Genomic DNA, 72,089 nt, shown 5'->3' on the forward strand with positions numbered 1-72,089 from the left:
TAGTACACTGAATGTGAAGAAAAAGTTAAGAAATATTTTAACAAGCATGAATTCACGATAAGTAATAGAAACATTAACAGAATATGTTTGACAATTTTGTGAGAAATTCATCTTAAGTCGCTTTTATATCATTCGTATTATTTGAAAACCTAGAACAAGACTGATATGGTACACAAAAAAACCATAGATTTAGATAGCATATAAATTATTATTATTATTTAAACACATAAATATTGGTACAAAAGGGCACCAGATACATATACGCCACACAAAATAATGAAAGTAGGAAGAGAAGGGATGAAAAGATAAGGCGGACTGAAATGTACAACCAGAAGACTCTTTCAGTTAAGAAAGTTAGAACCACTCATTATGTAGAAAGTAAAAGAAGGTTGCAGCAGGATCGCCACTGGCTTCTATTCTGAGCCATATCTGATAACGTCTCTAGCCACTGTGTTGCACCATCTCTCGGACCCCAGCCAGGGAGTCGTGAAGGATCAACAGAAGCCAGTCCTGCAAAACTTTCTTTCATACCACGACACCATGTCATACACTGACCTCCTCTCCGCTTTTTCCAACCAGTCCCAGAGTCGGCAAATGATGCACGACGTGGAAGTCTCTGGGACGACATTCGTAAAACATGTCCAAGCCACCGAAGTCGGTGTTTCAAGATGGTGACACCAATTGAATTATCGTCTCTGCGCCCGAACACACGATGCCGAACCTCTGCATTACTAACATGGTGTTGCCACTGGATGTCAGCAATCCTTCGGAGGCAACGATGATCGAACACAGAGAGACGTCTAACATCCTCAACTCGGAGAGGCCAGGTTTCACAAGCATAGAGCAAAACTGCTCTCACCGACGCGTTGTAGATCCGACCTTTTACAGCCAGACTAACATCACGAAGGCGCCAAAGATGGCCCAGATTGGCATAAGCCGCTCTGGCTTTCATTATACGTGCATCAATCTCATCACTCACGCCACCACCAGCACTTATGTAGCTACCTAGATACACGAACTTCTCAACTACTTCAATCTGCTCACCATCTAGGGTGAGTGCAGGATGAGAATCCTGCCAGTCTTGTAGGAGTACTTTGCACTTGGAGGGTGCAAAGCACATGCCGTACCTGCGGACACTGATTGCCAACTGATTAAGTGCGGATTGCATGCCTTGGGCATTATCGCACAGTAAGACAATATCATCCGCATACTCGAGGTCGAGAAGTCGTTCTCCAGGCAACGTATCCACACCGCCATTACTTACATCCATCAGAGCTGTTTCCAGAATGTCATCAATGACAAAGTTGAAGAGGAATGGTGAGATCGGGTAACCCTGCCTAACCCCGCTGCTTGAATGGAACAAGGGAGAAAGGTGGTTGTATGCCCTCACTCTGCCTTAGGTGTTCGTGTACAGGGCCTTTAAGATGTTAATAAACTTCTCAGGCACACCCTTCTTCAATAGACAATCCCAGAGAACACTCCTGTCCAACGAATCGAAGGCAGCCCTGATATCAAGAAACACTACGATTGTTGGCCTGCGATAAGTATGACGGTGTTAATGGGGATCCAATCGATTAGTGTTGCCTCAGCCTTAGCGCTTAGTGCAACACCAACGCCTGCAAGACCAGACGAAGATGCCACAGAGTCCCCGGATAAGCGCACGTGAAACAAGCTTTTCGAAGCGACAGATGGAGAACGAATTTGTAGTACTTCACTAGAGTCTTGAATACGGGTCTCGGATAGACAGCAAACATCAACATTAAGACTTTCTAAAGACATAGCCAGCCCCATCTGTTGTCCGATCTGCATTAGTGTGCGAACGTTGAAGGAAGCCAGCTTGAACGGCGTACGTGGTTTCAGAAAGACTGCTTCAGTATTCGTAATCGGTGGAAGCATTCACTTTCAACCAGACAGTGACTGGAGATCGTTTAGATAGGACAGAGTTTCCACCATGGGCGAGCTACTGCATAAGTTGGAAAGGAAGGATACACAATTTGGGAATAAAGGGAGTGAAAAAGCGACGTAGTAAATATTAGTAATAATAATAATAATAATAATGGTAATAATCTTAATAATAGTGTAAATTGTCTTGTCTTGCTTCTGGTATGAGCGAGGATAGTATCGTCAGTAGAATTCATCATTTCATTTATTTGTGTGTGGGCTGTGATACTGCCCGGGTGCCCAAACCGAAGCAGTGGGGAGGTTTCACGAAAACTGTTAATTAGTGTACAGTTAGTATTCATCTTTGTATAAATGTAGAGGTTTTACGTATAACATGCAGATTGGCTACCACCCAACAAAACATGAGGCTCTGATGCTAGAAAGCGTGTGATCGAATGAGACGTAATGCTGCTGAATGATAATCAGTCACAACGTAAAACTTCGTACGTACGTACATCAGTTCGAGTTGCCATACCACATTAGCACAGAGATCCAGTTGTCGATTCAAATCCCATAGTGGTAGAAGTAGTAAGAGTATAAGCATTGATGTGAAAGATTAGGGTTTGAAGATGTTATTTAAGGAGTATAATCCATTGAAATAAATCTGGAAAGAGAAAAAAGATCGGGACATGCAGAATTCAGATTAGAATTTGAGAGAACACAAAGAGTGGATGCACCTTCACCATTGCAAACGATTTTGAGCCATGTCATTCAAGGTCTCTAACCATCGGTTGCTACCATCTCGCGAATCCCAACCAGGTAGTCTACACCTATCAACATGGCTCAGTCCAATTGTCAGTGACTTTATGGATCCGCATCTATCGCCTAATCACGTTGATGTAGCTTATTTTGATAGTAATATTTTTCAGTTAGTGTAACTAACATCAAAAGCAGTTCTGCATAAACAATACCAAGTGAAAAATTCTCAGTAAACACATCTTTGTGACCTAAAAATTGATTTAGTAATCCATTTTACGTACCAATCAAATATTTTTGGTATTCCTTACATCTAATTTACAAGAAATAATTGTAGTAATTACTCACGGTAAATTTCATCCAAAATACCGCTATCGGAAGAAACTGGAAGACAAAGTAGACCCTGGTCATCTTGGTAATCTGGACGTAAAGTAAATGAAACACAAGATTTTTCGGAACCAGAAACAGTTTCTAATTCTAAATCAACAGACTTTATGGTAATTTATTGGGATTTAGGATGTTACCAATATAGAATTCATTGACGAATTACGGTTTGAAACAAGAAAACCACTGGCTGCATGTGGAGTTACAGGAATCCATCTTTCCGTATAAAAAGAACCTTCAACAGACCATGATAAAGATGGATCTACACTACAAGACTAAAATTAAAATACATAATGTAAATAATATGAAAAAAGTATGTAAGATACCAGTATAGTCTTCATTCGGTTACCAAATATTATTAATTTAATTAAGTAGGAATTCTGACAGCCAATTTTCCTCTTGTTTCACATCAGAATGAATCATAATAGCAGTAATCATAAAAGAAATACAACACCTTACGTAACTAAGTTATTTGGAAGTTAATCATTAACATTGGACACTTAAGATATCCCGGTTTATTGTCGGTCCCGAACCCAGAGAGAGCAGGGTTAAGTATGGGGTCAGAAACTCCATCATTTAGAAAACAACCTTGCTGAATAATAAACGTTTGCCAGAAAGTCATATAAAGCATTTAAACTCTGCCCTGGAACATGAAGGATATCTATGTATAGCTGTAAGGGAAAGAAATATCAAGAAACTATACGATATAACGAAGAATCTAACAGGGAAATATTTTAAACCAGAAAGACCAGTAAAGGAAAAAGAAGGCAAGCCAATCATTGAGGTTTAAGAACAGAGAAACAGATAGGTAAAACACTTTGAAGAACTCTTGAATAGACAAACCCCACTGAACCCACCGAACCAGCACACAGACCCTCCTATAGCTGTCACAACCAACAATCGAGGAAATCAGCATGGTCGGCCAGCAGACAAATCAAGAGTGGGGAAGCAGAGGGACCTAACAATATACCAGCTGATGCATTGAAGTCAGATATAGAGGTAACTACAAACATGGTCCACACTCTAGTCAGGAGGATTTGGGAGGAGGAAAAATTGCCGATTGACTGGGAAGAAGGATATCTCATCAAGACACCAAAGAAGGGAGACCTGAGCAAATGTGAGAACTACAGAGGCATCATACTACTGTCAATACCAAGAAAAGTTCTCAACAGTGTTGCTGAACAACCAATCGAATGGAACTCATCACTATATATTAACCTGCTTGACTATGAGAAAGCTTTTGGCAGTGTGGATAGGAAGGCTTTATAGAAACTTCTTCGACACTATTATGTCCTTGAGAAGATCGTCAACATCATCCGGAATTCATACGACGGACTACATTGTAAAGTCGTGCATGGAGTACAGCTGACAGATGCATTCCAAGTGAGGACCGGAATCAGACAAGGCTGCTTGCTCTCCCCTTTCCTCTTTCTGTGGAAATCAGTAGCACATACTAGAATTTGAAAGCGATGACTGGCAAAGCAATGGCCGGATTCCTAGAGTTTAAGAACATATGGAGCTCAAGAGAACTGTCAATCAACATCAAAGTGAGAACCTTGAATACGAACGTCAAGACAGTTCTACTGTAGGGAGGTGAAACTTCAAGAACTACCACAACCATCATCAAAAGATGCAAGTACTTGTAAACAATGGTTTACGCAATATACTGAGTGTCCGTTGGTTGGATGCCATCAGCAACAATCTACTGTGGCAGAGACTAAACAATCTTCCAACTGAAGAGGGGAGTAGGAAAAGAAACTGAAAGTGGATAGGATATACACTGAGGAAATCATAGAACTGGATTACGACAGAGCGCTAACTTTGAATCCTGAAGGTAAACGGAAGAGAGTAAGATCAAGGAACACAGTATGTTGGGAATAGGAGGCAGACATCAAAAATAAATAGCAGCTAAAAAGGATCGCCAAGAACAGTTTGATTGAGAATGCTAGTTGACGGCCAATTTTCACACGAGAATTAACAGGTGTAAGACCTGTATACATAACAAAAGCTTAAGAAAACCAGAATAATACCTTTTTGTTACTTCCTTTGTTGAGTAAACTATGGAATTATATTTTTTTGAGCATAAGTAGTGTTTTACTTCGTCCAGTAATTTTGAGATCTATGTTTGAGTGACCGGTACATCTTTTTTTTTACAGAATTTATGCTTAGAAAGAGTTTCAAAACTAGGACTTAGAGCATGATTTCTGAGCTATACTATCTACGAACATGCGTCTTGTTGTATATTGCGTCGAAACAGTAAAGCAGAGTTATTTTTGTGACTAAACTGACAAACTGAATAGGGTTAATGAACACAACATTGTCGTGAGAATTCAATGTGCACAACGACGAGGTAATCAGTTAAATATCCAATAAACCTAAGTATTTATCTTTGTACATTATCTAGAGCACATGACTAGTAACGTGTTACTACGTGTTCGAACAGGTTCGGAGGGAATCACTTAAGTTTCGAAAAGTTGACGAACAACACAGACTTACAAATAACATTATTTTATTGAAAGCATCAACTTTCTCAGTATCTATTTTCAAAGATCTAACCCGCATTTTCTGGAACACAGAATTTTTTGAATTGACCGAGTAAATGACCACGGCTACATAGGATTTCATAGTTGTCATATAGCAGTAGGAGTGAACAAAGTAATCAGGATGTTTCGTTTCTAGTAAGGAAGTCTTTTGTGTCCATTACACCTTTTCTAAAAAGAATTTAAAACACAAAACGGGGATAAACTCGCAAGGTCCACCAATAATTCATTTTATATATTTCGCATTGAATGGTGGGAATGCAATGTCGCATTACTTCCCTCCAATGAATCTGGCCTTCAGCCCACCTAGTTTAATTAAAATCACTTGTGCACCAGGGTGAATTTTGAATTTAGTGTACCCAGAGTTAGTAGGCAGCAAGTTCTAAATATCGCACCATTAATCAAAACCTATACATCAATATGATACACTAGACATTACCATAAGTTCATGTTATTTGTTTAGAAGAAACCTAGTATACAGGCACTAACACATGTACTATTAGAAATAATTCTTATGAAGTTAAAGAGGAGCTAATGCAGTCAATAAAAACCTAGAAATTGGTAGTAATGTTCTTACGTCTAAGTTTCTACGCCACACATCAGCTCAGTGAGACGCAAGTTATTTGAGGAATAAATTTCTGTGTACTTAGCTTTTAGTCACATAACATTTAAACCGATGCCAAAATTAAAGTAGATGGAGTAGACTTCAGGTCTGTGGTTTGTTGGTTGAAAGATATATGTTTTAACCACTATGCGACAGCTCAAAGAGGAAATTAAAAACATGGAGATCGGAACCGTCGAAGTAATGGTAGTGATAAGCAATTTGGTGAGACTATAATTTATGGACGACCTTTGAGCGATCCTAAAGTGACCTTCACAATGTCCACCTAATAACTAAGACCAAATGAAGTTTAGATACCTAAATAAGGGATTAAGATTATGATTTACAGTTAGAACTAGGAACAAGATTTAGGGTTTTCATCACGATATAATGCCAAAACGGTATTTCGCCAAATGGATGAATGAATTTCGCGCCAAAATACAGGACCTGTTATCTTTTTCCTGACTGATTCGTCCATAAATTATAGCCTCGTCAAGCAATTTACTACGTTTGAAGAGATCACGAGACCAACTGAAAATCAGTGAACAGAAAGGAGGACCAGTGACACAATGACAATACAGCTAAACTATTCCAATGAGTTTAAGCCCCACTCACTAGAGGGAGTGAAACTGGCTCATGCAAGATGATGCGTGTTCCACAGGCAGGCAGTAGCACGGAAGAGCGCACAATTCAAGGTTATATATAAAGCATAAGTGTCCTTGAGGGACGTCACAAAATGGCATATTAAAAGGGAGAATGAACCAATTTCAATCTCTAACTATCGAGATAAATCACTTTCACTGGTGATCTACTTTTTCTTAAATGTCTTACAAACAACAGAGTTGATTTACACGATTGGTAGAGTATGTATAGATGATGGAGCGTAACCGACGAAAGTCCATATAAATTATGCAATCACATTACAATATGTCTACATTTTGTTTCCGATTTGAGCAACCCGGGTAGTATCACAACTCATATACAAATCAAGTAACTTATGTGGTGCATATGTGTTCGGTGCCCTTCTGTACCAATATTTATGTGTTCAGATAAATAAAATAAACGACCCTATAATACGTCTTGTTTTAGTAATGAATATAAACATACTAATACCAATCTTAGATTTAAATCCTATAGACCACAATGGTTGTTAACTAGTTGAGAATCTAGTACGCCACGGAGATTCCATTTGTTCTTGTTTTTTTGAACTCACTTTTCACGTCGTCTCAGTTATTATAACCTAATTAGTAGAAGGATATTTCGGGTCCAGAATAATTTTATAAGGTCACTTCAGTCACCTCTTAGTTCACGGTAGGATAGTTGAAAAAAAGGCTTTAATTTCCAAACCTTACAATTATTAAAGAGCTATGTAACCCTAGTTATTCCTAAATTAAGGGTTTTCAAAGTCTTTTCGACATTTAGGAGTTGCATTTGAAACAGCGGCTTCTGGCCTGTATAAAACTCTTCAATTTTAACTTTGCTATAGCAGAGTGAACTATGGTGGAATTTTGTAACAACTGTGAAACTTCTTTGAACTCTTTGGCCCCAACCGAAAGGCAGTAGGTCGTCGTCTTAAATCCATGAAATACTTCGATCACTGGATCATTGTGAGTTAGGCTAAAGGCAAAGATGTGTTCCGACAGTTGTATTTATTATCATCTATAACATTTATAAGCAGTGGAGATGGCTTAGAACAGTTTTCCAGGACTCCCAACTTGGAATAGTGCATACACATAACATTTCCCTTGACGACCAGCCAGAAAGTCCTTAACTTAGAAAAAAAGCATCTGGATATTCCTCACTAGGCGTCATTTCAGAGTAACATTATTGGCAGCTTTGTTAAAATCAATATAATTTGAATATTCTTAGCCACTGTTATGTAGCAAAGCCCCCGAATGCCCTGGTACGGCGGAGTGTGAGGAGGGCCCGTCCACCCTCAAAATGCTCTCACACGGTCACGCGTACACATCTTCTGCCAGGGAAGTCCTACTCATTGCCTTCTCGTGGCGGGGGCGTTGTTTATGAAATTGAGAGGACGGAAAGTGAGATACTGGCGCTTCAACCGAGTTGGTGGAAAGAAAAAGTCCATCTAGGTGCGTTGGTAAACCCTGATTCTAAACCAATGGTGCTCACGGGTTCCAGTATCCCAAGGGAACAATTGGCGTATGAACCAATTGTTGGTCACCACCTAACGTGAGACCGCATCTCCTCACGATGCTCCACTGTCGTGTGGATCATCCAGACAGTCACAGCGAAGAACTTCGTACGTACGTACATCAGTTCGAGTTGCCATACCACATTAGCACAGAGATCCAGTTGTCGATTCAAATCCCATAGTGGTAGAAGTAGTAAGAGTATAAGCATTGATGTGAAAGATTAGGGTTTGAAGATGTTATTTAAGGAGTATAATCCATTGAAATAAATCTGGAAAGAGAAAAAAGATCGGGACATGCAGAATTCAGATTAGAATTTGAGAGAACACAAAGAGTGGATGCACCTTCACCATTGCAAACGATTTTGAGCCATGTCATTCAAGGTCTCTAACCATCGGTTGCTACCATCTCGCAAATCCCAACCAGGTAGTCTACACCTATCAACATGACTCAGTCCAATTGTCAGTGACTTCATGGATTTGTGCTATGTTTTGGTCTGGCCGCAACTAGCTTTCTTCCAACCTACTCCTACACCATAAAACATCGCACGTCGTGGCAGTCGGTGGTTGGGCATACGTAACACGTGTCCCACCCATCTCAACTGATGAAGTTTCACTACTTCAATCGATTTGCCATACTTACCTAGTACCCGTTTCCTAACACGACTTCATCACTTACTCGGTGGTCCCAGGATATACGAGCAATGCTTCGAAGATACCTATGATCGAATACTAGTAACCTACGAATATCCTCTACTCTTACCGGCCATGTTTCACTGCCATAAAGTAGGACGGAACGAACTGTTGTGCAGTAAACCCGTCCTTTGGTTGGTAGACGGATATCTCGCCTACTCCATAAATTACGCAATTTGGCAAAAGCTAGATTCGTCTTCTGTATCCGTGCTGAGATTTCGTCACACACCAGACCATAAGGGCTGATAAGACTCCCAAGATAAGTGAAGCGGTCAACACGCCCAACTACTTCACTCCCTATCATTAGTTCAGGTTTCGATGCAACCTAATTCTGAAGTAACATCTGGCATTTCGAGGGGGAGAATCGCATTCCGAACACGCCTGAGTAGTTGTCCATATTGGTCAGAAGACTCTAGATTTTGTCAGCGTCTTCACCAAATATAACTTCGTCATCGGCGTATTCTAAGTCAACAAGTGAGGCTCCCGGTAAAAGTTCAAATCCTGTAGATTGAGATGACGAAAGTGTTATTTCTAATAGCATGTCAACGACAAAGTCAAAGGCTCGGGGTCTGGCCTCTTAAAAATCATCTACTTCAGTCTGAGCACCCGGGCAGTATCATAGCCCTCACACATTTATAATGAAATGACAATTTTTTGTGTGACGCATACATATCTAGTGCCTTCTTTTACCAATGTTTATGTGTTTAAATAAACAAGTAAAATAAAGCGAAGCTTACCAGCTCGTAGTCAGTCTGGAGGTAAGTGGGAGGTATGTGGATTGAAGGTTATGGATCTCAACTAAATTATATTGCATCCTCTGGGTATGAAGTTGTGTGAATACAGCGTGTCGTACAGGCATACCATTTTTCAGCTTATAATAGAAACACGGACAAGAATTGTCTTCAATGAAGTTTCGATTTCATATTCCCAAGTTCCGCCTACTTACGTTTATCGTTCCACACTCGTTACTGCGCTACTCTGAACAGTTCCCGGAGTATCATGTGTTACGCTAGTTTAGTAGAAAATTATACCTTTTACTTACAGCTCTTTTCAGATAAGTTCTGAGTACCGTTAGGACATTTTAACAAGTTTTGCAGCTACACTTTGTCCCATCAAATCCGACGTAATATTTATCCTACCCAAATGTTTCAGTTATGACGTTGTTCAAAATCTCTTAACCCAATTATGATTGATGTGGCCGTGGCTTGGATTACTGGTCAAATTAGATGAGTCGGACAAGTCCAGAATATTATAATCGAAATTGAATATGTGCTGATTCATCTGTTTAGTAAGTTCAACCCCTGCACTTCATGTAAGGAGTCTAAACTACCTAAGGAGATGAAAACTCAGCAAGTTGTATGATTATTATCAGACGGTTATTGCTAAACATTATTCATCTTTCGGATTAGTCAACCTTTCATATACAAAGAGTAAAAGTCGAGTTATTGGAGTGCGCTGGAACGTAACTATGTCAAGTGAGTTATGCATTTGATGTAGGGATTACGGGATATAGGAGTGACATTTTAATCATTTATTAAAATCAACTACAACAATTATAATACAAATAACAATAGACAAGGAAAATAATGAAACAATGGCCCTGATACTAATGATTAACCCCTATATGTCGAATTATTCCTGATAACAAAGGTAAATAGTTAGGCTTGCACATTAGGAGTCAAGCTAGTGTTGTCTAAAACCCACAGAATTCGAGTTGTGATCCCATAGGCTTTTCATCACCAACTGAAATTATTCATAAACCAAAATATGAGGGAGTCAGGTATTAGGAATGAAGCTAAGATTGAGTTCGATTAGCAAATTAGGATAAGGATATTTTTAATACGAAGTGAAACCACTTATAATCCAATTCTTCTCCCTCTTCTGTTAACGAACTTAAGAAAAATATTGTTGAACTTTACCGCTTCACTAAACGCTTTACAATTCGTTGAATTACTGAAAACAACACATGACAGAAATATCTGTCTCAGGAGTAATTAAGTTTTGTGATTTTTCTAAAGCCTCACCAAAATTCACTTAATGATTTCATAACATTTTAACTGATTCCAAGGATTTTAGGATTCAAACACTGAGAATTCTCACCTGTATTGTGATACAACTGCACCTCAAATTTCAAGCAAAACACACGAGACATTAGCCTAATCCTGATTGCTAACTCAGCGCCATAGTGACTCGATAATTCATGCAGACCTTTCGGTGACCCAAGAGTGACCTTGAGGGTGCCTACAGTCACACAACAGGGATCGACAACGTTTATGGAGGCCAAACCCGACTCACAAGTCCTCGTCGTGCCCCCTGGATCATGGGACTGTTTCCATGAACTAACGTGAGCAGTAGACCGAATGGTATAGATCGGCCTAATCACTCTCTCTACCTATACCCACAACTGATTGCGAAAGCCACAAAAAATCATTTCAAAATTATAATCAGTTCAAAAAAGACAAAAACGCCCAAAACTGGAATTTCGTTTATGGAATGTACGGGGTCGTTCAAAAAAGTGCAAACTCCAATAGATGGTAGAGCACATCGTCGAAAACAAGTACCGCAAACCCGAACGGAGGTAACGTAAGGCGATATACGCCTTAACTACAGACTACCAAAATATTCCAAATAGCTTGCTTCAAAATGAATATACTCTAAATCAGGTGGAAAGAGGAATCATACAAGCTGCTAACAAAGCTGAAATCCCATATAAATCGGCCACTAAGAGATGGCAACACAACATAAGTAATCTCCCAAACGAAGAGATTAAACATAAAAAACAATTAAGACTAACCTGGCTAAATAATCCTACAACTACTAATAAATCTTCATATGCAAGCTAGCAAAATAGTGAACCATAAGATTAAGTTAGCTCAAGACCAATATATCAAAGATGGAATTAATGAGATGAACTCATACTTTAGGGAACATGACTTACATTTACCATATAAAATGCCAGATGATATATTGGCTACTATACGAAATTAATCATATAGGGCTAAAAGAACAAATAAAGTTGAAAACAGCGATCTTCAATATCACTATCAAAACCTAGTTAATGCTAAATCAAACCAAAATAATATTCAACCGCCTATAAGGTCTACACAGGACCCTGAACTTACTCTAGAGGAACTACAGCTAGATTTGAAAATTAAAAACTCAAACTAATCCTAGTAATAACATTATCACTACCGAAATGATGAAGCATGAGGGAAATAAACTAACTAATACACTACTAAAAATAATGAACCATATGTAGAGAAACCCACTCACTAAGCCAGACCACTGGCTAGATTCAGATGTGATAAACGAAGGATTCAGATCAGGCACTAATAACTATAGAAGCATCTTCCTACTAGACACAATAGGAAAGCTATTCACAGGCACAGTCTGCAATAGACTTGCACAACTAACTGATAGCTATCTACCTATAACTTTATCCGGCTTTAGGAAAGACCTATCCACAACCCATGCAATGACAACATTAAGACACATAATTCAAATCTCTCTAGATACAGAACGTATTATAGTCCTAACTTTCGTAGACTTAACTAAAGCTTTTGACACTATACGTAAACAATTAATCTTAGACACATTAGCTAAAATATGTCCATCAAATAATATAAACTCCTGCATAGGTAAACTACTAGATAACCCTAAGGGTCATCTAAAGAGCACACAACTAAATTTCACAATATATAGGGGAGTTAGGCAGGGGAGTATAAGAGGTCCGGTTATCTTCAGCCTAGTCTTCCAAAATATATTAAAACACACAATAAATAAAAAACTTAAAAAGGCTTACCCTGAATGATCAGCACAATAAGACTTAGACAATTAAGCACTTAGAATATGCTGATGACTTCTGTCTCATCACTAGTATAACGGAAGAGGCTACTATAGCCTTGAACAACCTACAACAATACTTAACCAGCATTGGTATGGAGGTATCAATCTCCAAAACCAAGGTTATGATAATAAATAAGAAAAGTGAATTATCAGCTTTCAAGATAGACAACAAAGAGATGGAAAAAGTAAAAACCTTCCACTATCTTGTCTCTATTATAAATAACACAGGAAACCCTGACAGTACTATGGCCATAAAATAGGAAACGCTAAAGCTGCAATAATTGAGATCAAACCAATACTAAAATCTAAAGAAATCAGCCTCAGTACTAAAATAAAACTGGTGGATTCTCCAATAATCCCCATACTTACATACGTTATAGAATCCATAGTACTAAGAAAACAGGACTGGTTTAGATTAGAAACGGTTCTAAATACAATAAGACGAGTAATTTTACGTATAAACGATTGAAAATAGCTTACCGTTGAACACTTCAAACTCAAAATAAACTGACCAAACATAGCTAATAAAATCATGCAAAACAGACTTAACTTATAGTACATTGCATATGAAAGACCAAATAGCCTCATGGTGGGGTCTTTAAAACCCGAGTAACAAGTGGAAAGCCCATAGCAAGAACTGATTAAGACAACTACTCCAAGATATTAAGGAAATGGGCAAACGACTACCTAGTAACTGGATAAACCAACCCAATAAGGCTAAGATAAACGCATATCAAGAGCACTTCCCAAAAATAATAGGAAAACGTCAGTTTAAGCATGTGTGCCAAAATATAAACTGCAAAAGAATATTTGCCACCATGAAAGAGATAAACGGACACTAAAGAAATGATCGCCAAAATAAAACTACTAATGAAGCCCTATATAACTGTCCCCTAACTGTCTGTAATAAGACGTATAAGACTTTGGGTTGGCTAAATAAACATATTTGATCTTGTCATCCACAATATAATCTAACTAAAACTGAAGCCATAACCAAAATAAAAAATAACTCCCAAAATAACCAAAATTAATGTTCGTACCCTGGCTGTAATAAGACACTACCAACTAAAAAAGGTACAATTAATCACTACTACTTAGTACATATGCGGTCAGTAATCACCGGACAGGAAGTAAAACCAAAGACAAAAAATAATGCAGAAACAACTATTGAGCCCCGCTAGTCGTGCCGTGATTCGATGTAGCCTCATCTCCTTAAGGACCTACTAGGCTTCACCAACTTGTTTGGCTGGAAGGGGCACAACAGGGATCGTCAACGTTTGTGGATAATGAAATAAGTGCCCCTAGGATGGTAGGTTCTTCGTATTGGCATTTTCGCCAATGTGTATGATTTCTAACAGCTTTTAGTTATTCAGAACTACTCCATAAGTTCATAAACAAATAAACATTATACGGAGTGGTGTTGTCAAGACTGGAGCCGCCTATTTCAGCGTGTCAGAGTTAACCGTTCCAGGGTCAGGAAGTGTATCATTATTTAACAGCTGCAGTCTCTGGTTCACTAGAGCTCTTATCTAGATTCACATCGACTGATCCATTTCTCCATGTGAAGTTTTCCACAGCAGCTTTATGTTAATAATGTCATTGTTGGTCAGGCATTAGGACATAACAACCGGCTGGTTTATACTGATGAGGAAAGTAAACAGCTCGATTTTGGCCCATTTAGTGCAAACTGGTCATAGTGCCAGTATAAACCAATCTTTTTCAATTATTTATAGGGTCAGTAAATTGTTGCCTAAGCTTGTCAGGCTTAAAGTCCTTCAAACGGCGGAGGCAGTAGCCATCAGAATGAAGAAACCAGAGCTATGTGTACAGAAGAAATATCTCCAACCCCTACTTCTCCCTTGGCCAACCACAAGGCCAATTAATGAACAATCATCTTAGCTATTGTATGACCTAATTTGACTATGTACTTACGGCCTTTCGTAGTCAAATGTAATTGTCTCTCTTATCTTTATTCACAAATCTTTGTATTATTATTATTATTATTGGTTAGATATCATTATTAATCCCCCATAAACATGACTCATTCACATCGCATTGATCCCTCTTTATTACGTCTCACTAATTTTTCACACAATTTAGTCTTCCACTAGATCGAATTGTAATTGCACTATCATATATCTCTCTCACCCTATCTGACCCATATTTATATTCTGATCACAGATCTTAAATTTTCACTTTACATATATACAGATTCAAGTTAACATTCTATATGAGTCATATCAATATTAACAATTATATTCTATTTGATTTGACATTCCTAAATTTACATGCATTAAACGATGTACTTTGCCTTTAACCTGGCCAATTTTTCGGATTAATAATTTGGATATATTATTGTAGAACCTGAAGAGAATTTATCGAAAAGAATATTCTTCGTTCAAATATTAGTCTTTTAATTGTTACTACGTCATACTAAAATGTATTGACTCTAAAAACCCCCTCACAGAAGTCATTGTAGTCCTCTATCTGTGATAGTTTATCTACAAACACATTTCCTTACATCGGTACGTGACCAATCGTACAGTCATACTCCTGTAGATGCGACGTCCATCGTGATGAGTTACCTTGAGGGTCTTTCACTGTTTCTATCCATTGTTGTGTTTTGTGATTAGTCTCACAAATGGTCTCCATTCGCCTAACACCAATTATTGTACTTATTACGGAAACGTGGTGTAATTCATCTATATCCGATCACTCCCTGCATATAGATAACTATGTTTTCTTTAGAACCAATAGATGTAATGGATTAGGAGGCGGTCAGTGTCTATGTCCGTTCGGATATTCAGGCCTGCAAATTTGATGATAAATCCCTTGATGCTATAGACGACTCCACCTGGGTTACTGTAAACTGTGGATCTCGGAATTATCTACTGGTGGGATGTATATACAGACCACCACATGCAGACTCTAGGTTTGACAGATTACTAACAAATATCTTTTCCATTGCTTCACACCAACCGCATACTTTTAAAATCATCGGAGGTGATTTTAATCTGCCAAACATCACATGGGATTCGACTCCGGTTTCAGGTCGACATGACAAGTTAGTTGAAACACTAGAACTTTATGAATGGGTCCAACAGGTCCGACAACCGACTAGAAGGAATAATATACTTGATTTACTATTTACAATCAACATAGATTCTATCTCAGTGCATATTGGTCAGGAGTTTTTTAAGAGTGATCACAGAGTAATATTGTGTATCATTCATTCTTTCGACGCCATGCAATTGAATTCTAAAGCTGGAATGATGTACAAGAGTAGATATTTTGATCAACAAACCTGGAAACGGACTGAAAGTCTTATCTGTTGTTTACCATGGGAAACTTATTTTACCACAAATAATATTGACATTGCGATCTCTGATCTATACCACAACCTGATACACTGTCTCGACTGCACTGCGTCAATTATTAGCCATGTGGCTTATAACGCCAATAGGGGCCAGAATAATTTTAAAACTTTTAAAAGAAAGCTGAGGAAATTAAAACACCGTTACCACAAGCATAATGACTTGTATACACTACAGAGTATACTTAAGTTAATTGACAAGAGTGCTTCATCTAAACGCAAGTATTTTATAAATATAGAAAATAAAGCCCTAGGTAATAAGAACCCAGAATTATCAATACTTCGGCTTTTTAAATCGCGTGTGAAGTCAAATTCTCTTGGCGTGACCAAATTCTTCATAGTTAACGGAAGAATTATTGATGACCCCGATATTATTTGCGAACAATTCAGTCAGCATTTCTCGCAGTGCTATAACACTAGAACTGAAAGCTGTATCAATACATTTCCAATGCTGACGTGCAGACACCTGTCGAAAATTGATTTCGTACCCTCCAACATCAAGCAGGCCATAACTGCCTAGAAAAAGTCCTATGACGGTGGACCTGACGGGATTCCCTCATCATTTGTGAAATATGGTAGTAGAGAATTCCCATTATTTTGTTTAAAACTTTTCAACCTATCTATGGAATATGGGGCCTGTCCATCTGCATGGAAAACATCTCTTATCACCCCCAGATTCAAAACCGGATCACGCAGTGATATTGCTAACTACAGACCAATTAATTTGACATCCGTGCTGTCAAGAACTATGGAAAAAATAGTCCACAAACAGCTATTATCATTTTTGCTTTCGGCTAATCTGATCAGCCCATCCCAACACGGGTTTATGACCAAACGCTCCTGCTTCACATCGCATCTGGAATTTTTTGATCAAATTACCCAGAGAAGAGATTTTGGTCAATCAGTGATAATTCCGTACTTCGACTTTAGTAAGGCCTTTGACAACGTCTCACACAAACTTCTTCTTTTAAAACTCTCTTCATATGGAATACAGAATCCCCTTTTATCTTGGCTCAAGTCATTTTTAGAAGAACGTAGCCAAATTTTCCGCTTTGGATCTTGCTACTCCAAACCTATGAATGTAACCAGTGGGGTTATACAAGGAAGTGTAATTGATCCATTACTATTTCTCCTTTTTATCAATGACGTTTGCTCCCTCTTTCAATATGGTAAACCCTTTCTTTTTGCCGATGATCTAAAAGTGGTTTATTCATTCTCATCTCCCACAAAAGAAAGCTATATTTCAACGGTAATCCAAGAAGAAATAAACAAGTTGTACGAATGGACTATTTCGTGGAATTTGCCACTTAATGTTAACAAAAGTGGATTTATTAACATTGGCCGTTGCCTTAACTTAAATCTGGCTATACACAAACATACACTGAAACCTCTCAACACTGTTCGTGACTTGGGTTTAAGATATAGCGACAGTTTGAACTTTTCTGAACACATTGCATCTCAGGTATCCAAAGCTAGAAAGCTCATCGGATTCATAATGATTAATTTCAATAATACCAAATCGAGATTATTATTATACAGAAAATGTATCTTACCAACTCTTGAATATGGTATTTTAGTTTACAGTAACTGCAGGCATAATGACCTGATTAAAATTGAAGGTGTTCAAAGAAGGTTCACCAAAGCTGTTTTGGGGTATTCTGACAACAAAGACTATCACCAAAGATGTCAACAACTCAAACTAGAAGCTCTCTGGATCAGACGTATCAAATTAAACCTTATCTTTCTCTACCGGCTTCTTAACGGTATTTCTTACTCTTCGCTATCTACCCCTTCATACTCTATGATACCGTCCCACAATCTACGCAGTAAGGAAAATATTCTAGCGATTCCAAAAACCCACACAAATTTACGTCAGAATTTTTTCGTTATTCGCTACTCAACCATGTGGAATAGACTGCCAATGAACCTCCGATGCAGTGAAACTATAATCCGGTTCCGAAGTCTTCTTGATGATTTTCTTTCCGAAAGTGGATTGTGTCACCTATTGAATATCAACGTGCTTAACAATGATTTATACAAAAAAGGTCCGTCATCTATCTAACTGACTGAAAAGCAAAGTGACACCTTTGAAACTTTTCATGCCTATTTTATTTCACTTTTATTCATCTTAATATATGAAGTCTGCTTATGTTCGTATTTATAATCATTACTGTTATTAATATCATTATTGGTACCTCGATACAGTAGATATTCTCTTCATCTCTTCTTGTCCTTCTAAACATATTTTATTCCTAAACATCCAAAGTCTACATATAAAAACAAATAACCCTACGCTACACTTAAACAAATAAATTCTCAGATTTTTTTTATAATCTCCACAACATATACGTAACATATAGAAATTTATATTTCATTATCCTTTGCAATTAATTATGACTATCATAGAATCATTCTAAATTATTATTGCACTAATGTTTATACTAATACCCGGTTTCACTTTGTATACCGTTACATAAATCTACACGTATTTATCCGAGTGCAGTAAAGGTTTATTATTATTATGATTATTATTTTTTAAATTATTCGTTTATCTCAAAAGTCTATATCCACTACACTATTATTATCATGGTTGGACCCTTTCACTATGTGTCCATTTCTTTTTTCTCTCATTTTTTTCACTCTAAATAAATATTATTCTTAAGATTACGAAATTTTGGATTAAGACAATAACTTGTGTTACGCTGAATTCAACTTATCAGACTCGTCTTATCTTCACTGTGCATATACACCTCATACAAAAAAGGAGAGTTCAAACAGCTTCTAATATAAAGAGAGACAGTCATTTGTATCGGAATACTGTTTTCAGCACTTTATTTTATAATCACACAATTCCATACTTCCTTCTGAACTACCTTCATTTATACAGGTCCTTATTCACTCATACCTAGCCCACACTTATTTTTCTTTAACACATTAGTATGTTCTTACCTAATAAATACTTCAGTAACAGACAAATAGACTAAATGGTTATACCTTAACTATTCCCCCATGAATACTGTGTGCTCTGCTTTTCGTCCTTCCTTTTTCTTACACCTTTTTCAGCCTCCTGCAGATACTCCACCGTAACAGATATGTCACGGGTGACTTCGTCCTACACCGTTATTAAAGCTTCTGATATTCTGGAGGGATATAAGTTCGAAACTTCTAAAAGCCCCCAACTTCGCATGTATGTATTCTCGGCCATCAGTTGTATGTTGCAACGCTACCTCCATAAAGTGCGCCAAGTGTGATATTGACATGTTTCTTACGAAATCCATTTACATTCATATCTTATGAAATATCAACCCAGCTGAGTAATTTTCAACAGTGAAAATTGTAACTTCTTTAACAATTTGATCTTGCCTGTAAACCGGCATGCCTCATGTAACAATCTGTAATTTGAGAATAAATTATTATTATTATTATATTGATTATCTTTTGCACTTAATTGAGACTTTCATAGCATCACCCAAAACTATGACTGTGCACGCACAAACACTTATTCTAATGCCATATCTTACCGCAATAATAAGTTATTTACTTGTTAATTTATTCTGATTTATTTTATTGTTATTACTCGTTTTTCTATACATACATAGTTGTTTGTTCTTGTTCTGCGTTAAGATATTTACATATTCCGCGTCTCCTTTATTTCTGTTTCCTTAGTTTCTTCCTTTCCTCCTTCAAAATCAATTCAAAATTCTTGCCAATTACGCAGAACCTGATTTATTATTACTATTCTATTATTAATATTTTATTTTTCCTTCCTTTCTCAAACATGGCAATTGTAATGCTAACATTATTGAAAATTGTGTATTATTGCATTTTTGAAGAAACCCGAAATGGTTTCTTCACAGCACTTATGTACCCATAATGTGTTTGTGAATAATAATGATGATAATAATTGTTAAATATTTCTTTCCGATGGCGGAGTACTTTCGTTCAATAAGAGTTGAAATGCGTTTGAGAGAATTTTCTCGTGTAGCGGCCCTAATACACTTACCCCAAATTTATATCTTAAGAGGAGAACAATAGATTTAACACTCTCAGATTTCTTCTTGTTAATATGTAAGTTAAATTATTCGATCAGTATCCGGGTCCAGGTGTCTTATGTGAACTTTCTTGGCACGACTGTATATGAAAAGATCATCTCATATATCTTGAAGTTTTTGAGATTTCGAAGTAATAAGGCCATCAGTCTGCTGAATGTAAACGGCGACCCATTAGGCACAAATGCCTTTCCTATAAACCCGCATTGTCTTTCACAGTAAACGCTGTCTTGTATCTGTGAATTGCTCTTATTGGTAGTTGAAAACATTTTGGTCGAGGTTCTAATACCACGAGCATTTTGGCACATTGTAAGCAGTCTGAAGTTTCCACCACTGCTGATATTGTTCATGGTCTGAGTTCAGTTATGTTATTCGCTCCACAAAAGCTGGCTCCGATTCGATGCTTTCCTTGGGATTTCTTCATGAGTAGAATGGGTGAATTGAATGAACTGCCTGTTTCTTCACTCATTGCACCCCTCAACATCTATTCTACATGACGATTTACCTCAATTTCTAGATGAACAACGCGTATAAAATGTCTACTTACGGTGACGTTGTGTGAAGATTTTATGCGTGACATTTTTCCACATAACCCATAGGCATTTTCATCTTCAGTGAACAGATTTCCATACTTTACCATTAATGTTTCGACGTCTGATACTTTGTCCTCGCTTGTGTTTACTGTTTGTACCTCCACTATCCCATTGTCTTCGTGTAAGATGAGTCGTTCCTGCTTAGTGATCACTTATTTAGTGTCCACCACTGTCCCGGTTTCTCTACGAAAATCTTACAATATAGTTTCTTGTGTCGTTTTGGTTATGCCGAAAGGATATTGTATTGTACACACATTAACTCCAAATAAACAGTCCGTAAAACCCGAAATGTTTGTTGACTCTCCTCTCACAGTCCGTACTGATAACTTACACGGCCTAATCTCATCACAGTGCTGCTACTCTACTAGCAATATAGCTATGCGTGTGTCTTTTGGACGACAAAATGCATTTTGTAACGTTTAAACAGCTAATATTTCCGTTTCCATGGGCGATTGCTTCAGTAATGTCCGACATTAACGCATTCAGAGCACCCATTATTCCCCTTTGTGGCTCTTTTTATCTCCACCACTCATTGTCGCAGTTCTTGAAAGTACTCTCTCACAGGAACCGAGGCCTTATTGTCGTCTGTTACCGATGACGCGGTTGAGCTCGTCAGCTTTCTGGCTACTCTGGTAATTTCCAAGATTTTCTTGGACAATGCTGCGTTCGCCACCTCAGGCTGTTGGCCCACAATTCTAGCGACAGTTTTGAGGTGTTTGGAAAACAACGACAACTTCTTCCATTCTCCCTCCGGCACTGGTAATGAACGCGGTAGAAAGTTAGTCAACGTAAAGGATATTACAAGCAGATTCCCGTTCGGTGCGAGACGCATGGCCCTAAACCTCTAAGACGTCATCAGCCGATCAGCTGCATTTTCAAACTTCGTCAGTCTCTGAGAAACGGTGATATTCCAAAGCAAACTAACTTAAAGCTGTCGTTTTCCTATCAATCAATAGTATTTCCAACACTGTCGCCTTCGTCCGTAGCTTCGGGAAGTTAAGAAGTATCTAATTAATACGTATACATAACCCACAACTGTCCATTTGCATCTTTCACAGTTTTTTGCCATCTGAACTGTCTTCATCTGTGTTACCCAACTGTTTTGTCAAAACTATGCTTTTGACGCACTAAAACTCTCCATAAAACTTGATAATTTGCGAGTTCAATGCTACGTTCCAACATATATGACTTATGAACATCCTTGTGAATAGTGTTTACTACACCATAACGCAGTTTAAAAATTCCAGTGATGACTTTCTGTCCAAAAGTGGTTTGTGCCACCTATTAAGTATCAGTGTGATTACCAATAATCTATATAAACAAGTTCTGGCATATATCTAACTGACTACGAAACAAGGCAAACTGGCTTCCACTACGATATCATTTCCACCAAACAGCACTTTCCATAAGAAACTGCTTCTATACCGAAAAACATGCTGCAAGGATTAACACAGATCAAACAACATTCCATCATGGAAGACTGACGGGAATGTATCAAGTAAGAGCCTCGTCATAGAGATTGGCTTTTTCAATCTGCGTTTTCACAAAGCTTAAAGCAACTTTTATAGTGATTGTTGGAAATTGTTTGCCACAAAACTTTGTTCTGTTCAAATTTTAGCACGAAATCTTACCGCCTGATATGTAGTGTCTGATGTTCCTATGCACTTAAATGGTTCATCCTAGCTTTTGGGCTGCCCCTTAATAACGCAGACAGAATGTGACTACTGGTTCATTTCTACGCTCACAATTATTTTATCCTTTTCACCTGAAATTGAGACTTTCACACATATACATCTTACATTCATGTCCTTGTAATTCTACGCTTGTTTCGCCTTGCGTGTATATCTGTGACTTATAACTTTGTCCAATGCCTATCTATATGTCACACTGTCGATTATCTATATTGAGCTTAATAAGCGCTTGCCATGAGTAGTATGGGTGAGTTGGATGCCTCGTCTTCCGTGATTCGTTTACTCGTCTCAGTTTTATGTTTGGAATAAACTCTTTCTACTCAATCCGTATTTGACTAATTATTACTGCCGTCGCTCAAACGCGGTTAGCTTAGGTACGGAATCGGCAAGTGAACGGAATGTTTATATTCATGAGTCATCTAGTCGTGGATCCAATATGCAGTCACACTGACGGGTCAATAAATGTACTCCTACAGTAGTACCCAGGTCTATACATAGCACTTATTAGCTGGTAGAAACACAAAATATATACAACCACGTATATCGAAGTTTGACTGATATGCCGATTTATCCGTTATATTGCTTAACAATGTTTGAGACTAAAATTATTTTGTTTAAATCTTCCAAACGTGTCCTTGAGATCAATTAGTGTTTGGGATGACATTCAAGATGACAGTACGGAAGCAATGTAAACACTTTACTTGAATGTGAATGAGAAAAACATTGTGAGTTGAATTTTTTGAAGATTTATAAATCTGGAGACGTATCTTTCTTTTGCCAAATTACAAAGTACTAAGCCTGCTTATCAGTACTTAGGCTAATAATAATGCCCCAGATTATTAGTCGTAGTTACGATGTTACTAGTGAATGACAAACTGAAAACGGAGGTTTTACTTCGCCATTTATTTTGATGTTTTTTGGCTAACGAATGTCACGTTTTGCTTTTCGTCGCTGTCAAACTACATATAGGAGGGTACTTCCTTAGTAGAATTTGAAATCTTTCGTTGTATAAATGTAGCGGAAAAGTATTTCGCTGGAACAATCACTTGATTTAAGCCATTCTTGCATTTTTCCGCAGCCTTTATTTCATATTACACTGAAATACAACTTTAAAACTGTAGAGACAGGATACCACTAATGTGATCATAATATTGATCATATTTTATGAGCACGTGCTTATAAAAAAATGGAGAAATTGATAAAACGCTTTACAAGACAGTTTGTATTGAACATTTTTATCACACTCTATTTTAGGTTTACGTTTTGCTTGCCGCACTGTCAACTACCTTGTCTCATCATGATTGCTTCAGTTTTATATTCAGTAAGATAGAGGACCAAAGAGCCTTTGATAGTCTTGATAATGGAGATCACTTCCTTATTTCAACCGTTATTAGTACATATCCGTTCAAAGGGTTATAGTTGATTGTTTAGGCAGAGCTACAATCATCAACATTTGAATATGACAAGTAGTTAGTATTTGAATGATGAACGGTTTTGTGATTTCTCAAAACGTTTTCGTCCTCAGAGATAAGAATATGGAACACAAAGTACAAAATAAAAAATAAATAATTTGAAGGTTGCAACGAGATTACTAAAAGTTATTCTGTTTTTCTCAAAAGGACCGCCAACTGAGTGTACTACCCAGAACTAACAGTATAAATGCTATTAGAAACGTATATTTCTGGTAAGCGAATGCTTTTATTTATTCGAAAGGTCCATAAACCAACATATTACCGAAAGTGTTCGTTGGTTTTCAGGCTTTGACCAGCAGTAACCGCCATATCACTGTATCTACATATGGTAATTCAAGATTAGGAAACGCGTAATTATTTCTGGTGGAAATCCGTCATAGGGCTCTTGGAGAGATTAATTAACACCTACTTCATGTTGTACTAAGAGGATTTTCTGTAGCTACTGCCTACCACCAATGTTTCTTGAAGTTAAGTCGTGCTCTTTGCCGACTTCCGACTTATAAGTCATTTGTTTACGGATGCGATTTTTCTGCGAATGCAATGTCGCTAATTTATACAGCAATTCTATATGTGGGACTTTATTGAAGGCTCTGAAAAACTTAATTAAGATCAGGTCTAAATGTTACTGAGTTACTAATAAATTGACAGAGTATTCATATTCCCATCTTTATAAATAAATAATGCTCCATCATAGTCTCGTCCATAACTAGGACTTCGGATAATTCTAGGGCGTACCGTTGACAAAGGAGCAAATAAGAGTCTTTCACCGGAAACGTTTTGAGACAACATATCTGTGACTCATATACCGTTAGTATTTTTTGATCCATGAAGCAGGTGAAGAACCGCAATAACGGTATACAGAAGCTACAATGGCATTCTCTTCTGAATTTTGGTTTGTGACGATGCTGGTTGGCTAGCCAATTTTCTTATAATAGACAATGCAGATAGTCCTGCCTCAGATAATCATAATTTATTTTTGAAGCATTCGCAAGTCAGAATGTCCTTTAAAAGCCAATAAATATACTAAGTAAAAAAGGTGCAAATGTTTAGTATGCATGAGTTTTGTGACTAACTAATTCTATATTTTGTGAATATAATAAGAAAATTTCTCGCATTCTTTTGTCCGGTCAAAAAAGCCGCTTACTTGTAAGCTGTCATATCAATGCCAAAGGACAAACTACACATAGTTCTCCTAAAACAGTTGTTAACATAAATGCTTGATAAACCGAATGATGAAAGTTAAGCAGTGTTTTCGGATCTTCTAGCATTTTTTGCTTTAGTTATGTAACCGGGTCGTTTTAAATATGATTTTCGGCTCGTTGACTTAGCACTTGAAGAATCAAACCCTGTCGGTTTCCATATTTTATCAGCTAAAATTAGTCTTGTTATTTGATAGCAGCTGAAAAAACAAGTGGTTCGGATTAAAGTGAAAGCATATGATATTTGTAGGTATTCATGACATCAAGAGGCACTGAGGCTATTTAATCATGGTTATCATTCTAAAAATATACAGTCAACCTAGTAAGATTTAGCAAACAGTATTCGCTTGTGCGACATGACTCGAAATAAGACAACCGTTTGCAGAGTATTATACAGTTCTTTATAACCTTTTAATAACGTTATTTCTACAGACTTGTTTGTTCGAAGTTATTTGTTGTCAGATCAAATATTCTTAAATTGATGCATCATTTCTGAGTATAAAAAAAAATTCAGAAAACGGATCTTTTTTCAAGAAATTTATAATTAAGCTGTAAAATCGCATATAAGTATTAAGTCCCGAGTGATAGTTTAAACAAAAAATGATGACATAATTGAAACATTATAATATTAGTTTATATGATACAAACAATAATAATAGAAGGGTATATGTGTGGAAATAAAGAGCCGTGTAAATTTTTAATAAGTACATGATGGATTATATCGTGAAGTAGGTCAGTTCAAATGTTTTCATCAAAACAATTACTAAAAATTATTGCGAAAATTCGATTCGGTAAATAACCTGCGGATTCATCGTAATTGGGTTTCCAATGTAGATTTTTCACTAATACTCCGGATACTATTAACTTAGAATCCCGTAAAATAAAAATACCAGAGAATATAATGCTTACTTTCGGTATTGTTCATGATATATGAGTTAATTGCTAGTTATTATGAATATTAAGTTGTTTATCTTTAATACAAGCTACCTACGGTGAAAAACTAGTGATTGTTGTCTCGTAGGTTGATTACTTTCTCATGTCTACAAACCAAGAGTTCACTGGTGTACGCTTCAAAATTTGTCAATCTGCTTTGTAAGGTAAAGTTATATGTCAAATGAAGTTAGTAATCAGGGAGTGAGAGGAGAATAGAAGAATAAAAATAACCATCCGCTTAACAGATATGAGGGAAAACGAAAAACATAAACGTCATAGAAATATCATGACATCCTGAGAAAAGCAAAAGCAGTTCAAAAATCTTTTTATGAATATCAAATTTAACGGAGTTACGGCTGCCGAACCTTGGAATAAACGAATGTCAAAATTCATGAGTTAAACTTTCTATAGATCTGAGCTCTGTATTACCTTCTCAACCCAACCTACTATTCACGGATGTGCTAAGCATAAACTCCCGCTTTTGGCCACATTGATGTGCATCTATGAATCTACTTGCTCTTGTGTGGAGAAGTTACATTAGCCTCACAAAGTGGTTACTTTCCAAACGCATCTCGGATCGTTAGTTGAATAGATTTTATTCATGAATTTTGAAATTCGTTTATCCAAAGGTTCGGCAGCCGTATCTCTTTTAAATTTGATATTCATGAAAGGTTTTTTTGAATTGTTTTTGCTTTTCTCATGATTTCGTCATGATTATTATTCAGTTGTTCTTCATATCTGTTAAGCGGACGACTATCTTTCGTAATTTTGACCCGTAAATTATTTTAATCCTTCTATTATTCTCTAAAGTTATTTGTTACGAAAGTACTTCAGATTTGAAGTGGAGTTATCCAGACAACAAAATATAATCCTATTTTACATTATTTTCTATAAGTCTGACTTCTACCCACATGCTTGAACTATTTATTCAAACTTTAACTGTTCCTAATGGTCGGACTTCAGTGTCATTTTTCCTTTTCTTCCGGCCGCTTCAAGTGCACCACAACTGTGGCATTCATAATCCATCCACCTGGTTAATACACGTCTATTTTCAGATTTGTCACTGAATGATGTATTTTGTTTCCGATGAATTTGAACAAGGAATAGTTTGAAACCAGTATAACTTCGTGTGTTCTGATACGTGTTCTTTTTGTTAAGATGGAAAAAGGGCCGATATTGTCTGATCATTCAAAATTGCTACTTGTGTTCAGTTTGATCTGGAGGCTGATATTCAAACAGTCTTTATTCGTAGGCACTGAAGGCTAAAATATTGTTTACACATTGAGTTTTCGGGTAAATACTAAAACTTTCACTCAAGGAACATAATTCTTTAAAAACTGGTAGGTTTTCATCTCATATTTTATTCTTTTACTATTAAAATTTCTAGTTTCTAAAATTATAATCAAGTTGACTCTTGATCACAATGACAAGTCACTTAACGCGCATGCAGTATGAACAACAAAGGTTGAATAGTTTGGGTAGAACTGGTAGCTCTTCTTCATTACGTTCCAGTGATCCTGTACGTGTTCCATCAACTATTTCAATCCGCCCTGTAAATCAGTCCATAAATCAAGAACCTACAGGATCTGTTGTTTCAGGCTCTTATATATCATCTAAATCCAGACCACAAATTGGGTCAGTTGGAAACGTTTACCAAAATATAATGAAGAGTACAAAACAAATGGATCCATGCGTTTATATGTCATCAAATATGCAAACTGTGGAAAACGGATCGACTGTTTTGACTAGTAACAATAGTAGAACTGGTAGCATTTCAGGTTACCAGCCATCATTATTATTAGCAAAGTCAGCTCAAGGTACTCGTTCGCTCTACGCTCCTAGTCATTTTAGAATGTCAAGGAGCTTAAAAGCTTCCAAAGTAAGCTACCAAGCAGTTCAAAACTTTTCACATTTTCTAAATGCTCCATACAAATGAGATTAATTAAAGTTAATCACATGTAACTGTAGTAATAATTTGTTAAGACAGAAAAGGCCATACATAAGCACTGGTAATTAGGAATATGATGACTTTTTTATAGGGAAAACAGAAAGCATTTCTTCATTTTAAAATATAGGACTTCATCTTTATATATATATCACAAAAATAACTATACAGTCCCACTATCTTAATCAGACGCTTAGTGAAACTAGTATGTCGGGTTTCTACAAGAGATTTTCTACATTAGAAACAGCGACTTAGTGGTTAAAGTAATCACTTTTCAATCAGGTTCGAAAACTGCTTCAAATAATTTGCTTTGAGCATACCCGTATTATCACTTGCATTCGTATAAAATAGATGTTGCTAACACTTGAGTACGCAGACAAACAAATAGTTTGAGTCTAGCTTAGATAAATCTTTTTTTAACTGAATACTACTATAACACTTCGTCTGCATATGTAAATATAGAAATAATTAGTCCATTTGTTAGTTAGGCTGGTTTGCTTCAGCTGCTTCTTTTTATACATTACCTTTCTCTACTTTTTCTTCGAACTAAAAGGGAGTGTACTTTATTATTTCTTCCGGTTGTTTCGATACTAATGTGTTCTCAGCAAACACCTAATTTCTGTTTCTCTTGAAAGGTCTGATGTTCGGTGCCCATGATTATCTAACTGTTAATTTCATCTGTAAATGTGAAAGAAGATTGATAACCATTATTGAGACCCTTGGCTTGTGTTGCATTAGAGTTTCCGCCATAAAATGTATGTAAGGTTTTAAGAATTTTGATATAAGCTTCTTAACGAATCTTCACTTATGTTCTATTTTTTATTATTTATAAAAACGTTTCCACTTTATTTAGTAATTTACAGAATTTTATTGTTTTTGATATTATTTAAAATACACTTTAGTATTTTTTTAATCTCTTAAAATTACTTAACTCTTTCATCATTACTCTTCCCTAACTTTTGAATGTGAATTGTGTTGCTTAAGACTTTAAATCCCTTGATTAGTATTAAAGCTGTAGTTTTTGATCTCAGTATAAATATGGTTATAAATAGATAGTCTCATTCTAATAAGTAACTAACTGGTCTTTTTTAATCAACCATGGACCATTCGATACCACTTTTCTTGTCAGCCGTACGTCAGGAAGAAGAACATATACACAGGGATTAGTAGCTTTGTGTGGTGGCTAGTAGTGGACTCTAGACTGTACGTTTCGTGCTATTACCTGGATACATCTAGATTTTAATGGTCATATCCATATCGCGACTCACATTCAGTATCTACCACTTAAAACCCCACAGCATTATCCATCAACCTACTGAGGCCAGACAGCCACTATCCAGTGTCAAAAATAGAAAACTACGAAGTCTCCATGATTTTCTGTAGGCAACTTTCAACCACCTAAAACCTTTGAGGCTTTAATGACAAATAACAACAAGTATATGCTCTCATTTAATGAACAGTCATATTCTGAAGACAGCATTTCTGAATGACTGCGCTAACCATCGAATATAAACTCTAACGTCCTAAAGGCGGTGTTTTTTGAAGCAATAGGGAAATATCATTAATATTGTTATGCACAGTGTCTCTGCTGTTTTTATGGTAATTGACCGAGTTTCTGACGTTTTGAAGAACGAGAAGACTACTGAACCTCGGACAATACCGCTAGTATATTAATTTCACAGCATTTCTTAGGAGGCTATAAATGCAACGCATCCACAAAATCAGTTTGAACCTAGAATTATAGTAAGGGCACTATTTATTTAACACAGTTCACAGTGACCATAAGTTATGATCCTTAGTAATCTGATACAAATCAAGACAAAAAAGTTAACCAAGATTCTCCACTAGACAAGTTAGTCTTCGTTGAAACTATAGATTTGAATTGAGATCACTGACCTCTATTTCACTTAAAAATTTTCTGTTTTCTTCTTTCATTCCTTCTGACCTTCCTTCCGTATCATCATAAACCTAAAAGATTAGCGCTATTATTTCTTAACTAATCACATCTGAAGGTTTTACTTTTGCACATCCACTATTCATATGTGTCCGATAAAAATAAATGTAAAGAATGAGACAATCTCGTACTGATACAATGATCATAATTTTCCATATTTGAAAAAAAATCTAGTTCCATAGCATAAAAATAGCAAATTCGTCTGAATAAAGTGTTGGGTCGATCTCTACAATGGATTAGTTTAATTTGGAAACTATAGAGAACTATGATATAACAAATAATTGATTTGCCTTTATGTGAAACTACACAAAAAAGTATGTCAAACTTCTGTAGAACTTTGATTTGATAATATTCCAAAGTACGGCATCTTTTATAAAAAATTACATTTAAATGATAAAACTAACCAAATCGGAGATGACTAGTAAAATTGAGGAAATGCATTGAGTTACATAGCCGAGAAAAGGTAAACATCGCTTATGTTCACTCTAAGGACTGTTATAATAGTACAAATAATTTTTGCGCATTTCCTGCCAACTAGGATTTTTGAAATATTCTAGTTTATGATTAAAAAAGTACAACCTCGCTCAAGGACTGTTGTATATGACAATAGTCCCTGTTTTCTTTTTTTGAATAATTCTAGGCTTCTCTGGTAACATATAAGAGTGGTAGAACAACGATACAAGCTGAACATCATGATCGTAAAGTCCAAAGAGAAATAAATTCAGTTAAGTTTGGTCGAGCAAAGAAACTATATTGGATTGCAGTTGGATTTTATATAATGTTCTTACTGGTACTATTTATCGGTCTACTTATCACATGTTTACGGCATGTTTATATGAATATAATCTTATCATTAGATATTGGTGAATTAATTGGACCTTTACTAATTGCGTGCTCATTTTTATTCTTTGGTGCTGGAATGAAATTTTACTACGATGCCTATCGACTTGGCTCTGAAGAACGTAAGCTCATTAAGGTGAGTTTTACTAGATTGAAAATTGGAAACTTTTAAAGTAAATGATAGTAGGTTTATATAAAATCTACTGTGATATATTTCAACGATAAGATTATATGATCATAATTGCTTACTTACTTACGCCTATCACCCCAGTGGAGCATAGGCCGCCGACCAGCATTCTCCAACCCACTCTTTCCTGGGCCTTCCTTTCTAGTTCTATCCAACTTTTGTTTATTCTTCTCACATGTTTCCGTTTCTCGGAGTAATGTGTCATTTAGTCTTCTTCTCCTTTGGCCTTGAAAATTCCAAGTGAGGGCTTGCCTTGTGACGCAGTTGGGTGCTTCCCTCAATGTGTGTCCTATCCACTTCCAGCGCTTCTTCCTCCTCTGGAATCTGGTTTGTTCTCTCTCACAGTAGGTTGTTGCGGATCCGAAGTATTTTGCGTGGACAACTGTTAATAAACACCTGTATCTTATGGATGATGGCTTTCGTAGTTCCCCAAGTTTCCGCCCCATACAGTAGAACTGCCTTGAGACTTGTATTAAAAATTCTGATCTTGGTGTTGCTCGACAGTTGTTTTGAGTTCCGGATATTCCTCAATTGTAGATATGTTGCTCTTACTTTGCTGATCCACGCCTTCACATCCGCATCAGATCCACTGTGTTGAAGAATGATGCTGTCCAGATATGTAAAGGTTTTTGTTTGGCTGATAATGACTGCCGCTTCTTGTTTCTCCTTTCTTCATCTTTATCCAGTGTACCAACAATGAACCATTCCTTGTGATAGTGCTTCTTGTGACCTAGAACCTCCTAACATGTTGAAGGGATTGACTTCTTGATCCCTTTCCAGTTGTTCTCCATAGTAGTTACTTCTCTATTGAGTAAATCGTGAAAGGCCTGGAACCTATTGGTGAGGGCTATCTTGAATTCATTGAGTCTGTCGGCATCTCGAAGAAAGGCCGTATTAAACTTTTGTGATGTTATCCGCCCCATTGTCCAGTGCTTCTTGAGTTTCAGTCTCATCTTGGCGACCAGCAAGTGATGATCTGATGCTATATCAGCTCCTCTCTTCGGTCTTACGTCTTCTATCGTCCTTCTGAACCTTGTATTGATACAGATATGGTCGATTTGGTTCTGTGTAGTGTGATCCGGTGAAGTCCATGTGGCTTTGTGTATGTGTTTGTGTGGGAATATTGTACCGCCTATGACCAGTTTGTTGCAGGCATATAGGTTTCCAAATCTCTAACCATTTTTGTACCTTTCTCGCAGTCCATATCGTCTCATGATATTTTCGTATCCGGTGTTGTCCATTCCAACCCTGGCATTTAAATCTCCCGTTAGAACAGCCAAGTCATTTGTTTGGCATTTCTCGACGATTGACTGCAGCCTATCGTTGGATTGATCTTTAACGTCTTCATTGTAATCGTTGGTAGGCATATAACATTGGATGACGTTCATTGTAATGCCCTCTTTCTTTGTTTTGAAGGAGGCTTTGATGATCCTTGGTCCATGAGATTCCCATTCTATAAGTGCATTTTGTGTTTGTTTGGACAGCATCATTGCCGATCCTTGTGTATGTGTATCATTTTCTTCTTCATGGCCGGAGTATAACAGAAGCTGCCCTGAAACTAGTCGTTGTTGTTCAACCTGCGTTCAATGTGTTTCACTAATCCCAAGCACCTCCAGGTTGTATCTTTTCACTTTTGCAGCAATTTGGATGGCTCTCCCGGTCTTCCACATTGTACGAGCATTCCATGTACCTAAATTAATGGTTGCTCTGGTTGTCAGAAGGGGAATCAGCCTCGTGACTTCCGAAGGAACTCGGCTTTCACTATGAGGCGCCATAACTCTTTTAAATGAAGACCTTCTAACTCCCAGGGCAGAGTTTAAATGGTTTGAATTATTTTTTCTAGCTAGCGTTTTTTTTTTGATGAGTTAGTTTTCTACGAGATGGGGTCGCTAACCTCATACCCAACGCTCCTCATTTGTCCGGGCTTGGGACCGGCAGTGTCGACAGACGGGCTGCAGGCGGAGTTATGATCATAATGCTCCATCTGAAATTGAAAATGTCATTCAGCAGTCTGTAAACAATGCGTCTCGTGTGGGATGGTGTTTGGATACAAACGAGTCTTAAATTATAATGAAATAGTTATCCAGTATACCTTTTACATGAATTGTTTACCAGTCCATGAAGAAAGCTATCCTTAAATTGTCATCAGTAAAAAATATACTAATGATGAGAAATAATTGGATGATCATTTTACCTGAAATCGGAACTAAACGCATTCACACTGAAGAGTCTTCGTCTAAATTTGAATGAATAGTTTCATAGTAGTTAGGCGCCGAGTTAATGTAAGACATTAAAGAAAAACATATTTGCAAAATCTCAGTGATTGAATTTGAAGAAAATCCAACGTTTCGCTTGACAATCTGGTCCAAGCTTATACAAGGAGATATGATCAAACATCAAAACTATCTAATGTAAATAGGTACAGTGGTTCTCTGGTTAACCGAATACTTAACAGGTCATGCAATCATGGTGACAATATTGAAAGTAAGAGTTTGGTGCAGTCCGTATGATACATTTAGTGCGTAAAGAAAGTTGTGTTAAAATAACAGATTGCATGTATTTGTAAGTGGATCTGAGATGTGATAAATTTCGCTGTCTATCGCCTCTGATCGATAAATTCTTGAAAACAGACAATTTTTATAGATGATGTGTCAAACATGTCACAGCACGCACAAAATGATTTCGGTGAAGTTGTGTTCTCTGAGCTGGATGGTTTAGTTGTGGAGCTTTTTTCGTTCTTCTGAACGAAGTCATCAGCCCAAACTCTACGTAGTTTGTTCATCATATATTCAGATAAACCGACCGATTAGAGCAGTTGGAAGTAATCGTTGTTTTTCAGATAAGTGATAGATTAAATGGAATAGGGTTTAGGTTCGCCTGTTAATTACTAGTTGCCATGGGACAGATAATTTTATTCCATATCTCTTAATAATATTGTTTGAATTTGCCTATATGTGTAGGGCTTCAGCTGTTAGTCCCACTTTGTAAGAATTAAAATCTTTTTGCAGTATTCTTGAGCCATCGAAATCAATCCTATGGCCTGACTCTACTGAATGTAATGCTAACGCTGACTTGTTTTCATGTTTTTTTTGTATAATTTGAAGATTAAGGAATGTACTTCAAACAACATGGGTTTGTGTCCCTTCACCCTCACATCCAGTTGTCGTGATGTCTCACCTACATATATAGCATTATATTCACTACATTTGATCTCATATGCATAATATTGTTGTTCCCTCTTTTGTGTTGAATCTTTGATTATTACCAGTTCGGATCTTAAAGTACTGTTCGGAATAATCCTATAAATTAAAACTTAAGATTCTTCTGCTGAAGTTCCTTTACGATATTGAATCACTTCTGCGTTAACTCTTCCTTTCGGTTTATCTGCCACATTATGGTTTTGGTTTTCTGTCTTAATTATCCTCTTTATAAAATCCCTCGGATAATTATTCATCATCAAAGTGGACACGACTAAATTCATTTCACTTTCATTGTCATCTGGTTTAATGAGTTTCTGAAGTCTGCTTATCAAATTCTTGGTGAATTGTAATGTAGATGTTTTGCAGAATATGTTGGCTTTCGGAATATACTAATTTTCAAACGATTACGTTTCCTTCCAACCAAACAGTCTAAAAAAGGTAATTTGTGTTCAACGGATCCCATCTTCCGATCTAGGCACGTAGATGACATGGTTATCATTATAAAACGAGATGGATTCGAAAGACTTTTTAAAAACGTCAACAGTATATCTGAGAACATCGAATTCACTAAGGTGATGGAATCCACTAGGCTAAATAATTAAGACAACAAAGTTCATTAGGTTGTAAATTTTAAATGTAATACAATTATTTAATTTTTTAAAACCTATTTTCTTGGGAACGTAACTTGTGAAAGTAATGTCACAGTAGTTCATCAGACTTCTATAAAGTAATTGTGACATAGTTCACAAAAAATTAGCATCCATAAAAGAACCAGTAACTCAAATAAGATCCCCCATTCGGGCGTGAGACTTTGTATGTTTAACCATAACTTATATTTCTGGTCCGTGAGGATCTTATGTTCTGTGGTTGATTCAGATGTTTCATCACATTTCTCTGGTGAATACTGACCATGTCTAGAAAACTTATTACTGTATTCATTTGAAAATTGACTGAGAAATAAGTGATCTCTGAGTAAACTTTCTTAGTATTTGTTTCACAGAAAATGTTACTACTGCGAAATTTGAGTGTCAATCATATCGAAATTCTGAATTCAAATATTTTGCGAAACGTGATGTAGATGAATTGACGATCTGCTAGTAATATTTTGTTTTTATATTATAATATATCATGAAAACAATCACATGAATTTTTCTGTTTTGCAGTATAAAGCAGCTAGTCCATCTACAGTAGCTGTAACCACTGTTGACCAACGGGTGACAGATGGAGAGTAAGTTTATTGAATTATATTTTATAGTGTAACACAGCTACCGAATATAAAGTCATAAACAATTTAATTGACATTCACCTTCAGTTGCTGTTCAGGTTTTTTTTGAATGAATTACTTCGATACCATGTGCAATAAAAGTATAAGTATTTATGCCACGAGATTGTAACCATATGATAATGGTCAGAATAGATTCATTCATAAAACTAAAATTCAAATGAATGCACAAACTGTCTTTTTTTTGCCAGAAACAAAATGACCACGCATTACAATACCCTACAAAACGAATACTCAGTCAATAAAAGCGTGTTATCACTCATGAGATCCATTTACCTCTTCCTTGCATTAACTACACTTTGAATCTAAGATAGATAACTTAATCATAACCATACTCCATGCCTCCATATGCCGTGGTACGGCCGAGAGTGGAGAGGGCCCGCTCTTGCGAAATGCTCTCACATGGCCACGCGTATATAGCCTCTGCCAGGGAAGTCCTACTCACTGCCTTCTCGTGGCAGGGGGTGTTGTTTACGAAATTGAGAGGATGAAAAGCGAATGCTCGGTGCTTTCACCGGTTTGGTGGACACGGCGGGTCCACCTAGGGAAGTTGGAAAACCCCGATTTCAAACCAATGGTGCACATGGGCTCCAGGATCCTGAAGGAACAAATGGCGTATGAATCAATCGTTGGTCACCGAGTACCATGGGACTGCATTTCCTTACGATGATCCACTGCCTCGTGGATCAGATCTTTAGGTCAAAGGCTCCGGGTGTGGCCCCCTAAGAAAACCACCTGCTTCAGTTTGGGCACCTGAACAGTATCACAGCCTTTACACAAACCAAATGAGATTTATGTGGCGCATATATATCTGGTGCCCCCTTGTACCAATATTCATGTGTTTAAATAAATAAAACTATACTCCATTCTAATAATTACCGAGAATAATATCTGTCTGTCGTGATGAAGTTATCATGCTCTACAATAACCAATAATGGATGGGCATTTTATGGGTATTTCTATGTTACTTGTGCTGAATAACTATTAAAAAAAATTAATGCCAACTGAATAATACATTTTACTGTATAATTCTAAATACTTCAATCAGCCAGTTGTAAACAGCGTAGAACCTAACACATATGTGCATCGGTCCAAGTTGCCACACATTATTAACACAACAAGATGAGCAGCAAGTTCATACAAACAGTTACTTCAATGGGAGTAATATGCAAAAGAAAGATCATGCATAAGGATATAATACAGGAAAAATTTATTTATTTATTTGAACACATAAATATTGGTACAAGGGGGCACCAGATACATATTCACCACACAAAACAATGAGAATAGGAAAAGAAAAAGAAGGTAAGATGCGTATAAGAAACAAAAGAAGAACAATAACAACCACAGATTAGTGTATGATAGTGAAAAAAATAATAGTAATGGGAGAAACAGAAAGAGTTCTTTCAGTCAAAGAAGTTACGGCCACTTTTATGAGGAAAGTAAAAGAAGTCAGTCAGTCGGCTACAACGTAGGACCAGGCACACATACGCATCGGTCCAAGTCTCCATACCTCGTTAACACAACAAGATGAACACCAAATTCATAGTAGTTAATTTAGTGGTGGTAATATATAAAGGAAAGGTTGTACATAAGTATATAGTATCGGAAGGAAAACAAATATGAAGCAATTTTAATCTCAAAGTTTAAGGGAAGATAAAGAGCACATACACCTACGCCATTGTGATCAATTCTGAGCCATGTCACCTAGAGTCTCCAACCATTGGTTACGATAGTCACGCGGACCCCAACCAAGTATTCTGAATCTACCAACATGGCTCAGACTAGAAGTTAGTGAATTCAAGCTCTGATACCACGTTTTGGTCTGCCGCCCCCCTAACTTTCTTCAAACCATCAGTAATATTAGTCAGCATAGCGCGTCGTGGTAATCGGTGTATCCTCTACTCTTAATGGCCATGTTTCACATCCGTAAAGTAGAACAATGCGAACTGCTGCGCAATATACTCGTCCCTTAATTGATAGACGGATATCTCGTCTTCGCCATAGGTGACGTAAGTTGGTGAAAGCCAAAAGAGCTTTTTGAATCCGTGCTGAGATTTCGTCACACACCAACCCATTAGGGTTGATCAAACTTTCAAGATAGGTGAAGTTGTTGACACGTTCGACTACTTCACTTCCTATCCTTAGTTCAGGTCTTGACATATGCCAAAGTAAAAAAAGGTTGCAGCAGGATCACCACTGGCTGAGCCATATCTGATAACGTCTCTAGCCACTATATAGCACCATCTCAACGTTAGTTAAACTAATCCCTCTATGGTTACCACAGGATGATTTTGACCCCTTCTTATATATTGGGACAATAAGTGATTGCGAACGGTCAGATGGGATTACGTCCAACTCCCGGATTTTAGCCAAAATATTAGTCAACCTAATCGCTGAAATTGGACCTTTGGAGCCAATCCATCTACTCTTTCTTGTTTCAGATTAGCTATAGCTATTTGAGATATATATGCGTCACAGAAACGACGTGTTCCCTTCGGAGTTTTTACAGAGCCGTTTAGCCGAACAGCAAATAGACGACTGTAAATGGAGATCCATTCTAAAAGTACCTGTTCTGCCCTCGTACTAAGTGATATGCATACACCTGCCAGTCTACGAGAACTAGCCATCGGGTCGCCAGATAAACGGAGGGTGTATCTCGTCCGCTTTCCGTTTTGGCGAGGTGAGGTCAAGTGAATGACCACACTAGGATCCGGTATATGTGTATCGGAGACACAGCATACATCAATCGCACGAGATCCTAGGGTTTTAGCCAGGGAGGCCTGCTGGCCGATTTGACATAGGGTGTGTACGTTGAAGGCTCCAATGTGTAGTTTGGAGTGAGGTTTCAGTAGACAGTGTTTTTCGCACTAGAATCGTTGGTCGCGGTGATACTTGAGGAAGACGTCAAATAAGGAAGTTTAGAGTTGAAAGTCCAGATAGGAGGAATAATAGGAATTGAAGAGGGAGATTGATTATGAATACAGTGATCTTGAGTGATGTTAGAGGTATGAAGGCAGTTACCACTTCCCGGTTGCCCACACCGTGGAAGGGTTCTTCTAGAGGTACCTGAAAAGGAAATTGGGTTTGAGTTGGTCTCAGTGACCTGAGAGCGTGACCACAGTGCCCAAGGGACAACCGTCTGAGGTCAGTCACACAAGACCTTTCTGTAACTTTTGTGTTAGCTCCGTACTTGTTGATACCTTACCGCCGAGAGACGGATATCCGTGGGATTAAGGCAAGGTCTTCATTTTTAGGGTCGACCTTTTCTAAACCCACCCTTCCTTGTGGGAAGATAGCATCACTGTTATGCTGGTTGTCTGAAGGAAACACCATACTGCTGTCACACCTCTGTACAGTCAGCAGTACGACTTCGCCCTCGGACCTTGGGTTTGCTGCTCTTAGTCTTACCGCTCTTCAACCGACTTGTCTGCCATGGTAGGATATTAAAGAACGATTGTCCCAGCCAGTATATCCCTATTGGTTCACCACGATAGGCAAGTCGGACCATCACGTTAAGGTAGTAGCAACGATCGATATTGGTTTAAGTTCGCAGGCGACATCAAATTACAAAGTAGTAGTAACAGTATCAGTGATAATAGCAAACATTCAATATAGAGGACATGATCAAAGAAAATGTATTCCTGAAATAGTTTAGAAACTCTGGATTTAAAAGTAGTCTAAGAATATGCTCATATGCGCCATCAGAAACCACCTGTAATTTTAAACTACTGTTCGCGATATTTGCGCAGACCCCAATCAGGCAATACTCACCTACTTACACGACCGCCCTTAGGTTTCTCCCAACCTACTCTTACACTAGCAGACATCATACGTAAATGTCGGTGGTGACTAGGGTTATGTAATACAAGTTCCAATAGCCTAAGTTAATGAAGATATACAACTTCATTAACCGATTGGCCTCGTATCTTATACCTGAACTTAGTACTGTTCAATCGGTGATGCAAACATTTGTGAGCGGTACCTCAAAGGGATTTATGGTTGTATACTAACAACATCCGAATGTCCTCTAAGAATTCACTACCAAAAAACTAGGATGTTAAGCGCCAATCGAATCAGTTTCCAACGACTGATTTTGAAGCGAAGCTATCGAAACTACGCAATTGACATTTTGAAGGATAATAACATTATAGATCACTTTATTTAAATTGTAACTTCAAAGTAGTCAATTATTATAACTTAATGATTCAGTAACACTAATCCATTTTCTTCATTTACAATAGGGAAAAACTAGTCAGTGGACAAACATCGAAAAATGCTTTAAGTCGTGCTCCAATTGGATCAAGAACAACACTAATTATGCCTTAAGCTAGATAGTATGCTTGAAAATAGTGTTGGACAATACGTCAGTTTCATTCATTTTTTCTACTGTTCTAATTTTCTTTCCTTCCAATCTTTATAGTATGTAATGCAAAAAACCTTTTGCAAATTTGTATGTAGATTGTTTGATCTTAAAAATTCTATTTATGATACATTAACTAAGATTGACCAAGATATATAATTGTTCATGTTGAAGTTATTTTAATACCTACGGTCAACAAACATGGATCAGCATAAAGCATATATTACCATTATTAATTTAAAAAAAGACTGATTAGCAGCAATAAAATTCATTCTTTTAATACTCAATTTACTAGTTACATACAAACATATCAAATTTATCCGATTAACTGTAATTATCATTATGAGATGTTCTGTGTTGAACACAGGCCACAAGAATGGATGCTGACGTTAATCAGTCTCTCGCTAAGTGTTCACGAAGCACAACTCGTTATCATATGAAAAATAACTCTTTTACTAACTCAATACTTGTTTCTAACTATACGTCTTCATAGTGTTATTTACCTTGGATTTGGAAAACCAGCACCAATTATTTTTATCGTTATTTGCATAAATTAAACGCATTTGAAATAATTATGTATCTATGGTAATATTTCTGAATTGTAGGTTCAACTTTCTTAGTAAGCAAACGAGATTAATAAATATATTTAAATAGCCCCCGAATCCCCTGGTACCGCCAAGGGTGGGGAGAGTTAGCTCTCCTTTTCGAAATGCTCTTACATGACCACGCGTATACAACCACTACCAGTAAATTACTATTCACGACACGGGTGTTGTTTGTGAAATTGAGAGGACGAAAGGCGAATGTCAGGCACTTTAACCGGTTGTGTGGTGCATATAGATAATAAATCTATTATAAATTGACAACCTTCTGATCATCAGGGATGTGTAGTTTCGAAACAACTGAGCTAGACTTCACAAGACAGGTTTAAAACGTACTTACTCAAGAACTGTAAGCAGATATTTCAATACTGATAAAAAATTAGGTATTTGCATTAGTCAAGCTTTCGCTTTTGTTCAAATTCAAAGAATGAAACCGTCCTCAGGAGTTATTCGCTATGACCAGTTTTATTCCGCACACACTGAAACCGGAAGAGTCATCGCCGGGGAAAATGTCAATATAAGATGAAAACAGCATGTTATATATCCTCATGACATTCTAGGTTATACATGTGACCCGTCACTATACAGACAAATCAGCACTTTCTACGCACTTGATTTTCAACTAAGCCCGTCTTATTGATGTAATAAATTCGAACTTTTTGCGAATACTACGTTCTACGTCCCACAAATGACAGCATTTAGCGAGACAATGAGCCAACATGTGCAGAAAGATAATTGACAGCATAAAGACTATACAATATTAACAACAAATGTTAACAGGGCGACCATCTCGTCATAAAATTAATATACTAATATGATTTTTTGAATATTTATGTATCATACTAATCACTTAAATTTGATTGCCAAGTCATCCAACGTGTAAATTAAGTGTCTAAAACCAAATCATTTAATCAGCATACTGTGATGGCTACTTATAAATAAAACAACTAAATCGAACATTCAAAATGACCACATACTAAAATACAAGGCTGATTAGTACAAAGAAGGTAGTAAAAGGATACTTGGTTAGCATATGACATTCAACAATTGTTGTTACTTAAGACGATATGTGCTAATATTTCCTCTTGATAACTTAAATCCACAAAAGGGTTGTAATTCTTAGCTTACATTCAGAACTAGTATCTTGAATGAAATTTGTCTATTATTTGACGTCTTTACCTGATTTAAAATTGCAGGCGGTTTAGTTATCCAAAACAAAATATTTAATACACTAAACTATCATGAATTTAAAGATAAATACGATATCTCCAATAAATATGTACATTATTTTTCGACTTATGTACATGGTTCTTTGCCTAGGATTCATACATTACAACAAATACGAGGACACTGATATACAGGGGGAAAGGAAGATATTTGATTAATTTATAAGAATGAAAAAGATCTAAGTTCCAAAAAAGTCAGTATACAAAAAACGTGCATCTGCTAAAAGACATTAAACTAAAAGAAAGAATTAATTAGAACCATCATTTTGATGTTCAGTCTATGAACAAATTCTTAATATCCAAACAGGTATTCAATGGTAAACATAAATATTATCAACACTTTTTAGATTGACTAGCTAGACGAATAAGCGGATAACACTTGCTTTCTAAAAAATTGTAGTCCAATTTAACTGGACTAGATGGACACAAAAACGACATTTTAGGATTTATTGTGGACGGATTGGATGTATGTATAATTGGTCGTCGGTCTTCACATACACCAAGAACACGGCAAGCAATGGAATTACGTCTTGCTAACTGTTGAAGATCGATGAGTTGGTCAGGAGGCCCTAACTTTTCAGTGAACAGGGGTAGGGCAATATGAGACTGAATGAACCTTAGTAACTTTTCTTCACCTATTGACTTCAAATACTGGGTTTTCTGAATCAAATTCTGAACTTCATCAAACGCTCTTGCTGCCATCAGATAAAGATCACTTGTTGAACGACCATCAATAATGCTACTACTTACTAATGATCTCCATGTTTCGTAAGCCCCTGAAACACCTCCCATTTCAACTAGAGGTGAATTATGAGGAATAAGAAAAATTCCAAGCCTTCTGGCATAAGATTCCAGATAATTACTTCGACTAATAAATGTACGTAGTTGCCCGTCGGGAGCAGGATCCGGACTTTGACGATTCACATTTATTTCGATCCCACTATCTCTCTGGAGTGCACGTATAGCATACAGGGTTGCAGTATTCAAGTATTGATGTACACTGAGTAAGTGAACCTGGAAAAATATTTAGGATGAAAATAGAGGCCTTTATATTGATATAAGTAGAGAAACCTTTATTAGACAAAATACTACTATTCAAAGGATCACTCTACCTTACTAAGGACAAAGAAATGAGACTCTAACAAGACAAGACATTCAAGATCATACGGAAGTTTTAGTTGTCATAACAGCGATTAAACGTGAATCTATTTACCTGTACACAAAAATCGGCAAATGAAAAACTTGTGTCCTGAATATTTAAATTCACTTGCTGTAAGTATACAAAGGGACTGGTTTATTAGAACTTGTTTAAAAGCTTACTTCTCAACCGGATTTTTCGCAGGAAACAAAATGAATGTGTTGTAATCACCTATCAAGATCTTACGGTTTACACAACCATCCCTTCAAATGTAAGCGACTGATTCTGAAAATTTACAATTAGTAAAAGAGATATAGAGATAGAAGCCGAAGATGTCTAGATAAAATAACCATTGGATTTGGAATGGGTATCATAATTACCAAGAAGTCTATTAAACAAACCGGAAAAAGAAAAAAAACAAAGCATACCAAAAACGTGTTTATTCACGTAATGTCAATTACGCGATTTTTACGCTATCTAGTCTAATATAATATTCATTATTATAAGATCATAATTATTCAGTGTGCACATTTCCCCACATATTTAAGCCTTCTAATATGCATACTAATGTACAGATTGATGGCGATTTCATCTAAAATAAATTCTGTGTAACGATTTTCGTGTATTTTAAATATGACAAGAGAAAAACAAAGATGGTTCGAGATGATGGATAAACGGCAAAAATATCAAAAGATTTTGAAGGGATCTTTTTAGACTAAATGCCATTATACACGCTTTTTTGAGTGGAGACGAGTGATACAACTTGGCTGCCTTAATTAAAATAGACGGACTGATGTTTCGATCTACAACCTAATAGTTTGAAATTGGGTGCTTCAGTTACCACTACTTTGCCTCACAAAGCAGCTCATCATTAACTATTTACTGGTCCATTTGTGATTTGCGAGACGTTCTTGATGAAAGGTCGGTTTTTGTTTAGTTTTCGGGATAGGTTCATGATTACTGATATATTTTTCAAATGATACTTAGGGATCCACTTGTCGACTACTACACTCATAAGAAAAGTTGCGTTGACCTCGATGGAGTATTACAGAACTATAAATTAACGATCAAACCATACACTACATAAATGCTCAGTACCAGTTTAAAAGATATTAATAATATTTCAATGAAGATAGGTTATAAACCCACAAAACGACTGAGTTTCTAAAGTTCGCGTAAAGCATTTCTATTAAGACTTTCGACATGGTGACTGCATGAATAACTGGAGACCGTAGAACAAATTACTCAAAATCAATCAAAATGGCAGAAATGCATGATATTTTAATATTTATTTAAATTATGAACGTTTCATTTCCCCATCCATTTGTTCTTTATTTTATTACTTTTTGTCATTCTGTTATGAAGTGCAGCAAAATGATCTAATGTACTATCATGGTAGGTTTCTTTTTCATTTTCGTCTGTTTCTAGATGTCTTTTTCAATTGGTTAATTAATTACGAGATAGAAATCAATCCATACATTATACTTAAAGAGCCCATTAGTCCTTGTCAATGTTACACAATCTTTGAGTCACTAGTTAACACATAGGAATGGTCTTGAATACTGAGTTATGTTAGCTTTTCCAAATCACATTAAATGGAAATCAGTAAAGCAAATTTAAATCACTCAACAGAAAATTAAACTCATTAATCTAAACGTATAAGTAAATATCTACATTAGCTAATTGGTTTATAATGGGCAGACAGAAAAAGTGTACTTATAGTGATAGTGATCATTTTCAGTTTTGGGAAAAAATTAAGTGTATTAGCTAACAGATACTAAACTAAATAACTGACATCACATATATTACAAAAGTTATTTTTCTCAACATTAGTAACATATCGAATACATTTAACTTTAAAACAAATCATGAAAGAAATATTATTATCAAAAGGGGTTTGGTGGAGATTTAGTATTTTCATAGTTGAAAGCATGAGTCAATTGAAGCTAGACCACCATGGAAAACCTAAAAGCACTGGACGGCCGTTTCGTCCTATTATGGGACTCCTCAGCAGTGCGCATTCACGATCCCGCACTCGCGAGATTCGAACTCAGGACCTACCAGTCTCGCGCCAGAGCATTTAACCGATAGACCACTGAGCTGGCCGGCATCCAACGATGTTAATGTCTAATTTCAACTGATCCACGAAGTTGAGCAACCTTTCACCAATTGTCTTCAGTGAGTTGATATCTCACAACAGGATCGTGGATGCGCGTTGCTGAGGAGTCCCATAATAGGACGAAACGGCCGTCCAGTGCTTCCAGGTTTTCCATGGTGGTCTAGCTTCAATTGACTCACGCTTTCAACTATGGAAAAAATATTAGTTTAAAAATCCACGTCAAATGAATGCAAAAATATAACTATAGTCAAAAACTAAATTATAACAATTTAAGTGTGTAAAGAAACTTTGGTCATCCGCTAAGCAATATTTAACAAATTTATAACCAGTTCAACGGTTTAACCCCAAGGATATTCGGCAAATATTAAGCATCCATTACTTTAATGCTTCACAAGTAAGAATGACATCCAGATAATAACTTTTCTTCAATTAATGGATGAACGCGTGGACTGATTAACTTAAGTTGTTTTTAGTCAGATAGAATCGTATATCTCAGAAGTATTGTTATGCTAATATTAATGAATCAGTCAACTTATAAGTAAGACATTTAAATCATAAGCAATCCGAACACTTAAGTATCTTGAGAACTAAACAGGTGACTAATGCAGATTAACGATAAAAAAGCTTACCTCAAAAGTCGAACCTATTTCATGTATCATAGGTGAAATTGGTTTAACAACGCTGTTAAAATTCGCGATATTCGAAATTTCTATGCTCTTATTATGTACACTGGATACATTGCATTTTTCTCGATGTTTCTTCTTCTTTTTACGTTGACGATTGTCAAGCCTCTCAACACCATTCACAGAATCACATTTATCAACTTGTTTATTTAGGCCTTTACTATCAGCGGATTCATTTTCTAATGTAGTTCGCCCTTCAGATCCTGAAACGATGCTGTTTCCCGATAAACTTTTGATTAAAGAAGCTAAATTTTGGAATAAGTGTATCATAAAGGCGTAAATAAACAACCATTCACTTGAAGAATACAACTCTAATTGAAACCCAGAGACAACGTAATCCCATGCTAAGTAATAATACATATAAGTTATAAAACAAGACAGATTAATTTGAACCGGTACAACAGTCTTTTGCGTCGATAAAACCTCCAATTTTCCTACAGATTCGAAACAGTCAGTTGTTTTATTTGCCAATTTATTTCTAAGTTCAACACCAATGACAAACTCGACGTGCGCACACTCGTCAAGCAAATCTGGTAGATTTTTCAACCATGGACCAAGAGCGGAACGTTGACGTGAACGGTTAAGACAGTAAATTGCAGGGATCTATAGGATATGATTAAAACAATAGATATACAATCAACGATTAATAACTTTGAATAGATAAATGATCAAAATAAAAAAATCTTAACGTATGCGATGTTTAGGAATCTGAAGTATTTATTTATTCAATGGCAATGCTACCATTGCTACACATAATAGTATGTATCGATGTCGAAGTTGGACTTGATGGTTTTAAATAAATTGAGCATTTGGTAGAAAGTTAGTAAATAAACTTTTGTTATGTCCCAATGAGTAGAAAAACTATATTTCTGATGTTTCGTGACTTAGTGTAGGCCACTTCTTCAGTGTAAATAAATAACCGAAATAAACTAACACAAGTTTAAATAGTATAAAGAATGGATATATTCTTAAAACAGTTAATTATATTAAGATTTAACTATAAGTTTCAACATATATTATTAACTACATTTCCCAAAAATTCATAACCTTGCAAATGTTGGATACCTGTGAACAGAACGTTTACTGACTTATAGCAACCCAATGTAAACTTCGGGTTACATGAGATAAAAGTAGTTAGCATGATTAGGGTTATTCGGATATTTGTTTGTGGGAATTCGACAGTTAATCTAGTTTATATCGTAAACAATACGTACCGCTTCCTACACCTGCTTGTGTTAGCGGGACATAGATTGAATTAAAGCATGTTCCGTGCACTAATGCGTTGGCGCACGCTGACTGACTAATTCTTATCAGACCACCGCTAGTCGATACTTGGAGAACACTTTAGAATCTTTTCATGTAGAAACTATAGATATAGTAACGTTTTTCTTATTATGTTTCTTACTTTCATCTACCCTTTGTTATTTGGAATATAATTTCTTTCCTGTGCAACCGTGTTCGGATTTGGGGACTTGTCGAGTAAGTTGGTGTCCAAGAATATTGAGCAATAGGAATAGATGGGTTGTAATAAGAGACAGCTTGATAACAGATATTTATATCTCACGCAAATAAACCATCAGAATAGACCTATTAGCTCGGTGTTTGGATAGTAGGTATTTATGAAAAACAAACAGAATGGTTATCATATACTAATCAAAATATTTTATTGATTCAGTATTTTGGCAAAAATATTTCACTAAGAGTCACTAATTAATCAAAACAAAAACCATAAAAAAATCATAAGGTAAGTCATTCTAGCTGATGTCAGCCACGAAATAAAAATAATGTCGTTTAGATCATGGATTAATTGGTAACTAAACCGACAGTCTTGAGCAATGTTAGGTAGTAGCATGAAAAATTATACAAGATAGTCGGGCGGCAATAGTGTAGATGCGGTAACATATTTGAGGCTACCCTCAAATATCCTGAAATCGCACCATAAATATGATAACAAGATGAAACGAACCAGTGTCAAATTCTTAGCCAATAATGTTAGGTTACTGGGTAAAATCCTCCAGGGTTAGTTAACTTGGATTAATTATCCGGTTGATTGTCTCCTAGTCAACGTTTAGTAGAGAATTATCGTTATTTACTGGACTATGATTGAAACTGGGGGAAACAGACCAGAACTTGTAGTTCAATAATCCAGGGCTAGTACTTCGTAATCTGCACAGTTTGTGTTCAACAACGTTGATTAATATTTCTAGTTTCAATTCAAAGATTATGGCTCTTCAAAATGAGCCAATATTCACAAATTAATCAACTACACACTAGTTATATTAGCACTATTGACCACTTTTAAGATACATTTCGAAAGTGTTGGATGGGAATAATCACTGATAGAGTTAAAACATCTCAAGAATCAAAGTAACCACTGGAAGGATTAGATGGTCGCAGTGTTGTTTCACGAACTACCTGAAATCAAAAGTGTATACCAATGGACTCTGATTTATAGATTGAAAGGTAGTGTAGCTGTCGCATAACCCAAAGTTCCTTTCTCCGTACCTGTGTAGGGCCGTGAGTCGACAATACTGCATTTCAACCTACAATTAAACAGCTATCCAGTGGTTTTTGAATTTTAATGGTTGTCCAGTGGATGGAAAATATCTTTAACTGCAGTTATTGAACCAGCTGCTATCTAGCCATGTTCATCCGATTTTATTGAAAGATAATCAAGGCTTGAAAAAACGCTGAATTCGTATAGACCATGTGCAGACCATCAAGATAATCACTAAGTGGAACAGGTTAAGAATTAGTCTTATATTTAGAAGGTTGAGAACCTTTTATAAATAAATAAATAAATAAATATATATATATATATATATATATATATATATATATATAAATTACAACGTGCACTTACATGGGCAAAATGAGTTGAAAGTGTAGTGAAAAAACTCATCAGTTCAGGAATATTAGAAATGACATTCTCAATCAGTGGGCGATGAGTAGTAGGTTCTAACTGGTGCCATGAATTTAGGAAGTAGCGAAAATACATTGGAGAGAAAGACTGGGGTTTAAAATCAATAACCTTCCCTTGCCACATAAGAGCGGAATAAAACGTGTATGTAATTGTCCTTGATAAAACACAAGTAGTTAACAGGGGTTCATTTACTTTGCTAGGGTCGTCAGGAAACAAAAGAGCTTTGACATAAGGACAGGATATTTGACCAGATTTCTGAATAAATGTCCATAAACTATGAATGCGTAGTGGTTCAGGATGTAAATCATGCCATAAGGCAAAATTTTCGTATGTACATAAAATATGATGCAGTCTTGTAAAGAGACTTGAAAAATAAACGAATGATTTGTGACGATTATGAATGTTTGCCACTTTGGGCAAAAATGGAGGTATGCTGGCTTGATTCAAAAAAACTTCGAAACCTGGAAGACCATATGCAGCGTCCTTTGGTTTAAGCTTTCCTTCACCAGCCATTTTGCCAATGTTTGAAGTTTCTACTAATATATCACTCAGTGATTTCAGAGTACTTATATGCTGTGATACTTTCCTACAAAAATCTATGAACGAGTCCCATACAACTTCTGTGTTATTTTGATCTTCATATAGTTTAGATGATGAATTTTGTCCCGAAAAATCAAGATCTGCATGTGTATATCCTTCAAATAGATCCTGATTAAAATCGACTCGAGTTGGATGTATACACTCAGAGATTGAATTTGTGAACAGCAATAACGCTTGAACAAACTGTAGGCGACTTTTTAATCCCATAAGTAATTTTTCCTCACGATCAGCAAACATGGTAGATTCACTTTCAAGATTTCCATTCAAATCATTTACATGAGCTGTTAATTCTAACACTGACAATTTATGCAGACATTCATTACGAAAACTGTCGTAAACATCAAACATATGGGACGGTTCATGAATTGGCATACCATGTGTGAGTATGTCATGATCTTCCTCGTCAAAAACACCGACAGTGCTTATTATATCGCGCAACTGATAGACTGATCGTCTTAATAACTCACAAAATGCAGCAAGATACTTATCTCTAATTAACTGCGTGCAGTGCATATACATGCAAATAAATATACTTTGCGCGAGAGAATCTCCCGTCAGCCAATTGACAAAAGCAGCTAAAAGTTCATCTATGATACCCAAAAGCTCGTAAAGTGACGAAAAAGGCCCCAAAGGTAACTGCTCACTAGATAACGCCTCACATACAGTCACAATTTTTCGGTTTCCTTGGATTCGAGCATCCATTTTAGGGTCCATTACCTCAATGGCTGACATGGAATACTGCAAGTCAAACCAACTGCTGTGTAATAGTTCACCAGGTTCTAGTCCAATTCGACAAGCCGAAAAGAAAGCATTTGTTATATCCATTGACATATAATCAGGAATTAAAACTGGTTAAATAAAGTTGGTAATATTTTGTTCTGAAGATTCAGTGATCACTTTGCATACAATATCCGTATTACAACAGCTGTCTTTCAATGCGACTTATGTATAGGTAACATTCATTACAATAAAGAGCCCTTTGAAAACACCTTTGGACAATTACCTAAAACAGAAATTTAATATTGTTTATCTACTTCATGTGATCACATCAGGCACTTTTTAGAACAATACCAAGATTCTTGGTGATAACAAAGGAAACAATGAATAAAATCATAAGAAATAGGGGGACTAGTCTTGAATATTAATCACATAAATAACCAAAGGTCAATCCACCTATATTATACCTACGGAAAATCTAGTGTACTGATCCAACAACACTGGCAACAGCGCTCCAAAGGATTTATTTATACGTAGTTTTTTAAACTTACCCAAATAAACATAAACATACTTTAACGATGCGCTCAGCAACTGGTGCTGGAGGCGACAACATTACAACAATAATGGTTTTTACTAGTATATTTTTATTTGTAAAAGTTAATGACGAAACGACCTTATGAAATATGTATATGAACACAGGACCTTTTAACGGAAAGTGCGTCAATTTGAAATGACACTCTTTGAAACATTACATAAATAAACTAATAATAACTAGTTTTCTTTGACAATCGCCTCATGGGTCACTGACTATAAAATAAGTCGAGATTTCTTCACACTAAACATTCCTATTCTTTTGCTATCGGTGTTCGCAGTCGTTGTATAAACTTGCGTCAATCTGTGTTTAAACAACTTTTCCTTGTCACCATGCTCTCAGCTAGCCGGAAGTTATAATCTACATCAATTAGTTAATATGAGGCTGTTTAGATACAATAGATTTAAGTGACAGAAGGTCCCGGACTGCTCTTTTTATGCCAGACTAAGTACTCAACCATGGTAGACGTGGACGGAAGTCCTTTAGTGCTTCAACTCTCTGAACAGATGACTTATACTCTTATCACGAAATAAAATCCGAGGCGAATTGAGTCACAGAGGAAAATTATTCAATGGAAACCGTCAAATAAGAGAAATAAAAAGGGGGAAGACTAAAAGACCAACCAAAAAGAAAAATATTTGCACTAGTAAAGGTTTGGATAGTGATGTTTTGGAAACTCGAAGAAGACAATTAAGGTTAAAAGGCTGAAGAAATATTTTTTTCTACAGATCACACGTGATACTAGTTGAATATTTTATCTGTTTCTTTATTTTACTACTAACGATGATAACTGTAGTGCAAAATGAAGCGTTTTTCAATCCCCTTTTTTCGTTGAGAATCGACACTCCAACTTTCTGCTCTATCGATCCAATTAGTGTTTTGTATAAGCACCATGAGAGAGAAGACCTAGACGACGAAATATACTAGAGTAGGTATAGTGACATCCATTGTTTGATAAAACTAAGTATACGAAATATAGTTTGAAAATAACATAATAAAGAGGGACGAGCAGTGTGGAGCGAAACTAAGCTTTAAATTTAATGAAAGACTCAAACTGAAGAATAGAAAGGGATCTTAATTTATTTTTCTTTCCGGAACGATGTTATATAACCGCGCATTCATACCTTATACTGAGAAAGTTCTTGTTCTCCCTACTACGGTGAGATGTTCCCAAGTAAAGGCTTATGAGATACAGAAGACACATCTAAGGTGGGAAACACTATCTCTAAAATAACAATATATAAAACTCAGCATCTTAACAAAGTGAGTCTTTTGTCAACCTAAAACAACTCTAGACTACTATGGTGTTGCTTCTCCTGGTACTACCTCATAGATAAAATCCTTCGTTTAAAAGCTGAGTAGCGGTTTCTTCACAATAGCTTTCCATTTAGATTTGGGCTTCTGAATAGGATCAAATGCTTCATAAAAGTTACGTCAATCCAAATATCCTATTTTCTACGAATAAATACTCGTAAACTCAAACTGTTGTCACATAAGAACATACAGTATTACTTTATGTCCATGTACCACCTCATTTAAACATGGTCTATCGTTTATTTTAATGTTACAAATAATTTCAATCAGTAACTTCGCTACAATGGCGTTTTCGTTCTGTCCAAGTGGTTTCACGTAATCAATTGGTTGTTTTCGGAAACCAATAATAGAAACCAGATAGGCTGTTCGAAATTAATGCCCTTAAATTTTACACTTTGATAAAAATCATAAGACCAACAAGCATGGACTACAATAATAAAAATCTCTCTCGTCAAACTTTAGAAGCTTCTATTCAATATTCCACTGGAAATCTGTGAATTAGCTCACTATCTGTATATGAACCTGCTGTTTATAAATCGGTTGTCGATGGCCTAAAATCATCAGATAGTGTTCAACAGGGTTCTTAAACTTTATTATGATGTTTATTTATTTTTCCAAATACAAAAATCTTCATTTGTATGATGAATCATGATACATACCAGACAAAACGAAAATAAATACACAAGGTCGGATGGAAGAGCGAGAGAAAAATGTAAACACCTAAAAATGTCATTTTTTTCTTAAATAAGTTGGTGAAAGTATTCCAAAGGCTTTGAAATAATTGTTTTAACGCTTCTGTATACTTTCACTTTTCTTTTTCCGCTGTCATATGAAGAAGGACAACTTTAAAAAATACACATTTACACCAGGTTCCACATTATTAGTGTTCGTCAATAAAGAAGACACTGAATCAACAAGATGACATTCAAATAAAAAAACAAACGTGTGATAAATAAAAGTACCCAGATATCAAAAAAAGTTTGAGTTATATATATATATTTCAAACCAATGGTGCACATGGGCTCCAATATCCTGAGGGAATAAATGGCGTATAAACCAATCGTTGGTCACCGAGTACCACCGGACTGCATCTCATTACGATGCTCCACTGCCTCGTGGATCAAATCTTTAGGTCAAAGACTAAGGGTGTGTCACCGTAAGAAAACCACCTGCTTCAGTTTGGGCACCTGGGTAGTATCACAGCCCTCACACAAATCAAATGAGATTTGTGTGGCTCATATATATCTGGTGCCCCCCTGTACCAATATTCGTGTTTAAATAATAATAAATGAATGGCAAATTAATGTAAGTCCACCAACTCTTTAAGAGGTTGGAAAAGCTATAGGAAATCTGAAGCGTAGGCGAGCAGCAGGCCCTGACGGGTTTACCTCTGAGATTTTTAAGGGTGGCAGTTCAGTACTAGCAGCGAGATTGACTGAGGTCTTAGGTAGAATCTGGGAACTGGACGTAATTCCATCTGACTGGTCCCAATCACTGATTGTGCCAGTCTATAAGAAAGGACAAAAGTCCTCCTGTGACAATCACAGAGGGATCAGCAGTTTGACTAATATAGTGTCTAAAATATTAGCTTCAATAATACTTGGACGCCTAACCAAAGCTCGTGAAGAGCAGACTAGAGAAAACCAGGCTGGTTTTAGACCTGGACGTGGTTCCATAGACCCGATATTCACTCTACGTCAGGTCCTAGAACATAGACACACATTCAGACGTCCCACAATCGTAGTATTTCTTGACCTTAAGGCGGCATTTGACTCCATTGATCGTGAGGTTATACGGCGGTGTTTGTCACTGAAAGGAGTACCAAGGAAGTACATTAACCTCGAAAAGACTCTACTCGAACACAACTGGTCAAGTTAGAGCCTATGGCGAACTGAAATCAGAATTGATTACGTCAAGTGGTGTTCGTCAGGGCTGTCCACTCTCTCCATTCTTGTTTTACTTTGTCGTTGACGTGCTATGAGAAATAACACTTTCATCATATCAATTTCCAGTTGAGTGTGTCGACCGCTTCACTTATCTTGGGAGTCCTATCAGCCCTTGTGGTCTGGTGTGTGACGAAATCTCAGCACGGATACAGAAGACTAATCTAGCTTTCGTCATATATGGCGTAGGCGAGATATCTATCTACCAACCAAAGGACGGGTTCCGTCCTACTTTATGGCAGTGAAACGTGGCGAGTAAGAGTAGAGGATATTCTTTGGTTACTAGTATTCGATCATAGGTGTCTTCGAGGTATTGCTCGTATACCCTGGGACCACCAAGTAAGAAATGCAATTGTTAGGAAACGGGTACTAGGTAAAGATGGCAAATCGATTGGTGAAGTAGTGAATCTTTAACAGTTGAGATGGCTGGGACATGTGTTACGTAACCCCAACCAACGACTGCCCCGACATGAAATGTTTTATGGTGTAGGAGTAAGTTGGAAGAAAGCTAGGTGCAGCCAGACCCAAAACAGTACAAATCTATGAGGTCACTGACAAGTGGACTGAGTCATGTTGGTAGGTGTAGACTACCTGGTTGGGATCCGCGAGATGATAACAACCGATGGTTAGAGACCTTGAATGACATGGCACAAAATCGTTTGCAATGTCGCAGGTGCATCTACCCTTTATGTTCTGCCAAATTCTAATCTTCTGAAATCTGCATGTCTGTTTCTTTCTTTTTGAAGCTTCATCAAGGAACATAAATTTTGAGGAACTATGGGAAAAATCCGAAATCCTCCACAAAACACGTGCTGATTTCTCCAAAATAATTTGAAATCTAGAAGAAAAACTCTAAGCCACAAAAAATCGCGGGTTTTTCCGCGTTTTTTGAAGGAATTCGGATGGATTACCCAAAACTAATAAAATTCTCACGAGTATTGGGAAATTAGGATCCGATAAACTTATACCGAAAATCTAAAGAGACGAAAACCAACATGTAACGGCAACTTAAGAAGCATGTTTTTCACAACTACACATACAAATGAAACTCTTAAGTATCAGTTTAAAGTATATGATGAGGATACATAACAGCAGTATGCAGATAAGCTGAGAGATGCGACATAACGCACTACTCACAAATTCCGCCACATAGTTATTCCGAAAACGCGCGCCGTTTTAAAAAAAAGCAAGTGGTTTATTTGATCGCTGAATAAACTTTATTGTTTTGATCATTTATTACGTGTCAGGAATACCGTTTTCACTTTGATTGAATTTATTCCGGTCAAAGTATCCTACCGGGTTATCGTTTTTGTCCCCCAAATAGTATATCTCGGTACTTGAGTGTACATTTTTTCTATTGTATTCGTTAGCGCTTTTGGTTCTAACAATTTACAGACTTCCAATTTTGTTGATCATAAGTTTCTAATGTCCCTGGGCGTCGCTGTATCTAGTTTCTTTCTGAAAACTCTTGATTGGTGACTGGACGGTGCAGAAAAATCAATTTCCAACGACCAGGTTGTCAATACCCAGTTGAAAGCGGCATGTATTGTGACGAGTGCGAATGATGGCGCCACAAAGTTTGCACAAATCTAACGCCTACGGCTCTAAAATGGTTACGTGTGGTTTTGTCTTCAATGCTACGTGGATGCATATAGCTTGCTATCCGAGTCCATTACAATGGTAAATTGTGATGTTTAAGAGTATTTGAATTATAGTATGAACTAATAACCCCAGAAACAACGCAATTAATTCAATAAGTATTAGATGAGCACGAACGAATGTATTATATTTGGTGTTCAAAATCAAGCAGTCGTCGATTCAAAGGAATCATTGGTTCCTTCAAACAGCATATAAATGCTAACGGAAAGGGTATTGGCAAACGAGGTCGAGACACATCGGACAATGCTCAATCTGCCAATACCTTAAATGATGAAAAGTCATTTCAAATGAGCTCGGTATTGATTGACTTACATAGATCGAAGGAGAAAAGATCGACTTCAGGGAGGTTTGACAGAAATAAAAGCTGAGGGAAAGAAGTTTCTTCTTTCCCCTGTCTTCTAAATGGCAGCCATCAGGAAACTCCTAAAAAGACCTAATCATAAGGCTAGATCTGTTTCTAGCAAAAAAAACGAAAGCCTGACTACCCAAGTCGTCGGTAATCATTCTGATTCTCACATTGTGTGTGATGCGAATGTAGTTGCTACTCTGACGAAAGTTGACGAATGTGTACAGGTCGAAAACAAGAAGCGACATAATGTTATTAAAAAAACCCACCACCCCTTCAAAGTAGCTGAGAAATTAAGACCTGATCATAGTGGCAAGTCAGTTATCTCCCATAGAATGAAGGATTGTGAAAGCTCAGAAACTTAAACAGGTTTTGAATATGACATTGGGTTGATAAAGCAGCTACCAAATAAGCTGATGGATCAGTATATATCCGGAGTTACCTTGCAAACAGTTTATAGACTAAGCAATCAAATGAGCTTGAAATAGAGTCAAACCAATCTGCTTAAAATAGTATTCAAATCTCCCAACGAACGGAACGTAATACTACAGAACGGAAATAAATTCGGGGGGTCAGGAGTATTTGTGCGTAAAGACTTGCCTACCATAGCTCTTGTAAAAGGATGAGGAGCTGAAAAACAACCAAAACTACGGTTAAATGCTGGCGAGAAGGACCTTAAAATTGTGAATTTTCGGGTGGCGAGACCTCAACAGACTAATATATAGAAGCCATCCTTGGTGCAGCACGAAGTCATTTGAATGGTCTTCGGATCTGTTATACAAATGCCTGAGGCTTGCTTAACAAGCGATTGAAGCTAGGTGTTTAGACAGACTTAACAAAGTCAGATATATTCGCAGTTACAGAAAGTTGGTTGACGCAGTCTTAAGAGAATATGGGACTTGATTTTGAAGGCCTCATCTTAGGATGGGTCTTACTTACTTACTTACTTACGCCTGTTCCCCCTCGTCGAGGAGCATAGGCCGCTCACCAGCATTTTCCATCCAACTCTGTCCTGAGCCTTCCTTTCCAGTTCTTTCCAGTTCACATTCATCCTTTTCATATCGGCTTCTATTTCCCGGCGTAGTGTGTTCTTTGGCCTTCCTCTTTCCCGCTTCCCTTCCGGATTCCAAGTTAGGGATTGAGTCGTGATGCACGTTGGTGATTTCCTTAATGTATGTCCGATCCACTTCCAACGTCTTTTCCTAATTTCCTCTTCAGTATGGGTCACCTAGAAGAATTCTCCATCGAACGCTGTCCGGAGAAATTCCTTCCAGTCGTTCTAGTTGAAGTTCATTCCTTTGATACCGGCTTCCGATTCCCGATAAAGTACGTTCCCTGGACTTCTTCTTTTCCAAAAGTATAATGCAATACAAATCCATCCGTAGAAATTTAAGCACTAGATTGGAAATATGACTCTCCTTGAGAATAAAACCACAAAGGTATGTGATTACAGTTAAATTCATTTTGAGAGCTCATTATTAGTAAGAGCCTACAGAAATCAGAAGCGTAAAGGAGGAGTAGCTTTAGTCATTAGAAATACTATCTCATTTATCATTACTGATAACATATCCCGCGAGAGCGGGACGTGTGAATTAATTAGTTGTCGCTCGAAACGCAAAGGACAAGAGCTTCTTGTCGGTTTGGTTTACCTCTGTTCAAGTTGTGAGGTGAATGAGGCCTTGATAGACGGTTTCAATGCCTGATCACAACGTGGCCGACTTCTAATTCTGAGAGACTTAATGCACCTACGGTAGATTGGAAAAGTCTGAGAAATGAATTGTAAGAAAATTCCTTCGAGCAGGAACTATTTGATGCAGTCATCGCATATGCCTAAGCGCAACATTTGGAGGAAGTGACTAGGTACGACCCGGACTCTGAATCATCCTCACTAGATCTTATATTGACCAATTGTGGGGTGACGTCACAAACTCCAATTACTTGCCACTCTTACGTAAAAGTGTTCATATGGTTGTCGAAACGAGCACGCGTCAGCCCAACCCAGATCTGACGGCTGGAAAGAAAATATTGGAGATATTATACACTCAGAATCCTCAGTAGATTTGACAGGGAAGCCAGAGCACGCAATCAAGACAGCTTTGGATGTATTTCGAAATTTTCACTTGAAAGTCACTGCATCCCACATCCTTTGGACTACACCATGGTGTCCGGGAAACTCCTCATCATTGTTCCGTATAGAGGTTCGCACCTTTCTGTGTTAGAGAACAATGTGGAAAGAATAATGTTGCTGTGCACCGATTGTTATATCCTGGCGAAGATATAAGTATGAGTAATTTCCGCGAGCTATTAATGGACTATTATTCCATATATATATTCTCACTGTTTAACTATTGAGTAATTAGATTGTGTATATCTATAAGCTTCATTTTAACCTATGAACTATTACCGTATGATCTACCGTTCCAAAATTATGTTCAGTTTCCATCTGCATGGAAAACATCTCTTATCACTCCCAGATTCAAAACCGGATCACGCAGTGATATTGCTAACTACAGACCAATTAATTTGACATCCGTGCTGTCAAGAACTATGGAAAAAATAGTCCACAAACAGCTATTATCATTTTTGCTTTCGGCTAATCTGATCAGCCCATCCCAACACGGGTTTATGACCAAACGCTCCTGCTTCACATCGCATCTGGAATTTTTTGATCAAATTACCCAGAGAAGAGATGTTGGTCAGTCTGTGATAATTTTGTACTTCGACTTTAGTAAGGCCTTCGACAGCGTCCCACACAAGCTTCTTCTTCTAAAACTCTCTTCATATGGAATACAGAATCCCCTTTTATCTTGGCTCAAGTCATTTTTAGAAGAACGTAGCCAAATTGTCCGCTTTGGATCTTGCTACTCCAAACCTGTGAGTGTAACCAGTGGGGTTATACAAGGAAGTGTAATTGGTCCATTACTATTTCTCCTTTATATCAACGACGTTTGTTCCCTCTTTCAATATGGTAAACCTTTTCTTTTTGCCGATGATCTGAAAGTGGTTTATTCATTCTCATCTCCCACAAAAGAAAGCTATATTTCAACAGTAATCCAAGAAGAAATAAACAAGTTGTACGAATGGACTATTTCGTGGAATTTGCCACTTAATGTTGACAAAAGTGGATTTATTAACATTGGCCGTTGCCTTAACTTAAATCTGGCTATACACAAATATACACTGAAACCTCTCAACACTGTTCGTGACTTGGGTTTAAGATACAGCGACAGTTTGAACTTTTCGGAACACATTGCATCTCAAGTATCCAAAGCTAGAAAGCTCATCGGATTCATAATGATTAATTTCAATAATACCGAATCGAGATTATTATTATACAGAAAATGTATCTTACCAATTCTTGAATATGGTATCTTAGTTTACAGTAACTGCAGGCATAATGAGCTGAATAAAATTGAAGGTGTTCAAAGAAGGTTCACCAAAGCTATTTTAGGGTATTCGGACAACAAAGACTATCACCAAAGATGTCAACAACTAAAACTAGAACCTCTCTGGATCAGGCGTATCAAACTAAATCTTATCTTTCTCTACCGGCTTCTTAACGGTATTTCTTACTCTTTTCTATCTACCCCATCATACTCTATGATACCGTCCCACAATCTACGCAATAAGGAAAATATTCTAGCGATTCCAAAAACCCACACAAATTTACGCCAGAATTTTTTCGTTATTCGCTATTCAACCATCTGGAATAGACTACCAATGAACCTCCGATGCAGTGAAACTATAATCCGGTTCCGAAGTCTTCTTGATGACTTTCTTTCCGAAAGTGGATTGTGTCACCTTTTGAATATTAGCGTGCTTAACAACGATTTATACAAAAATGGTCCGTCATCTATCTAACTGACTGAAAAGCAAAGTGAAACCTTTGAAACTTTTCACGTCTATTTCACTTTATTTTATATTTATCTGATTATACAAAGTCTGCTTATGTTCGTATTTATAATTACTACTGTTATTAATATCATTATTGGTCTTTCGACACATTAGATATTCATTTCATCTCTTCTTGTCCATCTAAACATATTTTATCCAAAGTCTACAATTAGAAACAAAAAACTTCTATGTTCCACTTAAACAAATAATTTTTTTTCCTTCTAAATAAATATTCTTAAGATTACGAAGCTTTGGATTAAAGCAATAACTTGTGTTACGCTGAATTCAACTTATCAGTCTCTTTTTATCTTCACTATGTATATACACCTCATACACATTGATTATCTTTTGCACTTAATTGAAACTTTCAGAGCATCACCCAAAACTATGACTGTGCTCGCACAAACACTTATTCTAACGTCATATCTTACCGCAATAATAAGTTATTTACTTATTAATTTATTCTGTTTTATTTTATTTTTATTACTCGTTTTTGCTATACATACATAGTTGTTTATTCTTGTTCTGCGTTAAGATATTTACGTCTTCCGCGCTTCCTTTATTTCTATTTCCTTAGTTTCTTCCTTTCCTCCTTCAAAATCAATTCAAAATTCTTGCTAATTACACAGAACCTCATTTATTATTACTATTCTATTATTAATATTTTATTTTTCCTTCCTTTCTCAAACATGGCATATGTACTGTTAAAATTATTGAAAATTGTGTATTATTGCATTTTTGAAGAAATCCGAAATGGTTTCTTCACAGCACTTATGTACCCATAAGGTGTTTGTGAATAATAATAATACTGTATACCATGTTCACAGACACATTTGGCTTGATCTTATACAAATATTATTTTCTGTTTTATGGTGTGATGCGGTCTGTTTGTTTAGTATATAAACCACGTATGCTTGAAATCAATGATTAGCATAGATTCACATAGCAGAAGCTGCGATTGGTGTTCTGGACTCAATTGGAAGGACTAGGCGGACAAAGGACCAATAAGAACGCTAGACTTCTCATACTGGTCGAACGTCATTGATTTGTCACAGTGTTAAGATCGAAAAAGTCGCGTTTCGATTGATGGACAATTCATGTGATTAGAGCCGGACATAAAAATCAATAACGAATTGTCATACGCGCGGATTTAACAGGTATGTAAAACCTAGTATGTTTACTAGTGATGTTCCGGAAACTTACGAAACACTCAAACGATCTATTCTAAAACGCGGAGATCTAACTGATCGACAACGGTTAGACCAACTGCTTAACAATATCGACCTGCAACATGGTTCCGCGATGGACATGTTGGTAAGGATGAGAGAGGTCATAGGTCAACGAACGTTCGACGATGGCCTATTTAAACAGCTTTTCTTATCTAAACGCCCGAAACAGGTGCAGGCAGTTCTCGTCTCGTTCCAAAACAACGCCATAGACGAACTAGCTGCATATGCGGATCGAATTTTAGAAATTACCAAATCGACAAGCGCTGAGGTTTTTTCCGTCAAAGAATAACCTCAATAGACCCCGACTGACATAGCCGGACTATGTCACACGCTCGCACGATATCTTGGATTTCGTAATGACCATAGTCGGTCAAGAAACGCGCGAAGAAGTGTCTCACTTAGGTGACCTGTCTCCCGGCCACGAGAGACAGAGAATCCTTGATACAGACCTGTTACAATACCACAATCTACTCATCGACACGCGCTCACGAAGGTTAGTAGACGGAAACACTAAGTTATCCGTTTGCGTAACTCCTCTTTCTGGTTGCAGATTATCCCCAGTCACAATTAAGCACGCCATAGGCACCATATATCAACCATTACTCGAAAAATACTCCGGGATATATCAACCGCAACCTAAATTGCCTTGTGTAACCAGCAATGTTACACATCACATCTCGACTACAGGACCACCTATATGCTCAAAAGCACGCCGACTGGCTCCCGAAAAGCTTAGGTTGGCTAGAAATGAATTCGACCACATGATAGACATGGGGATAATTCGACCATCAAGTAGTCCATGGTCATCTCCATTGCACATGGTCCCTAAAAAGGACAGCAATGATTGGCGTCCAACTGGTGATTACCGGCGTCTGAATGCTATTACCATTCCCGATCGTTACCCGTTGCCTCACATTCACTATTTGACAGCTACCTTGAAAGGTACAACTGTCTTTTCGAAAATCGACTTAGTTAAGGCTTACAACCAAATACCTATGGCAACCGACGACATACCAAAAACCGCCATTATAACTCCTTTCGGCCTCTATGAATTTCTACGAATGCCATTCGGACTAAGAAATGCGGCTCAAACCTTCCAAAGGTTTATAGACGACGTCTTCCGAGGTCTCAACTTCGTACATGCGTATGTTGACGACTGCCTCATAGCAAGTCCGGACAGAGGATCACATCTCAAGCATCTGGACATTGTTTTCGATCGACTCCTAAGGCATGGCATTACTGTAAACACTCAGAAATGCCAAGTCGGAACAAACTCTTTAGACTTCTTAGGACACACCATTGATGCTCAAAGCATCCGACCCCTTAGAAGCAAAGTGACGGCCATTCTGGATTACCCAGAACCGACCACGATTAAGCAGTTGAAAACTTTTAACGGCCTTGTAAGTTTCTACAGACGGTTCATACCGAATTGCGCATCCCTTATGAAACCGTTAACCGACCAACTTCGTGGGAATGCGAAATCAATTAGTCTAGACGACACCGCTCGAAAAGCATTCTTCACAGTTAAGGAACATATCGTTAAGGCAACCCTGCTTGCGCATCAAGACACTCAAGCGCCCATTAGTATCGCCGTAGACGCATCCGACTCAGCAATCGGAGGAGTCTCACAACAATGGGTTAACAACTCTTGACAACCTTTAGGATTTCTCTCGAGACGGTTGCTAGACGCAGAATCTAGGTATAGCACGTTCGGTAGGGAACTCCTAGCTATGTGTTGCGCTGTACGGCATTTCCAACATTTCATCGAAGGAAGAGAATTCACGCTTTTTAAAGACCATAAACCTCTTACCTTCTTTTTAGGTTCATCTTCAGATAAGTACTCACCCCGCGAGTCTCGACAACTCGACTACATTTTGCCGTTTACTTCAGATATACAACACATTTCTGGAGCAAACAATGTAGTCGCAGACTCCTTGTCTCGAATAAGTTCCTTGAACGGTTTCCAAGGAATCGACCTTCTTAAACTTGCTCAGCTTCAATAAGAGGACACTGATCTTCAGCACGAGTTATCATCGACAACTCTTAACCTACGTATTAAGCAGATGTGAACAGGTAAGGAAACCTTACTTTGCGACACATCTACAGGTAGGGATCGTCCAATCGTACCAAAACATTATCGGCTCAACGTCTTCAATACGTTGCACAATCTTTCTCATCAGGGTGTTCGTGCATCTATCAAGCTTATAGCCGGTTTTGCTGGCCTGGGATGAATAAAGACGTGAGGGAGTGGGCACGCTCCTGTGTAAGCTGCCAGAAATCTAAGGTCATAAGACACAATAAATGTATCTTAGGCCTTTTCAAAACCCCTGACGCTCGTTACGACCACGTTCATCTAGATTTGGTAGGACCCTTGCCCGATTCGAACGGACACTCATATCTCTTAACATGCGTAGGCCGTTTCACTCGATGGCCAGAAGCAGTACCGATTAAGGACATTACTGCTGAAACAATGGCTCGCGCTTTTGCCGAACGATGGGCAGCAAATTTCGGCTGCCCTTCAACCATCACTACAGACCGCGGACACCAGTTCGAATCTGGACTTTTCCGTTGTCTGACCTCACTATTAGGAATCACGCGCTTCCGAACGACCGCCTACCACCCACAAGCAAACGGGTTGGTAGAACGTTTTCATCGACAACTAAAAGCCTCATTATCAGCTTCAAACGTTTCACAGTGGACAGACGCTCTTCCACTCGTCTTGCTAGGTATCCGCAATGCAGTGAAAGCTGACATTGGATACACTGCATCTCAACTCGTTTATGGAACGAAACTCCGACTACCAGGAGAATTCGTAGATCCTTCGTCTTCTTCATTGAACATGGATCTAAACTCTTACACGAGCAGGCTTACAAACGCAATGCGTTCAGTTAAACCTGCTCACACTCGACCTCAATCAACTGATGTTTTCGTTGAACCCGACTTACGGCATACGAAGGACCCTTCGAAGTTCTTCAAGGTGAACCTAAGTACTATGTAGTCGATAAGAACGGCACGAACGATAGCATCAGTATCGATCGCTTAAAAGCAGCCTACTGAGAAGGAAACCATAGCTACGTCGATTTTCCTTCGGTACAATTGAACGATACGGCTCCTACACCTGTAGTACCCCATACAACAGCCGACACACACCTGGATACTTCGTCAACGTTGGAAGATAAACTTAAGACAACGCGTTCTGGAAGAAGAGCAAGATTTCCAGAACATTTGAACGACTATTGCACGTAGGACACAAACTTAATCTCGAATTCCCTTTTCATTATTTATTATAAAAAATAATTTTCTTTAATATGCTCATTTTTTCTATCTATTTCAAAAAACAAAAAACAGAACATTTTTATACTTATGAACGTTCAATAGCCAGATTAGAGTAAACGCTTATCGATATATTGATAACGTATCAAATATATCTTTCCGATCTCTTCGCATCTGACTTCTGATTTCGATTGATTAGGGAAAGCTTCGAATATAGAGGGTGTTACTGGTTGCTAGTTGTCAAACTAGAAAACTAGTCGTATCTTCAATAGATTGTTCATTGCACTTAAAGTTGTCTAGCTAGGAAACTGTGCTTAGTGGAGTGCCTCAGGGTACAGTTTTGGTACTACTGTTGTTCCTCCTGCATTTAAATGACCTTCCTCGTCTCCTATCATCATCGGTCTTGCTATATACTAACGATGTCAGGCAATGAAGAGTGACACTGAGTACGGGTGATATTTTAGAGAAGATGACCTAGCTCTTCTATCTTATACACACGAACGTATGCAGATGAAGGCAACTAGTGTAACAGCGGTCTCTGCAGCAGTAGGCCTCAACATACACAAGGGAAAATGCAACATCCTCAAACACAACACGGAGAACATCAACACAACTTCACTTGATGGAGAAACTCTGGAGGAGGTGGAAATCTTCACGTATCCAGGTAGCAACATCAACGAACAAGGAGGATCCAATGCAGACGTGAAGGTGATGATTGGCAAAGCAATGGCCGCATTCCTACAGTTGAAGAACATATGGGACTCAAAACAACTGTCAACCAATATCAAAGTGAGAATCTTCAATACGAACGTCAAGACAGTTCTATTGTACGGAGCTGAAACTTCGAGAACTACCATGACCATTATCAAGAAAGTACAAGTATTTATAAACAGTCGTCTATGCAAGATACTGAATGTCCATTGGTCGGACGCCATCGGCAACGACCTACTGTGATAGAGAACAAGACAACTCTCAACTGAAGAGGGAATTAGGAAAAGACACTGGAGGTGGATAGGACGTACACATTGATGAAATCATTAAATTGGATCATGAGGGAAGCCCTGACTTAGAGTCCTGAATTGAAAGTAGAAGTTGAAGAACAACGAACACATTGTGTCGAGAATTGGAAGCAGACATGAAAAGGATGAATAGTAATTGGGAAGAACTAGAAAGGATTGCCCAGGACATAGTTAGATAGAGAATGCTGGTGGACGGTCTTTGCTCCTTCATGCTGGGTGACAGGTGTAAATAAGTGAGTTTAAATTTACCAGTTTTCTGATATATTGTATTTAACTTTGCGTAAACAGTGATTTACATAAATTTCACGTATTTAGAACTGTTAAATTATACTTGTTACGTTGTTTTCTGGAACTAATCATGTTTTACACAGAGGTGGTTATATTCAGTACAGCGTTTGGTATCCGAAAGCAAGATACGAAGTACCAAATGCATCGTCAAGTACACTACAAAACAGATAATGTTTATAGGCGAAGATCGATGTTGTCTAGTAGTGGAATACAGGATGCGCGTTTAGTCCTGTTTGGGGATTGTCAGATGGATTTATCTGCATCTCAGAGTTGATGGTCATTACGGGACTGGAACCCAGTAGCATTCGTTTCAAACGCCACCACGTCGTCCACTTAGCTATCGAGTCCTGAATTCCATCTATCCTTATATTGCTTGTGAATTTAGGCAAATCGAGGCAGTCTGCACATACACCAATAAGAGACTGGTCAATTACAGTCCTAAACATCAGTGGGAAGACTAAAACAAACAATACGGAGAAAGGTTAGTTGACGTTTTTCGCAATAATTTAGTGATTTTAGTGCGGCGACAGACTACTTAAATATGAGAGCTTCTAAAATCCATGAAACCTAGCAACCGGAATACTGAATGGCCACCTCATACCAGGCCGTTCAAGGTCGTTGAAACGAAACAACGAATGGCTTTGAGTGGACCCAACTTTTCTACCGTCTGTCACCAATGTAGGTGATCCATTTGGGTGGTTATGGTCTACTCAAGTTGGATGGAATTAGTGTGACCTCCTAGCTTACGTCAAAATCACGTCTTGCGGTTAATATCTGACCTGGCTTATCCTATCGCGATAAAAACGTTAAGTGGTATTTTTGGTGCTGTTAAAATAAATACTCTCAATGGGCAATGGCAGATGTTAGTAAGAGCAAAAAAAAAGAAATAAAAAATGGGACCACTGCCTCATACTCATGTTTTTGGGAGTGCAGCTGCTTGATGGAATCTGGTTGTCCCTAACCTTCGTAAGGCTCATTTAACAGTTCGACACTCAGTGATCTGTCCAATGAATGACTTGGCTGAGAGTCAGTGACATTTCAATTTCCCTGTACCACAATAATAAGAGTTTAAACCATGTTCTTATGACAGGTCATTTTATAAACTATTATATTTTTCATACGACAAAAAAGTATTTTATTCATAGTAGCCATCAGTAACTAATGTGTTAAAATAATGGTTACTAGGAAGCATTCATAATTAGAGTGATTGTAGAACATTTATTCACTCAACAGTTTCTCATCATATCCAGAGTTAAAAATTATTCCAACTTTTGCAAGTTTTTTTTCAGTGTTTAATTAATCAACTTCAAGTTTAATTGATTGATCTGCTTATTCGTAACTTAACAAATACGTGAAGGATCTAAATAACTATTAGTGTGGGTATAGATACATTTTCTGTAAAGCCTTTAGAATACTCAAAGGAATCAAACCGTGAGTAAATAAATAGTCACTTATTGGTTTGAGTAAGTAAAATAACTTTTTCATATCATAACCGACACATTAGAAAGCGTATGGTAACCACTTACTTTCATCTCACAGAGGTTAAATTCTGCCACATACATTTGTAGGTTTTTAATTCATTACGAAATGCAAGCTGGAAACATTTTTCCAGATTGTAAAGGTTTTTATAAAGCCCTCAAAAAGAATAACTATTTTTTCTACTTACAGATTGGCAAAATCATTCCATAGAGAAATTAACTTTTGATATTTGATAGTAAAATTTCAACAGGTAGGATGGTGAGTTAATCTCTTCCATACCAGCCTTGGTGTTCACATAGAACAGTTCTGTAATGGTAGGGTGATGTGTGATGGATCAATAAAAAAACACTTACTTTCTATTCAGAAGGCCATAGTAGAGAGATTATAGTTAACATGCACAAGTGACTCCTAAGATTAAAAGCTACAACAGACTGGATAAGTGACCAATTAATTTGACCTAATACTAACCATAATTTGGGAGAAAGATATTTATGATCAACCCTTTTCAATTTAGTTTCATTGCCACATTTGACTACAACCACATTGACATCAGAGAACACTTATCTCCATCAAACAGTTACCTTTACGTTGTTAACTACTGTGACACTCTCATGACTCACATTTATCATAAATCCGATTCTTAAGGGGTTATTTTACACTGGTTTTTAAGAAAACAAGAAGACGTCTAGTATGTTTGTAACATGTAAAAAAACAGCACAATTTTGTGATACAACCATTAAGAACTGTGATTATGAGTTAAATAAAAGATCACTAAACTAGATCCGGAGAACTTACAGGGGCCGGATTTTGATGGTCTCTCAATTCACACCGCTGAAATGAATGCTCAGTGTTTTCTGGAGATAATTTTAAAAAATGCCACATAAGACATTTTACTTCGTTTCATTACATCTGTTTCTTTAAAAGGCAACAAGGCAATGATATCATTTAACATCATTTTGTTTTATTTCGGGGTAAATTAAGCTGTTTTAATCGGTTATTAAAGTTCGAATTTGGATTTCTTCAAGTTCGAAAGTTATACTACAATTCAAGTCTACTCCTGTTTTGTTACTGTAGAAATGGAACAAGTGAGAAATAAAGTTTACATTTATGTAATTATATCAGTGTTGAAAAATATACTCATTATACCTAATATTTATTTTTATATAATACTGTGAACAAAAAGAATATACTTGAAACACATCTAAGTAGTTAATCATTTTGTTATAAGTGTTCTATAATAGTAGTAATAACCATTGTCAGTACCTCTGATAAAAACAAAATTAACCTATTTTAATGTATTCACCGGTTCAAGTTGCTCTTTGAGATTTAAAATTTCAGTAATATTTCTTCTGTTATCTTTTTTCACAACTGGAAAAATATTATTCAAGGTTTTATGGTTTACTGTTATTTAAAATTCCGTTTGGATTCAATTTAAAACTGTTTAGAAAGATATGAACATGTTAAAATGTTTCAGAAGAGTATAAAAGTTATAATTAGCAAAAATAAAGTTAGGTTAATGAAATCTGAATTACAATAAAAAAAAAGTTACAGAAAGTTTAAATAAGAACTGATATCATATAATTTATTATTTTTAAAAGTAACTGAATACTTTAGAAAGACAAAATGATAGAAGTATTTTAGATTATCTTATAATGAGAAAAGATATTCCGAGTGTTATGTCCAAATTACTTCTGGAATCATTCGTTCTATACTTCCTACTGGACATACTAGTGATTCGTCCGCAAGGAAATCAGAATAAAATGGCACTAAGTAGCCTTTGATGTTTTTAAGTAACTCAACTGCTTTTTCACGATCGCTGATAATTAAAGGGACTTCATTTCTCCTTTCAGCGCACTGTCGAAAGGTAAGCAAGCCTGAGCTAGGGATGCAGTTAAAAACCTATTTATAAAGAACAAAATAGACAAAATAATCATATTACGTTTTATAACGGAATATCCAATTTGTTTGCATGGGAGAAAAAGAAATATTATAAATTAACTAGTATGACTCCGAAATGACAACTTTTAATTACCTGAAAATTCTCCACCGTTCTTAAAACATTACACAAACTCTTACAGTTTGCCAAGAACGTCATACTCATTAACACTGCTTTGTCAGTACAGTTTCACAATTATTTATTGACTTAATGTGAATTGTTCTTTATTAGATAATATGGCCACGAATATCTTATGAAAAACTCTTTAGTTGTACAATAAAATCAGGTCATTCTTAAGGAATTGAATATCATAGTGGTGTTGAAGAGAAAGTGACGAGTGAAATAGTGATCAAAAACGGCTTCAAAAATTATCATCCTATTTTTTAAATATGTTTAGAAAACATTTCCATATTAAATAAGTTCCTCAAAGCTACCTAATATTTTTAGATTTCTAGAGAGGTACATTGTATATTTTGATAATTTTATCACGTTGCTGTGTGGCAACGTGAAAGTATGCAAACATATTACAGGTTCTACATTGAGCATCATTAACTGTTATCTTTCTTAACAAAGGAAGATTTAAGCGTGTAATTTATCATATTTATTGTTTCAGTATATATATTTCTGAAAAAGAATTGAAAATAACCTCACATTACAAGAAGAAACCTAAACAAGTTCTGTAAACACAAAGTACTGCTTGTTATTGTTTGTACAGTTTCTAGTTTGATAGCTTTTGTTTTAAAAACAAGCTACTAGTATTTGACAAATTTTGCTGCAGTCAAGTTACAAACTCGCTAAAGATCCCACTGAATAATTACAAACCATACGGCATTAAAAATTTATAACTGTTGTCAACTTCCGTTCAAATGTTTGGATTGATTCAACAGTAACCGTTTTTTACTCTTTTGTTGATGATAAAGATTTAACTTTAGCTGTGACATTACTTTCCCTCTTTTTAACAAAAAAACTACTCAACTTAAACAGGAATCCACATTATTCTGCAAACACTATACTTGTAATAATATTTATAGCTATGTGACTATCTGAATTTTAAACATCGAGATATGAGTTTCATAGAACAGTTATTTATTTATATATAACACAGCAAAAGTAAGTAGCTCCTCACTTTCCCAAAAATCTCTCCGTTTTTAACAGCAGTTGCATTCCAAACGTCGTGGAAGAATTCACTTGATACTGGGTCATCTAATAGGTCATGATGCACATACATTTTGCATTCTTTTGGAATTTTTGGCAACATCCCAAGGAATTCAGCCATCAAACTTCTGCGAAATCTTTGTATAAATGGATGTACTTTTACACTAGTATTTCCAAACTTTCCCTCAATCAAGTCATTGTCTGAGTTACTTTCTATTATAATACCCAATTCACTATCACGAAAGCCTAACATGCTTCGATCATTTATGTTAGCTGATCCCAAAATCATCTTCTTGTCATCAACGATCATAACTTTGCTGTGAATGTAAATTAGTTCTGTTCTCTGAAATGAAAAGAGAAGGATGAACTCGAAAACAAATAAAGCAATACTGAAAGCCATTTTAATAGGGAATTCTTATTTTTCCAATGTTTTTAAACGTTGTATTCACTAGGAGATTCACAAGTGCATCAAGTGCTCGAAATACCTGTGCCTCAACCCTCCGTAAGGCCAGAAAGCTGTACGAAGAGAAAATCGTTAGGGAATCCATAGAATGCCCTAAACGCTTGTATTCGCATATAAACCAAAGGACAAAGAGAAGAAGAAATGTTCCTTCACTATGGGGAGACAGTACTGCCACATCACTAGTGGAGGACGACTTTGGCAAAGCTCAAGTATTCTCTAAATACTTTAGCGATGTATACACCATAGAAACACCCTTCTCACCAGTCCATGAAAATCCCCCCACACAAGCACTGGACAGCGTAACCATTAAAGAACTCGATGTCTTTGGTCTGCTAGTTAAGCTTGACATAGGTAAATCCACTGGATCCGATGAACTGCATCCTAGGTTACTAAAGGAATTAGCTAACTTTGTTGCGAACCCTTTAAGTGTATGTTTTAATCTATCCGTAACCCAGGGTCGTCTACCAAAAGACTGGAAGAACGCCATAGTAAGTCCAGTCTTCAAAACAGGTACAAAACATAAGCCTGAGAATTACCGACCAATTAGCCTAACTAGTGTGGTTGTTGAAATCTTAGAAAAGATTATTCGGAAGCTGTTAAAGTATCTCGATGAAAACCGGATCCTCTCCGAAAAGCAGCATGGTTTTAGAACAGGTTACTCTTGTCTCACAAACGTATTAGTCGCTCGTGAAAGCTGGTGCGCTCTTAAGGACCAAAAATTACCTATAGACGTAGCTTACATCGATTTCAGCAAAGCTTTCGACAAAGTTCCGCAAAACCGGCTATTATATAAGCTAAGAAATGTCGGGATTGCAGGCAATCTATTGATGTGGATAAAAGACTTCCTGGTTGGGCGTCAACAAAGAGTAAGGATGAACTCCAAGTTGTCTAGCTGGGAAACTGTGCTTAGTGGAGTCCCCCAGGGTACAGTTTTGGGGCCAGTATTATTCCTCCTGTACGTAAATGATCTCCCTCGTCTACTATCGTCATCGGTCTTACTCTATGCTGATGATGTCAAGATATAGAGAGCGATAAAAAGCAAAGGCGATAGTTTAGAACTTCAAAATGACCTGGAGAGATTATCTGAATGGTCCCAAACCTGGCAATTGCCGATAAACACTTCCAAGTGTATTGTGATGCATATTGGCCACCAGGGTACAGATACATACACGATGAATAACACTGAGTTACCTATTGTTCAGGCACACAATGACTTAGGCGTCACCGTTAGTCAAGACTTAAAGACTACTGCACACTGCCGTGCAATAGCCGCCAAAGGTTTTAGGACTTTATGGTCCATACGCAGGGCTTTTAGGCATCTTGATGTTAAAACGTTTCTGACTTTGTATACAGCGTTCGTACGCCCTAAACTTGAGTACTGCATACAAGCAGCTAGCCCCTGCCTAAAAAAAGACAGTGAACTCTTGGAAAGGGTTCAGAGAACAGCAACTAGGCTGATTCCCGGAATAGCGAAGCTCCCGTATGGTACTAGACTGACCAAGCTAAACCTATTCCCGCTGTCATATAGAAGAATCAGAGGCGACTTGATTACAGTTT

General features: G+C 37.0%; 4 protein-coding genes across 4 annotated transcripts in view; 1 reads left to right on the forward strand and 3 right to left on the reverse strand.

Moving 5' to 3' along the window:
* The window catches only part of Smp_054800 (related to multifunctional cyclin-dependent kinase-related), a 10,027-nt gene extending 3,150 nt beyond the window's left edge, over nucleotides 1–6,877 (reverse strand). Inside the window, exons 1-5 of the mRNA XM_018794492.1 lie at nucleotides 6,778–6,877; nucleotides 5,518–5,732; nucleotides 3,162–3,296; nucleotides 2,986–3,127; nucleotides 1–7 (exon numbers count right to left, since the gene is read on the reverse strand). The exon at nucleotides 1–7 is cut by the window's left edge and continues 353 nt beyond it. Of these exons, the coding sequence (XP_018648899.1) occupies nucleotides 1–7; nucleotides 2,986–3,127; nucleotides 3,162–3,296; nucleotides 5,518–5,655 (422 nt within the window). The 5' untranslated portion in view covers nucleotides 5,656–5,732; nucleotides 6,778–6,877. The remainder of the gene's footprint in view (nucleotides 8–2,985; nucleotides 3,128–3,161; nucleotides 3,297–5,517; nucleotides 5,733–6,777) is intronic.
* Nucleotides 6,878–27,586: 20,709 nt separating this feature from the next.
* Smp_054810 (hypothetical protein) lies at nucleotides 27,587–39,900 on the forward strand (the record flags this gene model as incomplete). Its single annotated transcript, XM_018794493.1, has 4 exons — nucleotides 27,587–28,042; nucleotides 30,703–31,038; nucleotides 35,453–35,517; nucleotides 39,816–39,900. 4 exons carry the CDS (start codon nucleotides 27,587–27,589, stop codon nucleotides 39,898–39,900), a joined length of 942 nt encoding a protein of 313 aa, XP_018648900.1.
* A 1,908-nt stretch (nucleotides 39,901–41,808) lies between these two features.
* Smp_054820 (hypothetical protein) lies at nucleotides 41,809–50,432 on the reverse strand. The gene is made up of 3 exons (XM_018794494.1): nucleotides 48,566–50,432; nucleotides 45,649–46,305; nucleotides 41,809–42,776 (listed from the first exon to the last, which is right to left on the reverse strand). Exons 1-3 carry the CDS (start codon nucleotides 50,054–50,056, stop codon nucleotides 42,096–42,098), a joined length of 2,829 nt encoding a protein of 942 aa, XP_018648901.1. The 5' UTR covers nucleotides 50,057–50,432; the 3' UTR covers nucleotides 41,809–42,095.
* A 17,770-nt stretch (nucleotides 50,433–68,202) lies between these two features.
* Nucleotides 68,203–72,089, reverse strand: part of Smp_151420 (phospholipase D) — a gene marked incomplete at its 5' end in the record, with an annotated part of 45,741 nt that continues 41,854 nt past the window's right edge. Inside the window, 2 exons of the mRNA XM_018794495.1 lie at nucleotides 68,203–68,877; nucleotides 70,041–70,412. Of these exons, the coding sequence (XP_018648902.1) occupies nucleotides 68,653–68,877; nucleotides 70,041–70,412 (597 nt within the window). The 3' untranslated portion in view covers nucleotides 68,203–68,652. The remainder of the gene's footprint in view (nucleotides 68,878–70,040; nucleotides 70,413–72,089) is intronic.

This window comes from Schistosoma mansoni, chromosome 1 (genome assembly GCF_000237925.1).
Source record: "Schistosoma mansoni strain Puerto Rico chromosome 1, complete genome".
Taxonomy (NCBI): domain Eukaryota; kingdom Metazoa; phylum Platyhelminthes; class Trematoda; order Strigeidida; family Schistosomatidae; genus Schistosoma; species Schistosoma mansoni.

Excerpts from the sequence above, each read along its gene's own strand:
- Smp_054820 (XM_018794494.1), bottom strand. The coding sequence starts at position 50,056 with ATGTCAATGGATATAACAAATGCTTTCTTTTCGGCTTGTCGAATTGGA. Across the intron at positions 46,306-48,565 it reads TTTCAACTCATTTTGCCCAT|ATCCCTGCAATTTACTGTCT; the intron begins GTAAGTGCACGT and ends CATATCCTATAG. Across the intron at positions 42,777-45,648 it reads AAATAGGTTCGACTTTTGAG|GTTCACTTACTCAGTGTACA; the intron begins GTAAGCTTTTTT and ends ATATTTTTCCAG.